At 37.4% G+C, this 72,089-nt stretch overlaps 5 protein-coding genes and 2 non-coding genes across 10 annotated transcripts; 2 read left to right on the forward strand and 5 right to left on the reverse strand.

The window, feature by feature from the left end:
* Positions 1–3,080: 3,080 nt before the first annotated feature.
* Positions 3,081–3,955, reverse strand: LOC5564491 (protein C10). The gene has a single exon (XM_001648786.2). It carries the CDS (start codon positions 3,829–3,831, stop codon positions 3,481–3,483), a length of 351 nt encoding a protein of 116 aa, XP_001648836.1. The 5' UTR covers positions 3,832–3,955; the 3' UTR covers positions 3,081–3,480.
* A 3,339-nt stretch (positions 3,956–7,294) lies between these two features.
* Positions 7,295–15,351, forward strand: LOC5564507 (hemK methyltransferase family member 1). The gene is given in 4 exon segments (XM_021845386.1): positions 7,295–7,313; positions 7,424–7,974; positions 14,824–15,087; positions 15,089–15,351. Coding segments are annotated over 3 exon segments (987 nt in total). The 5' UTR covers positions 7,295–7,313; positions 7,424–7,449; the 3' UTR covers positions 15,287–15,351.
* On the reverse strand, positions 15,325–27,528 carry LOC5564489 (histone-lysine N-methyltransferase eggless). The gene is made up of 5 exons (XM_021839591.1): positions 26,875–27,528; positions 21,162–21,935; positions 15,982–16,027; positions 15,760–15,920; positions 15,325–15,698 (listed from the first exon to the last, which is right to left on the reverse strand). The coding sequence occupies exons 1-5, from the start codon at positions 27,526–27,528 to the stop codon at positions 15,492–15,494; spliced, it is 1,842 nt and encodes a 613-aa protein (XP_021695283.1). The 3' UTR covers positions 15,325–15,491.
* Trnas-gga lies at positions 22,658–22,730 on the reverse strand. The gene has a single exon. It is a non-coding gene; the product is annotated as a tRNA-Ser (tRNA).
* On the reverse strand, positions 27,431–44,112 carry LOC5564490 (titin homolog). 3 transcript variants are annotated; one of them, XM_021845384.1, is made up of 8 exons: positions 43,918–44,112; positions 43,549–43,841; positions 34,589–36,403; positions 34,107–34,528; positions 33,915–34,041; positions 33,705–33,848; positions 30,182–30,588; positions 27,431–28,117 (listed from the first exon to the last, which is right to left on the reverse strand). In XM_021845384.1, exons 2-8 carry the CDS (start codon positions 43,826–43,828, stop codon positions 27,638–27,640), a joined length of 3,675 nt encoding a protein of 1,224 aa, XP_021701076.1. In that variant the 5' UTR covers positions 43,829–43,841; positions 43,918–44,112; the 3' UTR covers positions 27,431–27,637. The 3 variants fall into 3 exon arrangements, with proteins under 3 accessions (XP_021701076.1, XP_021701074.1, XP_021701075.1); XM_021845382.1 differs by having other exon boundaries at positions 34,107–36,403; XM_021845383.1 differs by having other exon boundaries at positions 34,107–36,403; positions 43,549–43,860.
* A 4,128-nt stretch (positions 44,113–48,240) lies between these two features.
* On the forward strand, positions 48,241–55,845 carry LOC5564502 (glucose-6-phosphatase 3). 2 transcript variants are annotated; one of them, XM_021845385.1, is made up of 4 exons: positions 48,241–48,617; positions 48,706–48,870; positions 54,756–55,352; positions 55,411–55,845. In XM_021845385.1, the coding sequence occupies exons 1-4, from the start codon at positions 48,610–48,612 to the stop codon at positions 55,640–55,642; spliced, it is 1,002 nt and encodes a 333-aa protein (XP_021701077.1). In that variant the 5' UTR covers positions 48,241–48,609; the 3' UTR covers positions 55,643–55,845. The 2 variants fall into 2 exon arrangements, with proteins under 2 accessions (XP_021701077.1, XP_001648840.1); XM_001648790.2 differs by having other exon boundaries at positions 48,241–48,613.
* Positions 55,846–71,586: 15,741 nt separating this feature from the next.
* Positions 71,587–71,658, reverse strand: Trnat-agu. Its single transcript has one exon. It is a non-coding gene; the product is annotated as a tRNA-Thr (tRNA).
* Positions 71,659–72,089: the final 431 nt, after the last annotated feature.

Consider the following 72,089-nt stretch of genomic DNA (forward strand, 5'->3'; position numbering starts at 1 on the left):
AAGTTCTAAATCCTTGTCTAAACATGTTTTATATTGATTAATTAAAAATCGTTAAAAGGACTGACATGTTTAGCGTTTTAATAGCGGCGCAGCCGATAAAATTTATGGTTGAGGAGATTTTTTGTCAGAAAAACCACATATTCTACCATCTATTACTGTTTCAAAATAATTTCCCTGAGTGTAGCCAAAATTCCCTGAGAATTCCAGGTTTTTTCAGGTTGAATAAAATTCCCTGAGAATTCCAGGTTTTCCAGGTTTTTCCAGGTAGTAGACACCCTGACGGGGTACACTTTGGAATTTTGTGTATTTTTTCGTAGCTCGGAAATCAAAACGATTTTATTTTTGGCTTAAACCTTGACTCATAACACGCATAAAAGAAAAGTTTTTTGTGACTTTTCATTCAAACCTGTTTTTCCGTTAATTACACGGAAAACAAAAATATTTCCAGAAAAATATTGAAAATTTAATATTTTTAAAAGTACCGTAAAAACTTGAATTTTTATTATTTCCAAAAATCAGTAACTAGAAGAGGCTTCAAGAAAAAATTTAAAAGAATAGGGATGTTCAAAAATAAAAATTATAAAAATCAAAAACCAAAATTCATAGATTTGCGAATAAAAATAAATCATTGTCCAAAACGTGTTTAGAACGATTTTAGATAACTAAAAATTATATTTAGATCGAAAATAAAAATTTGGGTATTAGAGGGTTAAGTTAATTTGTGTCGCAATGATAAAATGCGTGTTGCGAACATTACTTTAGACCTGGGAGGGAGGCACCGATATTACACACGAAATATGACACAAAGTTATTTCGAATTGCAAGAAAAGTCCAGCTTGCCAACGACAATCAAGGCAGACTTGATGAAAATCGCTAGTTTTCTTTTGTTGTGTTCCTTCGATCGTTCTGAACAAACATGGAAAAAGGGCCAAAGTTTTCTGTGCATTTAATTTTCGTTTTTATTGGCAAAAGTAAAATAATGCGTATTTGAATACTTTATATTCAATCAGGATAAATGGTGCTATTGTGACATTACTTTTGAATAAGTATGAATAGCTTTTAAATCGATTCTTTGTCACATTTGATAAAATGCAAAAATATGTTTTAAATAATTACGCGCTTTTATAATGTTTGTCCAGTGTTTTAGATCTGGGCTCACAGTGACAGTTCGTGACAGCAGAATCTCGGCTCACCTTGACGTACATAAATTTCGTATTGGTTTCTCCCTCCCAGCTTTAGACTATTGAAAACAAATCTCAAAGATAGGTCCAAAACTACAACGTACTCCAGTTATTTCGTCTTTTGATAAAGTTTTATCAATCCTACTGAGAAAATGCTTGATTACTATATCTTTTAAAAACCGAGTGTCAGTGCTATAAACATTTTTATTTGTAAATTATGTACCTTAATATAGAAAAGCCTTATAAATACGCTCTTATTTGAGCTTCATAGAAATAATGGTAAATATACAAATCATTACACTTTTTTATATTAAATTTAGGGAAGGGATTATTACAGTATGTTTAAAACTACAAATTGAACTTTGCAAAAAGTGAAGTGTTAAAGTTCAATTTGTAGTTTTATACAAAACATCGTAACTTTTGATTTTCTCGAAGAAATTATCTCAAATTTTCACAGAGGATGCTTAGATATCATATGTTTTGAATGCTTAATGCAAAGCTAATGGTTACTTGGCTAGTTTACAAATTAATAATGATGCACTGGTGGGGAAATTGTGAAGCATGTAAAAATCCTTTCCAAAACAGCTCAAAACCTTCAAATCACGATAGCTTTCGATTCCCTCGTTAATATATTTTCAAATACACGCGGGAGATAGGGAAAGTGTACCAGTTATGGCCATAGTGGTTCCCTATTTGGCCATATGCAAATTTTAGATAACTTTTACATTTTTAATCTTTTTGAATGAAAATTTTTCAAAATGTGAAGACATTCAAGATATCACGTATGGCGAAATAGGGAACCACTATGGCCATAACTGGTACACCTACCCTACTTGAATACTATATCTTTCGAATGGTAGGTGCCAAATTCTTGGATATTTTTTTGCGTTAATAACGGTTTCTGGCACACCGTGTGAGAAATATACACACAGAAATACGAGTAGTAATAGTTTTCGAATTGTTATGAGGAATTCCGAAAAAATCCTAAAAATATTCTTAAACAAATGTCTGTAAGGTATAGGGAAAGTGTACCAGTTATGGCCATAATGGTTCCCTGTTTGGCCATATGCAAAATATGGATAACTTTTACATTTTTAATCTTTCTGAATGTTTTAAAATCAAGATTTATCCTTTATCTTACTGCTAACACACAAAAGATTTTTCAAAATGTGAAGGCATTCAAGATATCACGTATGGCGAAATAGGGAACCACTATGGCCATAACTGGTACACCTACCCTATAAAAGTCTTAAGAGTGCCAATAGAGTATAATAAATAAGCGAGAAAAATGTGTTTTATCATATCTCTCTCTTTGGGGCTCTCCGTCGCTACTGTTGTTTATCAAGCTTGTTAAAACTTGCGAAACATTGCCGATCATGGACCGATAGAGAAACTATGTTTTTCTTCGCTTGCTTTGATCCTGATTCGAAACCAATTGGAAACGGATTCTGTGATGCCTGACTAGAATCATTGAAGTAATCATTGGAAAAATCATAGAGTGGTTAGGGATGGTACACAAATTATGTCACGCTTAATTTCAACTTTTCCGACCACCTCACTCCCTTTGTCACGTTGTTTGTAAGAGTCCTCCGAAAATTTTGTAATGCCTGTCACACTCTGCTTGAACTCACCCCCACCCCTTGGAGCGTGACATTATTTGTGCGTGAACCCTTACATAAAGAGCGGACTGGAGGAATTTTTGACAGAATTTTTAAAGAAATCACTTGGAAGGATTCGTGGAGTAGTTTTGCAGAAATACCAAGATATAAATTGAAAAACCAATTTAGGAATCATCGAAAAAATCTTACAGGAAATCATATAAAGCATTTCTCGAATCCCTAGAAAAATATCTTCAATAAAATCATACTCCAAATAAAAATAAATCAACACTACATTTTCTTTTATATATGTATAATTTATTGACTTAAATCTCGAGTCCACAATTTTATATACTAATACCCTTTACACAATTCATATCGTCTGAGGATTTCGTTGACACACATGTTTTTTTATAATCACTAATATGCATGCATGATTTTGCCTTTCTAAATGCACTCAAATAATACCGTTCTACAAATTGGCTATTGTGAACACTGGCAGCTTTATGTTAATACCTGTAACTTATTCTAGGATACAATACAATATATCCGGTTAATATCTGTTCAGTCTTGCTTAAACTTACTTGGCGTACGAAACTATTACTAGTCGAGTTTCAAGCATAAGTAATGTTTCCTGACCAGTTCTCATAATTGAAAATAAAAAATCTCTGCGAATAACGTTTGAATACCATTATAGTATTCTAAATCAGAACGTCGTTAGTGCTGTTAATGTTAATCGGCGGAAGGTAGATCGAACGGATCTGGGATCGAAGTCTGGCGATGTCCACATCTTCTCGCTCGAACTCTCGGATGATTTGCTCAAATTGCACCAGTCCTTCGCGGTTCGGTGGAAACCCGTAATCCTTGATGACGTTGATCTGCAGTTGCATCACCAGAGGGAACACATACTGCATCATTTTGATCATTTCCTTGCCGGAGTTGGCTTTTGCCTCCGACAGTTTCTTGGCATTGTCCGGCAGGTTGGCCGTCTTCAGTACGTCGATGAGGATGGTTTTTCCGGTGTCGGCGGTGAAATTGGATAGGTACGACATGGTGCACTTTTTACTGTGACGAGACTGTTTGATTAAGTTTTTGTTTTGTGTATATTAAAATGAAAACTATTTTATTTGCTGCAACTTTGTTACTGAAATGTTTATTTATTTCCTAAGTGTGACATTTCTGATGGTTGCGTAGACGTTTACCTTAAAAACTATTGTGGAATGTTGCATGCAAGTTTCTGAAATCCTGAATTAATCCACCGACGGTCAATAGCACCATTCTCATACCTTCCTTCAAATGAAAGCCGTTCATTTGGAATAATCAGAATTATGATTCTTCTTTCAAAATATGCTTGTTCTTGGTGAAAATTGTTTATGCTAAATGACCGTAATGCCAATTTCTCTATGCCAAATGTCTTTGTGCCAAATAGCTTTATATTGGATGACCCAGACCTCCTTCAAATTGTGACAGCGAGGTCATAGGGCAAGCGATGATAAGCAAAATGCCTGATATGTGCCGACAGAACAGATAACGGACACTGAATGGGTGGATGACCCGTAACGCGGGTAGATCACCTTTCCATGGTGCGTTACGAGGTAAGATCTACCAATCTGAACCCTAGTCTCATCTTGTTTTTCGAGCTAGGATTTTGGTAATTCAAGGATTCACGGTACAAAGTCCTTGTTACTAGAAACAGTTTCTAAAATTGAATTTATTTTACCAAGCAGATGGTATAGCTCTTTTCCATGGTAGGTAGTTCCAGAGCTCCAGTGGTTTTTGACGAACATGACACAAATCAAATTTTGTAATAGTTATTTATGCAACAAGTTGCAAAATGATGATTTTTTCAGCACGAGTTGTACATTTATCCAACGAGGCTCGCCGAGTTGCATACAACATTTTTTGTTATTTCGAAAAATGCCGTTTCAACTGGATGAACTCTAAAGGGCCCATTCACAAATTTCATAACGCTGAAGGGGGCGGGTGGGTGTCCTTGAAATGTTACAGCTCACACAAAATTTCAAAAATATTAATAGAAAATGTGTTACAAGGGGGTGGGTGGGTGTCTAAAATGAGCATTTTTGGCGTTATGTAATTTGTGAACAAACCCAAAAGCACAAACATTTCAAGATAACTCACATGAGCAGGGCATACAGCCATGCGTAGTTCCAATTCAGTATTTTTCAATCATGTAGGTTGTGATACAGTAGTACCCATGAATGTCACAAATTTTCTCGCTCCCATCGGTATCATGCAGCACAGACATAAGCTGACTACAAATGCTAGACGATCCGATTCCACATCAGAATCGCCAACCTGTGTTGGAACCAGATCGCACAACGGATGTAGACTCTAGTGAAGTGACTCACCGTGTGAACTAAATGGATAGTCACTTTACTCGAGTCGAGAATTGTCACCTCGCTAAACGACACCGACAATTCTCACTTCACGTCAGTCGTAGAATAAACCCAAGAATCAGATGCAATTGTGCTTATTCTGTGCGGCATGCAAGGCGAGATGAGTCGGTGAGGTGTCGACTCGCTACCATTCGAATAATCTTAGTCGCCTCACGTCAAACAGAGTCACAAGTCGAGCAGAATAAGTCTGGCGTGAAGAGACTGGGAAGTACTGAAAAGAGTACTGAAAAGTAGCACATTTCAGCACTGTTTCTTTCGGTAGGAAAAGCAGGCCGTTATGTTGATCAACTTCCCAATGAAAAGTTGATTGATTTGCAATGGAATTGCAAAATTGAATATTATGCAATACTCATCAGATTAATCCACTAGTTATCTATCTGTTTCAATAATAAAATTATTGCTAAACAATCAATTTACTATTAAAAAATAACTTAAAAATAAAGTGATTTCGTAAGAAATAGCCCATATGCAACATTGTTTGTCCAGGCACTTAAAAAAAAATCGTAACGAAATAGTGCAAATAGTTGATCAAAATAGTCGTGGGAAAGAAACGGCTAAAGACTCGTAGTTTGCCAGTCTCAAGCCTTGAAGTATCCACTTGAAGCCAGGAGTACTTACTTAACAAAGACTGCTAAATACTGGTGTTACTTACTACGAATTTTTCGTTCTGAAGTTTTCGGAGACGAAACCCTAAAAGCAAAACAAGGATGCGACTAGAGTTTCGTTGAATGGTCAGATATCAGAACCGTAATCCGTTACCCTTTGGAATTCGAATATAGGTAGTCAAATTAATTTCGACAAAATCAGTACCGTAAAACAGGGTAACTTTGATAGTTTTTTTGGAAGAAAATCTAAATATTTCTGCATCCTGTTTTGAAGATTTTTATTTTATATTTTTAAAACAAGTACTGACATATTAGTTATCAATTGCCGTTGAAAGGTTGCACAACAATTCATTTTGTATGGACTGATAATTTTTCACACAATCGAAAGTCTATTTTCGATTTTGGGGTAACTTTGATATTGTGTACGTAAATACACGAAAATCGATAACGAAACTGCTGTTTGGCATCATTGCAGTTGGAACTTGATTGAAGAATGTTAATAGAGAACGTGGATTAGATTTTGTTCATAAAAAATAATTCATAGAAAAAAATCACTTACAAAAGTGTTTTTAAATCAAACATGCATGACAAACACTATTATAAGGCTATATGAATTGGTTATTTCACACCATATTTCTGAACATATCAATTGATATTCACGTTTCGACATTGAATTCAACATAAATCAAACGTTTTAGGAATACCGTAATCCGGGTTAACATTGATCGGAATCACTGGAGCGTCCAAAATGTATATTTGGTGTCCGAATTGTATAAAAACGTTATTTTGGAAGCTAATGCTGCACTTCATAAGCTTTATCTCCCCAGAAACTCAAAGTACAGTAAGACATCGAGAATGCCACACTGAGGCAAAAAAAACTTAGGTTTTCCATAAATCAAGACTTATGAACCAGCCAAATTATGGTTTCATTGCACGCTTAAAAATTTCGAAAATGGGATCATAAGTTTCATAAGTGAGAGCTTTGAATTCTTTAACAACAATTACTTGAAATATTTATCTTAGCAATCGCTAGAAAAACTACTCCGCTTTCGATGTTGGCTACAAGTTAATCGAAAACAGATCACATGTTATCAAAACATGTCAATTTTAGTGCACGCCTGAAATAAAAGGCGAACAACATTATCGATTGATAGTTCGATTTGAGTTATTATCATTGCGTTTATTACCGAATTTCATTGATTGACTTATGAAATTCATTACTGAAATTCTTCACCAAAATCATAAGTAAAACTTACAAATTTCAACAATAATCGTTGTGGCGCCAAATCATAATTATCCCTTAAGAAACTATTAAGTTTTTTTGCCTCAGTGCACTGTAAGTAAAACTAACTTTAAATTGGTGATTTCGAACGAATTTCTTGAAAGCAATCGCTGTAATGTTGCATTCGACTTGATCCACATCTTGTGTAGAGAACCACGTTTTGGATAATTTTTTTTTTGTGAAATGTCATTCAATATTTACCAACAATAACTGTGAACAGTAAAAGTTGGGTAATACCGCAATGTTCAGCATAGCTCATCGAAAGTTAACTGTTGAAATAAATCCTACTAAATGTAATAATTAATAGTTAATCAGTAACTGTTCATTATTCTTAATGCAGCTGTGAATGGTATCTACAAAAACCGCATGAAGATGTTCATCACTCGTTCAATACCACGACTGCTGAAAAACAGTGCAAGTGTAAATGCTCTCTCCAGGCAAAACTTCTGTGCCGAAGCATTGAATACTGCGACAGTTCCCACTGTCCGAACCGTTAAGGACAAATGGATATCCCGTTTCCAGACGGAAAACATACCGGAAGCGGATGCGTCCATCACCAACATTCTGGCACACGTACTTAAGGTGCAATGTCTTAGCGATGTAAACGAACGGCACCAGGAAACGAAACTGAGCGAAGACCAGCTGGCCAAAATCGATGAGCTATGCGAGTGCCGGCTTGCCCGGATGCCGATTCAGTATATCATCCATGAGTGGGAATTTCGCGACCTCACGCTAAAAATGGTCCCGCCGGTGTTTATTCCCCGGCCGGAAACCGAGGAATTGATCGAGCTGATATTGCAGCAGATTGACGCCCAGAAGGAGATGAAATTCCTGGAGATTGGCTGCGGCACCGGAGCCATATCGTTGTCCATATTGAAGCATGCGCCGCAGGTGAGTCTATAGGAATATAATGCTTAGGTTGCATGTTGGGTAAACGTTCCTTTAGTGGAGGTAGGTAGCTCCAATAGTATAAGTAGTGGTTTTTGACGTGATTCGCACTAATCAATGACTAGGTATGTGATATACGATTCTAAAATGATTACAAGCAATCAAATAATATTTTTAAAATTTGATCGTAAAGCTGTTCAAACAATTATTTTTATTATTTGTACCTTTAGTGGTACATCAGATTTGTATGGACATCGCTATAAATAAAATATGCTAAAACATACCTCCACCGAAGGATTTTATCAGAAAAAATCAAAATTATTTGCTGTAGCAAAATCGCATAAATGATAAAAGGAGCTGAAATATTTTGACTGATGCGTTGAAATCACATATTGCTGATGTTATCAGCATATTTTATTTGTTTATCGGCATATCGGTCTATTTTGCTCGAAGTAAGAGGGAGCATGGAGAAGAAAGCGATGAATACTAAATGAATATGTACCATAAGGGAACGGCGAGAGAAATTGGATTAGATGTTGAAGAGAGTATACCATTACCATATGTGCATATTATACTTGTTTTTCCTTAGTTGCTCCGACGCTTAAGCTACTTTGAGAATGAAACATTACATGTACTATCGTTCATCGGTTTTCTCTTGTACTTAATACAAGAAATTCAGTTAATGTTCATAATATTCTACATGCTGGAGCACGATGAATACTTTCTACTGAGCCAGTAGAAAACAGAATCGCCTGGCCAAGTAAAAGGCTAAAGAGAAAATCGATCAATTATGTCCTTAGAAATACCTACAACAGTTTTCCCAGGCATTTTAAAGAAATTCCTTCAAAATTTGTTTCTGGAATTTTTCAATGAGTTTCTTCCAGAAAATTTTCCAGTGATACTGCCAAAAAATCCTCAAAAAAAAACTCATTCAGACATTTCTTTTCTAGTTCCTCCAGGGATTCATCCTGAATTGTCCTAGCCATTCCTACAGGAATTCCATGAACGATTCCTTCAGGAATACCTGCAGAGGTCCATTCAAGAATTGTAATGAAGATTATGTCAAGAATTATTCTAGGGATTTTATAGAATTCTATTAATGATTCCTCCAGAATTTTATACATAGATTTTACAGGTATTTCTCTTGAATTCTTCCGAAAATTCCCACTGGAATTATTCCGGCAATTCCATAAAAATACTTTAGTTCCTTCCAGATTTTCCTCCAGAATATTGTGTAGGGATTATTTTTCTTCTTTATGCGTTACATCTCAACCGGGACAAAGCATGCTTCTTCTTCGATGCTTAGTGTTTCTATGATCACATTCGCAGTTATTAACACTCTAGTAAGAGTGGAGCATTTGTCTACATTTTCAAAGCAGTTTTCTTCCGATAAATCAAGAAAACACGAAAAACAAGTCCATTTATGTTAACTGACAAAATAACTATTTTTCTATAATTGCTTTCCATTCAAAAGAAAACTGATTTTTTCGTTGTTTTCAAATGCACGATTAGGTATAAATAAAACCTTCACTGAGGACTTTCTTTGCCAATGGATCATTTTTGCATTTGTATATTGCGTGGCTTGTTTTGGGAAGTCGAGAAAAAAAAATCTTTACGAAAAGATTCTCGGTGCATCTGAATCCACCTTCAGCATGGTCTTGTTGAATAGCTACACGTTTACTGCTCTGGATACATTGGCCCCTAGGGATGCCTACAAGATTTCAAATAATAATGCTAGAATTCCTCCAAGGAAATTCCTTTAAGAATATGCCTCCTGGGATTTCATCTGAAGCTCCTTCTATGATTTCTTTCAGAAATTCCAGTTATTTCCAAATTCAAAACCTCGGTATTTTATCAGGAATACCTCCTGAGTTTCCTGCAGAGATTCCTCAATTTTAAAGGAATCTAAATGTCATTAATTCTCCTTCTTGGGATTTTTTCGGAATTCTATTATTTCTTCTCTCCAAGGATTCGTAAAATAATTCCTACAAGAATTTTTCGAGAGATTCCTTCAAAAAATCTTCCAAAGCTTCTCCTAAGAATTGATCTCTGATTCTTCTAAATCCCAACGGACAATCCAGGAATTTTTCAAGACAGCTGATAAGTGTTACTGGTAAAATACCTGGAGGTTTTCTAGTAGATTCTTAAGGAAGCTCATAGAAGAATGCGTTTAATTTTTTTGGGGATTTATGCATTAGCGTAACTTGAACTCAAATCTAGAGGGGGCTTGACTCTTCTGATCGAAAAAATCCCTTATGTAAGGTGTATACTTAGCATGAGAGTTAAAATTTTCTAGGGGGGGCTTCAAATTTTCTAGGGGGGTCTAAGCCCCCCCCTAGCCCCCCCGTATTTACGCCAATGGATTTATGAAAGTAATTTCAAATAAAATCCAAGGATAAATTTATGGAGGAATTTTTCATTGAATTCACTAAGGAACTAAAAAACTTTATGTAGGCATTGTTGGAGGAAATATTTGTCCACGAGGAATACCGCAAGGCTGGTAGCGAGTCACTTTTTAGTGACTTGGTCACTTTTTTGAAGCCAGTCACTTTAAAGTCTCTTTTTTGAAGCCGTTTCAACTAAAGTCACTTTTTTCATCGAAAAGTCACTTTTTTCAACTATTTTGAGCTAAATTTTCGGGAGAAAATTATGAATCGGTTATTTTTCAATTTAGTCTAAGTTTTAAGTTAGGTCAGCACCAGAACTACTTCATGTCAGTATCAAACTATTGATTCAGTTTTCTTGTGAAAAAAGCCTAGAGTTCCACGTAATTTGTAATAGTATCTAAGTTATTATAAGTATTATATTGTTATAAAACTTAGTGTTCTTTTTGAATATCTCGGGCATTCTCATTTAACCCCTCTACCGTCAGCTTCATTTTTCACCGCTAAAAAAAAATTCAAATCGCGATAACTTTTTTGTTTCTCGATATTTTTGCACCATTTTTTCGCAAGCCCTCAAAAAACTCTTCTAGTTTAAGAATATGTGTCGATATTGATAATTGATCATCTGGATCCGGAGATATTCCGAAATTCCCTGGGGCACCGACGCGTAGCCATAACCCACGTAAATATCTCAGGCTACAAAATTTTTATCGTATTCGGATATTCACTCCACGATATTATATATCAATGCGAGTATGTTGTGAAAAAAATGAAGCAATTTGGTGCAGCCGTCTTTGAGTAATGAGCATTTATGTTTCTGGTACCACGCTGGACAAATGAGGATCTTGTAAACTCTAAAAAACCTCATATCGTAATTTTTAGATTTCTCCAAGAATACTGAACCGATTTGTATGATTTTTTCAGAGAAGCTCTTTATTACCTGGCATTGTATAGTACACCACATTTTATTTTTTTGATAAATTGACCAAAAACAAAATGGCCGCCAAAGACATTTTGTATGGAGAATGTCGGTCCCCCAAGGAATATCGGAATATCTTCAAAACTAGATCACCAATGATTAATATCAACACGGATTTTTAAACAAGAAGAGTTTTTTGAGATGTTGTGAAAAAATGGTGCAAAAATATCGAGAAACAAAAAAGTTATCGCGATTTGAATATTTTTTTAGCGGTAAAAAATGAAGCTGTCGGTAGAGGGGTTAATATGAATTTTTATACCTTGTGGTGGATAATAAGATGTTAATCCTCTATTGTCGAAAACTACGTTTTCAAATATGTATCTCAATTATTCTCTTTATCTTCAAAATTCCCTGTAAAATTTTACAAACTTTATTATTTCATTTAAAGAGAAGTATGCACTTCAACAGAAAAGTAAACACATATCTCGATGTGTGGGAAATTTCTTGCATGAAAAGCTCAAGCCTTTTTTTATCGCAGTACGCAGATGAAAAGAAGTGTCAATACAATTGGAGCTCACTGTAGAAAATTGCTTGACCATTTCTGCCGCAGACATTTCTACTTTTCTTGAGCGAAACAGCATACATACCTTAAGAGTAAAAACTTATCATATTCATTTGGACAGACTTTATTTGCAAATCATACCCTTGAAAATGGTTGGATAGATCTTAGCTAGAGTATACACTATGGTTTTTTTCACGACGGTCTACGTCCCTCGTAAAAAAAACGCGTTATTTTAAACAACGACGTAACATAACGTAGAATCTAATAAAGTTAAATAGAAAGTATTCTTCTGTGAATATCACACTTGACGGAACTTCATCTATACGCTTATATTTTTTCTAGACTGAATCTTAAATTCTTATCGACTTGAAGTCATGGAAAAGTTTTGGGATCTACACAGTTACAATGAATTCAATTTTAGCAGTTTTTGAGATGTCATATTTTTTGGGAATTTGCATGAAAATGAGAAACGACAAAAATTTAGATTTCACAAATGTTCCAAATTGTTATTAAAAATTACAAAACTAAAATACTATGATGATATAAAAAAACACAACATTTTTAGTTTGAAACAATTTTAGGCAATATCTTGAAATTTAGGAAGTACAATAAAAATTTCCAAATATTATACTCAACTAGATCCACTACATGCAGTAGATAATATAGAATATTCCCTATCATATTGTATATTGATCGTAGAACAGTACAATAGAATTGAAATAAAACTGATTACGGTTTGATGTTCAAGTCACTTTTAGTCACTTTTTCGAGAATCGAAAGTCACTTTTTAGTCACTTATTTCTCAAATCTGGTCACTAAAATAACTTTTTTCGGAACCACTTTTTGCTACCAGCCCTGTCGGAATACCGGAAAGAATCTCCGATGAAATCCTTGTAATACATCTATCTGGAATTAGTGAAGGCATTTTTGAGCAATTTCTTCGAGTAATATTGTAAGAATTATTAGAGGAAATTGTGAAAAAATCTCTGGAATAATTTCTAGCGAAATATCTGTAGAAACTAAGGAAGGACACCATTAAGAGATGGATAACTTGGAATGATTTCTGGGGTAGTTTATAAAGGAATCTCTGGAGTTATTCATTGAGTAATCGCAGGGAACGTTCATTGAGAAATCTTTGTAAGTATGCAAGGAGAACTTTAGTAGTAGTTATCTCTGCAGTAATCACTGCAATAAATCCTGGATAAACTTTCGGATTAATCTGTGAAGGCTTCCTTGGAGTAATCCATACAAATACAGAACTGATCGAGGAATTGCTGGATAAATTACCGTGGGTGCTTCTAGGGGAAACCCTTGAACACATTCTAATAATTCAGCTATTCGCCCAGGGATTTTCCAAGAAGTTACCGAGTTTTTTCTAAAAATAATTCCGATTAGTCCACTATTCCTCCAGCAATAATTGGTCGGTTTTCAGACAGATCGGGCTTCAAGGACTCAATCAATTTTGATTTTTTTATGCTATAGATGTTTCATTAAATACCGTAAGGACGCCATTCACCGCTCATTTGACCAAGGTATCTGGAAGGGAGGTAGTTCAATGCGTCAGAATGATGAATTTGCCATTTTGAAAAACCAGGTGACAGCTGGCGAGTTTGTTTTGGTTTGAAGATGCTAGCTTAAGACGTACCTCTAGACATTTTTCACGGCCCCATCTCTTTTCGTCCGTCTTTTTAATTCAACTTGTCATGGAAGAAATTTAGCATCCTATAGTAGCTTCTCCTCACTTTAATGAATAAAACACATGCATTTTACATACTCTAAAATACACGAAGAAGGTATAGGCGTTACTCAGCAATGCGGGAGAAATTTTTCACATTACCGGTAGGATTTTTTTTCTGTGGCAAACAATTCCTAACAATCCCCTTAGAAACGATACATGCATACATACTCGCCAGCTAGCCAGCTTGCCAGCTGGTTCCAGCTCCCCTGTAACTAACCTCACCTCGCACCCACTGACTACTTAGATTGCTGAACCTCCCTTCAAGAAATCTTGCATTTAACAGGATTTCAACATATAAAATTCTGTCAAAAATCGGATGTTCGATATTTTCACAACTTTTTGCGCTAAGACGCAAGATAAAACATATGTCTTTGCAGGAAAAAGGTTCAAATGTAATCCGGGGACGGACCTGGTGTAGTGGTTAGAACACTCGCCTCTCACGCCGAGGACCTGGGATCGAATCCCATCCCCGACATAGTCACTTATGACGTAAAAAGTTATAGTGACGACTTCCTTCGGAAGGGAAGTAAAGCCGTTGGTCCCGAGATGAACTAGCCCAGGGCTAAAAATCTCGTTAATAAAGTCAAACCAACCAACCAGGTTCAAATGTATAACGGTACCAAATAACATGTATGTCAATGATACAGATTTAGGGCTCCATTCACCGCTCATCCTAAGTATGAGGCCAGCACTAGTTGAAATAAATTTACCTTCTTCAGCTGGTTGTTATCTTTGTCTACGACAACATGTTAAACCAAGGCAGCTAAGAAGCATTTTTCGATCTGCCATAATAAAATCATTGTTTAACTCACATTTACTGCCTTAAACAGTCTAAATTTTTTTTATAGATAGTATAAAATATGAAATCAGATGAATTTCATTCTTATACAATCCATTTTGATATACTAATACATGCTGATAACTTTTATTGCGAAAATTTAAGATTATTCAAAATTATTCAGTGAGTAATTAATACAAACATTTTCTTATTCCGAACGCCTAAAATACGTGCTTTTCAAATAATCAAACGCTTGGTCCAGTCTGTGTAAACCCTGATCTATTCAAGACAGGTTTTAATCCTTAAAGGATCCCTGGTGATAACCTTGGAGGATTCATGCTTGAAAAGCTTAAGGAAAAACCCCTGTAAGATTGTTGTTCTAAGATAGGATTTCTTTCGTTTCTACTAAAAGAACTTAAAACTTTCATCTAACTGCTCCTGATCCATTAATTATTTGTTCTACAATTTCAGGCATCGGCGGTCGCCTTGGACCAAAGCACATTGGCCTGCGAATTAACGATGGAAAATGCCAAAAACCATGGCTTGGTCGATAATCTGCGCATTTTCAGACACAAACTAGTCGACAAACTTCCTACCGAGCTGGAGAGCCACAAGTTCGACATGATTGTCAGCAATCCGCCGTACGTTCCCTCCAGGCAATTGCTCGCGTTGGAGCCAGAAATTAAAGTCTACGAAGATTTACGAGCGCTCGACGGCGGCCCGGACGGATTGACCGGTGGTGAAAGCAATACTAGACATAGCCGGAAAGCATTTAGAGCCATCAGGCGTACTCTGGCTGGAGGTGGACAGTTCACATCCTCCTCTCATCGAGAAGTACTTGGAAGAGGCTGTTCCTGAGTTAGGTTTGAAATTTATGTCGTCCTACAAGGACATGTTTCGCAAGGAGCGTTTCGTAGAAATAATGAAAGTTTAAAATGCTTAAACCCAATTGAAAAAATAAACGCTTCAATGTTGACGTTTCACAGTTAGCTCATTATAGAGTGATCTTCTTTATTTTATACAATCATATTGTTAGACGGTTCACGATCAAACGACTATCGGATTACACTATCGTAACATGAAAGAACACAGACACTACAAACTACTAGTACAACTACTGACCTTGATTGATTCCCTCGCTACAGCAAACGCTGGCGACAGTTCTCCGCTCCACACTGGCAGTAGAGAACTTTTCCAGGCACCGAACCCACGTCGTAGTTGTAGTTCCAAGTTAATTCCGACCCGGCTCGCACATTACACAGCGCGAAGAATGCTACCCAGGGGAAGCGGAGATCATGGGTGTCGACAAACACATTTTGTACGAAAAGGTTCGGATTACAGGAATGCTGGAAGGAAAAGTATACATTACTCGGAATGCTCATAGAAACAATGGGTTGAGATTTTTACGTTGAAGTATCGGCCAAGGTTTCCGGATTTCTTGGCATCCATGATGTAAATTTGTTCATGTTTCCCGAAATATTTTCTAACCGATCGGTACTTTATGGCAGGGCTAGGAGCATCCCCCTTAGTCATGTCCGAGTTCGGAATCAAGTTCACCATCTCTCGTTCTGAAAAACCGAAAATATAATTAAAGCTTGCTGCATTTACGCAAATTGTGGTGATGCTTACCATCATCTGATCCATTTTTATTATCCTCTTTTTTCTTTGACGATTTCTGTAATGATACCATATGTTAGCCTATTGTCTGTTCTAAAACAAGTTACGTTTTCTGTGGCTTGGGGTCTTCAAATTCAAATCGGTATAACTTCGCAATATTCAAAAGGATTTTCTATTTCTTTGCTGTTTTGGAAATAAATTTTAATTTTTTTTTTTGCAATTTGATGCGTAATTTTGCCGCAAGGTGATTGATCATGTTTGTAAGGCCTGTACTCGAAAAAAAGCACCAGACAAAAGTGTTTGCCAAAAATTTATTTTAGGTCGGATTTTCTAGAAGCTTTCAGGGAATAAACTAATGCATATACCGTGAAGGCCCCATACTCTGCGCACTTAAGGCTTTTCAAATTTCAAACAGCTATAATTAATTGAGAACAGAACACAATACTCTGAAATTTTAGGAGAAAATACTTATTGATCTAATGTATAAGGGAAAAATATAAAAGCATCACTTAGTAATGATTTTTATCGCAAATTTATAATTTTTTTTTTCTCTTGGATGTCCGAGTTTCTAACTCTGCGCACTCATTTTTGCAATTCTCCTTATTCTGCGCATTTAGGTTCCTAACTCTGCACACTCGATAAATTCTTTATAACATTTGATGTATTTTACTAAAAGCATTACTAGCATTTAAACTCTGAATTAATCTTCATTTTCTTGCTTTATACGGCTTTACGTCCCCAGTAGAGCGTGGAATGTCTCTAACATAGAAATTTACTAGGTGAAGTGAATTTTATCTATAATTCAATCCAACTCTCAAAATAATCGAAATCATCATATGATTTCCAAAACATGTAATAAACTTAGTTTTCTAAAATCTAAACCAACATACAAAAAGGGTACAAACTACGTCTTTTTTGCGTTCACCCTTGGCGTGTAAAGGAAAATTAGCTTTGACTGCTTATGTATTTTCACTAGAAAATATGAAAACCAAATTTACTTTGGTTCAATTCGGGTCCGGGTTTGGTATTAAATAACTTTCCCAGATTCGGGTCGGATCCGGGTTTGAAGAAAATAAATAAGAACCTGGTTCTGGTTTGTTATACGTGAAACTCGAACATTTCTACTTAACATGAAGAGTAGTTTAAGCGAAAGGGTATATTCATTCTTAATGTATTGTTCATCACTCAATCGAGAAGTATCGCCGCCCTGTATGCGTGACGTAATTAATGAACGATTCCTATTGCAGATCAATAACAGTATGTACTTTATTGGCGTTTCAATAAAGCAAAGGCGTTTAAAATCTCAATGTTCCATTACTCGATATTGATTCATGAAACTATACAAAAAATCAAAATTATTTTATTGCATGGTTAGGGAGCATTCAAAAGCTACGTCCATCGATGAGGGGATGAGGAGGATAGAAAAAATGTGATAATGCATGCATTAGGTACTGTAAAAATCGCGACAGGGGATTGAGGGGACGGAGTGTAGGAATCCTTAAAATATGATGGACGTCATTTTTTAATCTTCCTTTACTATGATGGTCCCCTCAAACAATTTCCCAAAGCATTTCTATTCCATATCTCGATGGTGTCGACAAGTCGATGGGTCCCTTCAATATCGACCTCTGGAGGGTTGATTGTATGTTGAAAATAACGTTTTATAACTGCTGCGCATAGTAAGGAACATAGTTGAAAAATGGTTCCTTACTATGCGCACTTAAGAAGAATAAGGAATTGAAGAGAAAATAAGTTGCATTTTACCAGTGATGATTGCTCGATAAATAAACTAGTGCCTACGTACTAAAAATCTGAATTATATTCTTTTTAATTTGCTTCAAATGACTTAAGTAATGAGGTACTCTCTTAGCATTTTTGCTAACGGGCAGTCAATTTGGACGTTTGTCAATATTTTTAAAGCTATTTTATTTTTTATTAAAGTAATAAACGTGAATTTGCCAAGAAAATTCTTCGCGTGCTTTTTTATTACTATTGTAGCAATATATCAAAAAACAAATTTTAAACAAAAATTAAGTATTTTACCAGATTTTGGTGTATTTTGGTAAAAGTGCGCAGAGTTAGGGGCCCTCACGGTAGATTATGTTTCGGCATAATTACTTTATTCAATGTCCTTTCCTTCGCTGAAAACCCGCACCTTTCCCATAAGACCCATTACGTTTTGTGCAATGGTGGAGCCAACTTTTTGGTCACTTTCATCCATGCTTCCTTCAATTCTAGCTCGTTTTTAAACACCTTGGACGATTTTCGAACTTTGGCCTCCATTATAGCCCAAAATCTTTCCACAGGACGAATTTCTGGTGAATTCGGGGGGTTGGCGGTTTTTGGTACAAAAACAACGTTATTGTCTCTGTACCAATCCAACGTCGATCGCGCGTAATGGCATGGCCAAAATAATGTCTCGCCTCCGTGAGACCGCAGGAAGAGCAACAGACACTTCTGGAGGCACTCGGTGCGGTAAATTTCGCTGTTGATGGTACCCGTTGTAATGTACGGTTTACTCAGTTTACCGCATTGGCATAAGCAAGTATTTTTTTTGGCGAATGTGTCCTTATGTTTTCCTTATGTCTCCCGGAACATCAAACCGTGATTTGGCAACGTAGAACTCCAGCCCCGGTATTTGCGTTGCGTTTGCCTTAATGTAGGTTCCTTGCGCGGGATTTGGCCGCCGTGTTTTGTTGATCACGCCGGTTCAGTGCCTTCCGGACCTTGAATACACGAAGCCCAGCTTGTTTCATGATTTGCTGAACGAACCAGGCGGAACACTTGGCCTTCAGAGCCGCGTCGCGAAACGAAAGTTTCGGATTACGCTTGAAATAATCCAACACCTTCCGGGCCTTCACAGCGTCAGCTGTCTTCGATTTTCTTCCACTTCCAGCCCACCATCGCTTGCATCAAAATCTCAAGCGTGAGATTTGCGAAGCATATCTCTAATGAGATTGCTCTCATGGGAGAGCGTATTGATTGAGATTTTGAGTGTGAGTCTATCAACACTGATTCCCAGTTGTCTTCCGATCCATCTTATGCTCGCAGTCGGATTTTCCAATGAAGGCGCGTCAAATTCTCTTCTAGTTTTGATGCCATTTCAACCGATTGTTATCTGTATCCTGTTTCCTTTCATGTTAAATCATTTTAGGATTGATTCACTTCATTTTTTTTCTAGTGATAAATGTCCGATTCACTTTTTATTGAAGTTTCAGGATTTCGTGGTGATTCAGTTCTGATTGACTTTATATTCGAGGAATTCGGGACTGATTCACTTCATCTTTAAATGATGCATGTTTGATTCACTCAATTTCAAGTAATTCATATCTGATTTATTCCATATTCAAGTGTTTCAAGTTTGATTCCATTCAGTTTCTAGTGATCTGTCCCGAATTCCTTGAATAAGAAGCAAATTATTCTTATTTCAGGAATTCACGACAGATTTTCTTAATTTTGAATTGATTTACGTTTTATTTACATAATTCTCATGTAGGTCATATGTTCAAGTGACTCAGATCTGATGCTGTTGGTTTTAAAATGTTTCATGTTTTATTTTCTTCAAAATTCGCTTTATATTCATGTGTTTCAGGCCTGTTATACTTCATATTCAAGTGATTAAGATCAGATTCACATTGTATTTTAGTGATTTATGTCTAATTTACTCTATATTCAAGTGATTAAGGTCTGATTCCCTTTATACAGGCCTGAATTACTTCATAGTCAAGTTATTCAGGTCTAAAGAACAACATATTCAAGTAGTTTAGGTCTGATTAAACTCGAATTGAAGTCATTCAGTTCTGTTTAATTGCTTTTTTCAGCAATTCATGTCTAATTCACTCCATGCCCAAGCCGTTCAGAAATGATTCACTAAACTAGTGATTAGTGGATGATTCTCTTTACATTCAGGTGCATTCACTGCATTTTCAAATGATTCATGTCTGATTCACATCTTATATGGATCAGAAGATAGAAAAGCTTGAAATGATCGTTGTTATATGCTCACTAGCGCCAGCTAGCGGCAAAATTTGGAAACAATTTGTTTAGCTTCAGGATGCCTTGACCTCCTGAAAAACTTAAAACTTTAAGACTTTCTTATGTAGATCACAAGATAGAAGTAGTTTAGAATGCTCAAAATTTCATGCTTAAAAGCGCCACCTACGACCAAATTTAGAACCAAACTGTTTGCCTTTCGAATGTCCTTAATTTTTGTGAACAACTTTGCCGAAGACTCGAATTTTCTATCTCATGTGGATCACAAGACAGAGCTTGCTTCAAATGCTTAATTTTAACGTGCTCACTAGCGCCGTCTAGCGGTAATTCGACCCTTTGCTTCTGGTTGCCCTTGACCTTCTGAACAAGCTTGCTGAAGACCCGAGCAAAGCCCCACATCTAAAATAAAGCAAATCGAAAACACATCCCGTTTTTAGCATTAAGTTGATATGATAACTTGATATCTATTTATTATGATTATGTTCGATATCATACTTTGTTTTCCTTTTGCTATCATTTTTTTTGAATGTTGATGTTGATTTTAAACAGTCATTAAGGCCATTGTATAAAGTTTGGTACTGTAATATGAGCAGCGCTCTGCCTGTTGCAAATGTTTACTGAAGAATGTATGATTCTAGGGAGCCGAATCTTATTTTTGACACTTTTGTTCACTTCGGCAATGGGGTTTTTTTAAAAGCTACAGAGCTCATATTTAGCCACGATATGCGTCGTATTAAATCGCTTCTTACTGCAATGTTTCAGAAAATTCGGCCCAGAAAAACTTTCTACGCCAAAGTAAATCATGGAAGTGCCCAAGTGATAAGGTAATTTTGCTGAGACATCAACGTCCAGAATTTCATCAACCCTTCTTTGAATTTTGTTATAATTTATTTGAAAAAAATAAACTAACTTTTTTCAAAAATGGCTGAAAAATCAAAAATACGTTCAACTTTTCGCGAGCTTATCGCGATTATTTGAATATGACCTTAAGGCACAGACAACGTACTATTACTCTAGAAAATTGTTTTTCATGATGTTTGAAATAAAATACACATGCAAAACAAACAATCAAAAACTAGCGGAAACAAAAAACTACAAATCGTTCCATAAAGTTTGTGCTTTCCAAAGTGCTCTGGGGTCGAACACAAACAAAGGGTTAATAGGGTTAATACTTAAATGGTCAACAAATGCTACTATACCTTCTCAGATTTCGATTCCGATTTCTGCGCGGACGACCTGCTGTCTCTCCTGACCTGTGACCTTGTTTTGACAGCCGCATCCGTCGGGTTGGTGCTAGCTGTAAAATCATCGTCCGACGCGCCACTGTCCTGCTTGGCATCGTAATCCGGCTCGTCGCTGTCCGCTTCACTATCCGACTCGACTACATCCGTTTCGTATCCCTCCTTCAGCTGTTCCACCGTTTCGATATAATCCAGATCAGCGAAGTACTCATCGCCGGCCTTATTTTCGTTCATCTCGCAAATCGTGTTACCCGCTTCCTCTGTGAGCAGATGCCCCGAGTAGATACAGATGAAACTACCCTTAGCAACGTCGTTCAGACAGCGAATACCCCAACCACGATTGCTAGTTTTGAACACCTGAAGCTTCGTCATCAACGGATGCTGCACAACCCGGTTCAAGCAGTTCATCTTGCACTTACACCGGGAATTACATTCGTAGATGCCGGTCACCACGGGTTCCTGCAGTCGCTTGTAAACGTATCCGATGTTGTCGATCGATGTGTTGGGATTGCCGAACTTGGCTCCAGCAATCGTCAACTGCCAGCACTGGCATCGACTCTTATCCATGCAATCGTCCTCGCAGTCACATCCACACAGGAAATCGGAATCCAAGTTCAAGTTAACACCCTCCGTGGGGATACGCTCGGTTGAATAGATGCACGGCGGTGGTTTTGTGTCGTCGAAGTAGTTAACGCAAGGGACAGCCATGAACTCCTTTCCATCCGAAAGATCCTGAAAAAATGATACATTGAAGATTAGTACAACATCAACCTTCCTACACTGTTAAGGTCAATGTGTTTCAAAACGCCATAGCTTTTGATTGTTACTGAAATTTGATGATTCGAAATCATTTGTGAAAATTGGAATTCTACGTTTAAGAAATCTAGGACAATTCTGAAGGGGTGAAAAGTGTCCCACGAAACATACCGCATTTCACTCAAACCGTAACATGTCTCGCATTTCTTCTTCTTCTCTTTGGCATTATGTCCCCACTGGGACAAAACCTGCTTCTCAGCCGAGTGTTCTTATGAGCACTTTCACAATTATTAACTGAGAGCTTTCTTTGCATATTGATCATTTTTGCATGTGTAAATCATGTGGCAGAAATTAAGATTCCATAAGAATTAGATAAAATGTCTAGCCCGAAAAGATCTTCCATCTGGGATTCAAACACGGCTATCTGGGCCCCGAAAAAAAAGGATTTTATTATTTTTAATAAACAATGTAGATTCAACAATTATTTCCTTTAACGTTGCTTACAGCAGATTTTGTAAAACAACAACAATATTTTATGTAAAAACAACTAATATTTACTTGTTTTTAATTATGAATCGTGGTTTACGGCTAACCAGCCGAGTGGAAGTTTAACAACTACTGAAAGCTAAACATTACATATATTTTGCAATTGGATTAAATGGACAAATTGATGTGAAGTTTTGCGAAAAAGTTACACGTCTTCTCAGTGAGAATCGAACTCACGACTCCCTGATCTCCAGTTAGGGCGCGTTACCACTACGCCATGAGAGGACCCATGAACGCAGAAGTTAACCTGACTTCGATTTCAGCTCAATAATCACGTGGTCCTCTTTCGCAAAGTGCACCTCTTTCGGAAGAATTAGATACCCATCCAAACACAACGCTTTCTCATTTTTCATTTTCATTTTGCAGCGTTTGGTGGGGCAATGAGAGCGCAAGTCAGTCCAAAGCCGGGGTAAGGGATAGGTAATGGCCGTAATAGTCTATGCGGACCACTTGAACACCATCGGAAAGGATAAGAAGGGTTGGGGTAGGGTATAGGGAATGGAGAAGACTTGACACAGTAATGCGATTAATGCTGCAAAATGTAAATGTGCTGAAAGCAATTTAATCCTAGTAGTTTTAAGTATACCATCATTGGGGCTCGCTATTGCCTGTTGATGGATTCAAGTAAATAAATAAATAAAATAAATAAATAAATTTGAGTTTTGAAGTTTGATTTGACTTATTAAAATTCCAAATAGATCGGCCATTGTACAAGTAAGAAAGAATATGCTGATCGCTTTCTAGAAATTTTATAAACAACAAAATAACAACAATATGAGAGTGATGCTAAGGGCTGCTGATGGCACAATGCGACGCTTTAGGAGATTTTGATACTGAATGAACATTACTATACAGAGCGCAATTTAATCGATGGTGATAACTTTACAAACTTTATCTGTTTTTACACTGATTGACGATGCTGATTTACATAAAAATATTTTAAAAATAATTGATATTATTAGTTCATTTGTTTGTGTGATCTAAGTGTTAATAATGGAAAAATTTTACATACCCTTGATAATAATACTTCCCTGATCAGAAATATTATATTTTGAGCGCCCTTTTCGAAGCTATTCTATCCAGGTATCCATGTACTGCTTTCAATCCTGAAATTATTCTTATTGTGCATGCTCATGCATTATATTAGTGATGATCATAATCATGCAACAGATAAGAAGGAGAGAAAAGAGAATATAGGAACAGTGATTAGTAATGAGTTAATTATGTAGTTTTGTTAGAATTATAAACAATTAAACAGCAGTAATGAATAACTTATAAAATTACTTTGCAGCATAGCTGAGCCTTTCGGAACGTAAGACCGATGTATAAAAATAATTTGTTTCGAAATTGTCCGCGTGGTCTTCTAGTGCCCCTATTAGATCAGAATCAGTCATAGACATACATATCGAATGCTCGCCATGACCCTATGACCAACATTTGTATATGTATAGACTTAGCTGATGTGGCTTTTCTAATAGGTAGTTCTTTCACTCATTGATTGTCTTCAAAACCTTGTCAAGTATAGAAAATTGATTTTATTTCATTTATTACTACATTAAAGCTACATTGTACTTATTAAGTATTAGGTATTATTTTATGTTTTTATCACTATTGATATTATCAAGGCCAGAATTCCCAGTGAGTGAAGAATTTTATAGTACTAGAACACCATAGAAGATCGCTTAACATTACCTAATCATGGAACGGCTTTTTGCTCTATTATTTTAGGTAGATGCTATTGATCTCCCTTTGCTCCTATCCGCAACCCGGTGCACGCGCCCTGTTGGTTTTCGAAAACCTCGTAGAAGATTACAAACCGTCAATGGCATTCCCAATTACTACCCCACATTGCACATTCAAGGGTCTGATTGTGCTCCTAACCCACCCTCAGTCTGTAATCTTCTCGCCAGTTTGAAATTATATTTTCCCGAAGTGAAAGTAATTTTGATGAGTGATAGCGTAGTGCAGCCCAACTGCATAGTACAGTAGTTTAACCAGAATCTTTAGGTCAGAAGATAAAATCTAAATTTTGTAATAAAAAGGTTGCCATTGCTTTGAAATTTACCCAACATCTAATCAAAACTACTAACAACAGCGATCAATTATCAAAATTCATCGCTCCCTGGAAAATATAATCCCAAGCCCAGGGAGATACCCATCCAAACACAACGCTTTCTATATATATATCCAATGCCTAGCCCGAGAGCGCATTGTTTTCTGTTGTGTGGGCTTCCAATGGGTCGCGACGTTTTCAAACGACCGGTTACGGAACATGAGTCCGTTGCTCGATAAATACTTGTTTTTAATTATGAATCGTGGTTTACGGCTAACCAGCCGAGTGGAAGTTTAACAACTACCGACTCATGTTCCGCCTATGTTCAAGCCTATTAGAGATAAGGTTGGTCCACAGACAAACAGACGTAACACTTAGAACAAATCCCGATCAAAATCATAGCCACGATGACATGTACGCCCAATGCTAAAATCGGTGTGTTTGGCCGATGGACCAACAGATGGCGGTAGTGTGTAAACGTCAAACGCGAACAAAAACGATGCGAGCGCTGCGGGTGGTGGATTGGCCACCTACCATATATTTGAATCGGCCGTTAAAAAGGTGGTCGATGGACATCGGTGAGAGTGTGACGTCTGTTTGTCTGTGGTTGGTCTTTATTCCAGCCAAATTTAATGCAAAACCATCTAGGTCCTATTGAAACGCTTCGTAAAGGCTACCGAAAAATCCACGTAGCTCTTACGTATAGCGCTGGTGGAATGGACGAAGTTCGAAAGTTCATGCATTCATTCTGGGCTACCTATGATTAACGTAAGAGCTACGTGAAAAGTGCGATGGAAAAAAACCAGGTGATCAATCCGCCACCCGTAGCGCTGGCATTTTTTTTTGTTCGTGTTCGGCACACTATCGCCATCTGATGGGCCATTGGTCAAACACAGTGATTTTAGCATTGGGCGTTAAAAAATATGAACTTCTAAGGGATTATTCAAATATTACATGAGACAAAATTTGCCAATTTTAGACCCCCTCCCTCCCCCACGTAACAGCTTTTGTATGAGAAATTTAAAATTTTTGTGTGGACCGTAACACTACGGAAGGCCTCCTCCCTCCCCCTGTTGCGTTACGTAATATTTGAACTATCCCTAATATTTTGAACAATATTTATAATTCGTCTCTCTTATGTTCTCACTTCACTGTTATACCATTCACTGAAAATTCTGCTCAGGATTGCTAGAATCCCTTCCAGGAATTACATTAGACTTTTCTTGCGTTTTCAATTCATAGTTGCTATTCCTTGATTGACCGGATTAATCAAAATTTCACTGGAAACAGAGGTAGCTTGGATAGGGTAGGTAGCATATTATCTTCAATGTACTATTTCGAGGACTCCAAACTTTGTAATGTCAATAACGGCACCAGCCACATCCTAAGGTGAATGGGGAAGGGAAGGAATGTTAGTGTGACGTCTATTGCTACTAGAGACCGAGATCATCTCTGCATCTCCATGGTTTTCACAGGGAGGAGTTTTATTTGTGAGAAGGTTCAAGAGCTGCATGATCAGGATCCACCTTGGTAAGTGATACGATTCATGTTGTCACAATTTAAAAAAATATCTATCAGTGCGTTATTACATTTTTCAACAACTGCGACAAAATAAAACGTGCATCCCATTTTTTTATAAAACAGGAATAAGGTCATATGCCGACACTTATGGTGACGAACCATCCATAGTTTGGTTAACGATTTAATAAATGTAACTTTGCTCCAATACAAATTTGTGTTATCACAAACATAACAATAACCAACTATGCCACAGAACGAATAAAGATTCTGCAGCGCCGTCGGCCAACCTGAAACCAAAGTTCGTCACGACCCTAGTTCTCTTTCAGAACTCTGTATCTGCTTCGGTCCTCTGCGATGTCCGATTCAATTCTCCTAAGCGTGCCTACAAACAACAGTGAGAGATTTTATTTTTAGCGTCGCACTGTTGCGCTGTATCCACCAGGAGAGTTGAATTGGGCATCTCAGAGAGCTAAAGGAGATTTGGCAAAGTAGTCTTTATAAAACGAGTTGAGCCTAATTGAGATAGAGTGCTACATCAACCAATGTCTATTACAGTACCAGATAAAACATGGGACATACTACAATACTCCTAAATAAATGAAAAAAATGTGGAGGATTCGAGTTACAGAACACAAAATCAGTACAAATGCGATTCAAGTGACCATCGAGGTAGCCACCAATTTTTACTATGGTTCTCTAAATCGAAATCGAGATATGGGATATCGAGTAAGGGAGAGTTGACTGCATAACTTTTTTAAATATCTTAGATATGGTAACATTTTTCAAAACACTTACCGGATTATGATAGATGTGGTTCTCGATCACATACTCCGCCAAGCAGTGAATCATCGGATCGAAGTCAAAGTTCTCCACGTTCAGGGTAGCTTTCGTCATCCGAAGGTACATGTGCAGCTCGTACATGTTCCTTACTCTGCGTCCACAAGGAGCCCGATACACGACAAAGACCTTCTTGTACCGCATCTTACACAGTTGCCTTTCCCAACCGGAGAGCAACGGTTTCGCCATCGGGCTGTACGATTTGAGATTGTGCGTGATTTTGAACAAACAGTTCGGATTACAATCGTGGGGTTTGTATTTCAGCGGCGGCAAATGCTTCTTGGCAGTGTAGTAAACGATCTTGCCCTTTGGACGATCATCTTCGCAGTAGATGGTGGAGCTGTTCATGAACACGGCGGACGGTTGCGAAGCCGGAGTCGCACGATGGAAGGTGCTCTTCTTTGCCACCGAACGATTAGCTGCTGAATCAGCTTGACTCATTTGGAGATTCTTCAGAGCTTGCAGAGCCTGTTCTTGAGGAGTGCTGGCCTTCTTGGGCTCTAGTTGTTTAGCCTGTTCTGATTCATCATCGTCATCATCCAGTGTGATGTATTCGATTGAAGGCTCGTTTCTCTTCTGGAACTTGGAGAATTTGTTGCTTGCCTTGCTCATGCTAAGAGCCTTCTCCTGGTAGAGGGGGCCCAGACGAGTTGAACCACGGTAGATCCACTCGTATCGATTGTCATCCGGGAAGTGAAGCTGCACCAGACTGGCATCAATGTCAATTACCTTGGCGTAGATCCATTTGCCCTTCCATTCGGTGATTATACGTTGACCGACCTTCACCTGCACCATGGGTCTCTGCGAGCGGTAGTTCATCAGATAGTTTCTTGATGAACTCCTGCGAATGCGGGTGGATGTCCAACCAGACTTCTTTCGATTCCTCGCACACCACGCGCACATCTCCGTGGGTAACATACTGGGCATAGCCGTCATCGAAGAAGATCAGATACCGATTGCGATTGTATTTGCCGAACGATTCCGCAATAATTCCCGGGTAAAACGAGTTGCTCTTGGCTTGTTGAGATTTGTTCAAAGTCGGTTGTGTGGTCCCTGCGTCAAACCGGGCGATGACACGGGTGCCCAGAGGAAGTTTCACGTTGAACGAATGTCGATAGGCAAGGTACTTGGCGGGAACCACTTTGATCGGGGCGTTGCCAACCCCTTGATTGTAGAGGAAGTTGACTTTGTAGAGCGATTTCTGCAATATATGTTATGTTAAGACATCGAATACTGCGGATAGTATAGAATTATCGCTGAAAACCAGGTTGCCATCGGCAAATACCGTTAGAATTCCCTTTTTTTTTGGTCGCTGTTCGGTAGAATATGCTAAAACTAGAGATGTTAGCGGGACCCTATCCACGAAGCTGTGACAACAACGGCGAAGTGATTGGCTTTGGTCAATGACGAACACGAAACGACTGGTTCGATGAAGAGTGCCAGAGAGTGTCAGGAGATGTGAAGAATGCCGCCAGAAGCCGTATGCTTGTGGCCGGTACCCTACAGAACAGAGAGCGCTACAGAGTAGCGAGAGCCGAAGAAAACGAATCCACCGCAGAAAGAAAATGTAACACGAAAAATTGTGGTAGCTGAAGCTTAAGTATGAACAAGAACTATATGCGAAGATTTTATGCAACGGTGCATGGCGCGCGGCACAATCCGTACCAGTGCTAAGTGATCGAGAAGGGAAATTTGCTGACCGATAAAATGGCGGTGGGAGGAGTATTTTGAGCAGTTGTTGAACGGTGAAAATTGAAATGTTGCGAGAAAAAGGATGAACATTGATAATGACGATTAAGCTGTGGACCCACCGACCATAGAAGATGTTAAAAAGGCTAACAACGAGCTGAAGAACTGTAAGGCTGCTGCTAAGGATGAGCACGGAAGTGAGTAGTTTTATCAATCGATCCACTGAGTACTTCTGAAGGTATGGGAAATGCCCATCGGCTGGTTGAATGGCCTTCCTATCAACAAAAAAAGGCACATGCTGGTGTGTCAATTACCGAGGAATTACCCTGCTAAATTTGGCGTATAAAATACTGTCGCGCATCCCGTTTAACAGACTGAGATCGCGCGAGAAGTCCTTCGTCAGCGAATACCAAGCAGGTGTTACCTTAGATAAATTCCGGGAGTACAACTTGCAGACTCACAGACAGCCTATTTATTGATTTAAAGATGGACGTACGATTCATTGAAAAGAAATGAGCTGTGGCAGATGATGTCTGAACACGGTTTCCGGCGAAACTAATTAGGCTGATACGTGCTAAGATGAATGGTATGAAATCAAATGTTCGGTTTTCAGACGTAGTGTCAACCTCGTTTGTGACGTTTGATGGATTGGAGCAGGAAATATCACTTTCGAGTTTACTGTTCATCATTGCACTCGAGGGTGCTATTAGGAGATCTGCCGTGCAGAGAAACGGCACTATCATCACACGGTCACATATGCTCCTTGGCTTTGCGGACGATATCGATTATTGGAATCGATCGCAGGTCAGTGGAGGAGACCTTCGTGCCTCTGAAGAGGGAGACAGCGGGGATACGCCTGATCATTAACTTCACCAAAACGAAGTGCATGGGTGCAGGTAGATATAGAGGTAGGCGCTGAGGTAGCGTTTGATGTGGATGTTTTTAAAGTTGTTGGAGAATTTATTTACCTTGAAACTTTTGTGACATGTAACAACGACGTTTCCCGCAGCGAAAAGATGTGTTGTGATTCTTCAACTAACAAACGGAAACATAATTCGCCCTGTATAAACCAGAAGAGGTGGCTCTCTACAGGCACCGGAAAGCCTTCGGTGTTTTCGAGCGTAAAATGCTGCGGACAATACTCGGTGGGAAACTAGAAATTGGTATGTGCCTCAGACGCATGAATCATGAGTTATATCAAGTGTATAAAGATGCGAATATTATTAGGCGTGTAAAATACGGCAAACTTCAGTGGGCTGGTCACTTAGTGTGAATATCGGTAGAAAGGATTGCGAAAAAAATATTCAGCAGGGAGGTAGAGGTATACGAATCCGTGAAAGGCCACGAATAAGGTGGCTGTACGCAGTGGTACAGGACCTGGCGACCCTAAACGTTCGGGACAACTGAAGAAGTATTAGGTATGGAAAATAGGCTACGATGAGACAGGTAGGTGTCGAAAATTGACCAAAAAATGCTACGTCATTTATGGACGCTGCCCAACATAAAATTGGAATTCTAACGATATGTGCCGATGGCGGCCTGGTTCTAACGCAAATTACGCAGATAATAAACCTACATCAGCGACTGTAACTGCTTCCACGACCTGACATTCGGCCCAATTGCTGAGGAGCTTGTGTTTGACGGCAAAATAGAACTGGCCCACGCTGACCGCAGGACGCGTGAACTCTTCCTTCGGTGGGGAAACGGCCGAAGCTTGAGTTCCCAGCGTAACCTGCGAGGCCTGTTTCTGCTGAATTTGTTGCTGCTGCTGAACTGTTTGGACAAATGGTCTTTGGGGCGAATACTGACGATTGGCCTGAATCGGTTGCTGAATAATTGATTGACGGTTGGCATCCACTTCGAAGATATTGATCGGTGGTAGGTCCTGATATCTGGGCCGTGATTTGCTGTACAGTTTCAGATGAATTCGATCCACCTTACGTTGCAGTTCGTTTAGCTCGTTGTTGATTTCGTCGGAGAGTTCTGAAAGAAGGAACAGATTATATTGTCATAAATAACATCCAAGAAAATTAACTTAACCTGATCAAAGGATTTTTTTAGAATAATTATTTATTTATTTGGTTTTACATCAATTAACTTAATAAAATCTCGCCAATTTCCATCACTCGATTCATGGCCGACTTTCGTCCCAAGCTCTCCAGGTCCTGGTCAATCTACCTAGCTCGCTGCGCCCCTACGCCTTCTCGTTCCGGACACCATCGTTTACAGGGCTGTTGTTGCAACATGCCCTGCACAGCATATCCCCTTCTAGCTCTAGTCACCTTCGGGATACTGGGTTCGCCGTAGAGTTGGGCGAGCTCGTGGTTCATTTTACTCCGCCACACGCCGTTCTCCTACACGCCACCGAAGATCGTTCTTAGCACTCGGCGTTCGAAAATCCTAAGAGCTTGCAAGTCCTCCTCGAGCATAGTCCACGTCTCATGCCCGTAGAGGACTACCTGTCTTATGAGCGTACATCGTACATTTGGTGCGGGAGTGAATCTTTCTTGACCGCAGTTTCTTCTATAGCCCCCCTTATCCCGGCACATTTCAGCTCGCGACACGAAGCCTTTGCGGGATGTGTTGAGCTTCTGATAGAACTTCCGCGTTTCTTGAGAACGGTACAGCAACTCCATCTCTTGGTATTCCATCTATTCCAGGCGGCGCTTTTGTCCCGGGTTTGCTGTTTCCGTTTCTTGATCTCCGTTCCACATTTCCGACAATGCTTTTGGCAGCGGCGTTAATGGCTGCTTTGACTGTCCTCCAGCAGTCTTCAAGAGCGACCCTTCCGAGCTCGCCCTCATCCGGCAACGCTGCCTCAAGATGCTGTACCTAGATTGTACCGAGGCGGGCGTCGGTACCGTACATCGTTGATGACGGATAGTTTTGGGCGCAGTTTCACCATCACTAGGTAGTGGTCGGAGCCAATGTTAGCGCCACGATAGGTTCTGACGTCGGTTATATCGGAAAAGTGCCATCCATCGAACAAAACGTGGTCGATTTGTGATTCTGTCGGCTGAGGTGATTTCCAGGAGTACCGATACGGGAGGCTGTGCTGGAAATAGGTGCTACGAATGGCCATATGCTTGGAACTTTCATTCCTTCAGGTACGCGAGGAACCAATGGTACGCCATGCCCAGCATTTAACAATTACGTTTCAAATATCTTTTTTCCTAAAATATTGTCATTAAGAATTTATTCACAAATTCATCCAGAAATTGATTTTTCCAGGCAAATACCAAAGATTTTTTTTTAAATTATTGGATAAATTTATCGAAAAATCCAGGTGATTTTTATGAAGGAAATATTAATTTGAACTCTGAAGCTTGTGTTACTTTTAGTGTAACCCTCGATGATCTCCTACGAGAATCTTTGAAAGACCTGCACTCTTGAGGAAGTTCTTAGAGAGTTTACTAGATAAACTGCTAAGATAATTGCAGAAAACAAGCAGTTGAATCTTTGGATAATATCCTGCAGGATTTAAACTGAATTCCTTGAAAAACATAGGAAAAATCCATTACAAATTGATTGGAGGAATTACTGGAATTATTTGCTGTAGTACAAAGTGGTGTGAAACCTTCAATAAAGAAGCCATAGAGATTTTGCTTGAGGAATTTCTTGAGACATGTTTGGAAAATGAGTCAAATGAGTCAAATTTATTGAAGAATCCCTGGATTAGTTCTAAACAAATTTCCTCGTGTATTCTCTAGAAGAAGTTTTCGGAGCCATTCCTGGGAATAACAGTGGTAAATTCGTGAAAAAATCAAATGGAAATTTCTTGCAGAACGGCGTAGGGCGAGTCTGGAGCGAGTCCATCTAAATGCCCGTCCACGCTCCCTCCGGAACAGCGTCATGCTGAGATTGCCTCTAACTCGAACCAACTACGGACTTCACGGAGCACTTAGTGGGTTGCAGCGAGTGTTCAATAAAGTCGCATCATTGTTCGACTTCAATACCACCCGAGAGATGCTTCGCCGAAGGTTTTTAGCATTTTTTGACGAACGAAGAGTTTAATTTAAGTTTTATCTCTTGACTGTTTAGTGCTTTTGTTAAATTTTTGTCCTCTGATTGTTTTATATATATTTTAGACATCATTGGGGCTACAATTTGCCTGTTGATGTGTTTCGAATAAATAAATAAACTAAATAAATTATATTTTGATTAAATAAAGGAACTATTTTTTTTTTTTTTTAGGGATTGTTGTTGGGGTTCTTGAAAAATCGATCGACGACTTTTTCCAAAAACTCTCAGGAATCTTTGGAAGAGTTCCTAGTGGACTGGTGAAACCAGTAGAAGAATTAATAAAAAATAATGGGAGGAAATACTGGTACATATTCTGGAATAACTTCCAGAGTAATATCTATGGAAATTACAGAAGGTAGAAGCGCTGGAGTGCTCAAGGATTTGCTCAAGCAAATTTTGCAGACATTACTGTAAGCAATCCTTGAAAAATTGCTGGCAGAATTTATAGGTGAATCGGAGGTAGCGTTAGAAGAATTTCTGGAGTGGTCCTGGAGAAGTCCCTGAATATAGGGTGCAAAGCTACTTGGGCATTTCCATGATTCATTTTGGCATGGGGAGTTTTTCTTGACCGAATTGTTTAAAACTTTGCAACAACAAGCACTTCAATACAACGCATGTTGTGGCCAAATAAGAGCTCAGAAGCTTTCAAAAAACCCCACTGCCGAAGTGAATCAAAAGTGCTAAGAATAGGATCCGGCTCCCTACTCTAGAAGAAATATCTGGAGAAATCATCGAAAGCGTTCCTGAAGCTTTTCCTCGAGAAACCTCAGAAAAGTTTCCTGAAGAACCTGTGGAATAGACGCATAATAGTTTCTGAAGGTTTCTTTGGATCCCTTGGAATTTTGCAACAGGGTTCACTGCAAGCAGAATGACGAACAAAGTGATTTAAGATACGAATTTGATTGAAACATACATTTGAGACCTTGTATTTAATAAAAATGCTACCAGCCCTGAATGGCCTGCGATCAAAGGAGTGCAACCCCATTTAATAGCCGTGTTTTAGACGTTCTAGTTTTTGTAATTATGATTCTAATAGTAATGACAATGCAATGCAGAATGTTTAAATAGGGACTTACTTGTATTATATGCAATCTTCTGCTTCATGATCTGCTCCGTCCAGTCGATCTGCTGACTAATGTTGATTTTCTCGAAAGTGCTACTGACAATGTCATTCAGCTCAGACTCCACCAGCGCAATAATATCGGCCGGCAGTGGTTTCTCTGTAATAAAAAAACGTTGAAAATTAAAAGGCTAGTATTAGAACGTTCTATGAAAGTCATAGGTACCTGCTTCCAGTTTAACATCTGCATCTTCCTCCTCTTCGCTGCTGTCGGAGATTTCCACGAGTTCGTTTTTACGAGGCATCTCACAGAACAGCAACGGCTGTTGATCCAAGACCGCTCCGCCCAATACCTGCAAAGTTGGGAACATATTCATTGATGCAGGATTTGCTGAAACCATTATAAAGACTAACTAACCGAATATTTTTGCACCACTTCATCGTAACAGCTCAGACAAATGCGTTGTTTCTTGGTCTTCTTGGGGATTCCGAAGAAGTTCAGCACGAAAGCCGGCGCCGGAGCTGTTTCCCTTGTGTCCTTTTTGCACTCGGCATTGATACACTCGACGGACACCGTTGACGATTTGGGTTTGGATAGTTCCTTGGCCGCAGGTTCGGATTTCTCTGGCGGTGCTGTTTTTTGTTCTGTGGAAGGAGTGGCCGAATTGGCCGTTGTCGTAACCGGTGGTGGCGTTTTCGACGGTGGTTTGGATGCCGATTTGCGGTCAGTGGTCACGTAGTTGTCTACCATAACAACGTCCTCGTCGGAATCGCCGAATACCTGTGGCACGGTTTCTTCCGGTGCAGTTTCCTTCTCTTCGAACATCCCCGTATTTTCATCTAGAACAAAACGCTTCGTTGGTGTACCCTTTTCTGTTTCACCCTGATCTTTTGTCTTACTTTCTGCTGCAGCCTTGTCTTTCGAATCATCGACTTTGGCGGTTTCTGATTTACCTTCAATCTTCTCATCTTCCTTTTGAGGTTTATCCGTTTTGTCGCCACTTGTTCCGATGGTCTCTTTTTCATCAGGTTTGGGATCGTTTGGAGATTTTTTGGAGTCTGATTTTTCTGATTCTACTACCATTACCTCGTCGGAATCATCTTTCTTTACTTCACTCTTGTCCTCTTTTTCCAAAACGCTAGGGGTTTCATCGTCTTTTTCCACCAGTTTATCTTTTTCAACCCCTGTTTTCTCATCACCCTTTTCTTCATCCTTCCCTGATGGTTTGGGATCATTTTCAATCAACACAACATCTTCGTCTTCCGAAACGACTTTGTCCGATTGAGGTTTATCTTCGTCATTCTTTGAAACGTCTTCAGACTTCTCTGTTGCTTTGTTCAGATCCGCTGCTGTCGAGTCTTGATCATCAGCCGTATCCATCTTCGATTCTTCCTTTTCTTCAGTACTCAACCGCAGTTTCTTAGCTGCTGGTTCACTTTTCTCTTGGTCAGATAATTTTTCGGCTTTGGATTCTGACTCTTCTGCAGTAGTGTTTTCGTCATCTATTAAAATTATGTCATCTTCCTCATCTTTTTGTTCATCGTCGGTTTTCTTTTCAGGCATGCAATTTGATTCTTCAGTCGGATCTTTCTTCTCTTCTACTAGTTTTTCTTGCGGTTCTTGTGGGGATTCACTAGGTTCGCTTGCAGTAGACTTTTCTTGTGCTTCTGGAGTGACAATTACGTCATCTCTCTTGACATCTTTTGCGTCTACGATTGCGTCAGCGCTTTTCAATTCCTCATCTTCGACAATTAGGGTGCTCTGATTCATTGCTTCATCTTTCTTAGTGGGTTTAGTTACTTCCGATGTTTCTTTTTCTTTACTAGTTGAACGACTCTTTCCTTCTTCAGTATCAACATTAGTTTCTTCAACTTCCATTAGACTGTCTGTCTCTTGAATTGTTGCTACTATTTCATCAGCTTCTTCCATTCCAGCACATTCGTCAATTTTTTTCTCTTTACATTCTACGATTTTTGTTGAATCTTCTGGTGTTTCAAGCAGATTATCACGGTTTTCAGCCTCAGTTTTCTCTTCAATTTCGTTGATTGACACAGAAGGTTTTTCATCACCTTTATCAACTGAAACGACTTTGGGTGATTTGACTTCCTTATCTTTCGTATCATCGTCTTCTTCCGTTTTTAACTCTTCTAATTCTTGGTCTTGGTCGCTTGAAATAACTTTATGTGACTTGAGTTCCTTATCTTCCTTCGTTTTTAATACTTCTGATTCTAGTTCTTGGTCGCTTGAAATAACTTTATGTGACTTGGCTTCGTTATCTTCCCTCTCATCTCCTTCCACCGTTTTCAGTACTTCTGATTCTTCGTCTACATCCATCTCCAGCGATTCACAAGTTGTGAGCTCAGAGACAACCATTGATTCCAACATGTTATCATTTGAACTGTTCGCTTGATCCTTATCTTCTTCCCTTACTTCCGAATGGCCAGTATTTCCTTCAGAAACATCAGTGGTTGGTGTCTGCATTTCAGTTTCTAGTTTGTCGTTCGAATTACTTGCACAGTCGGCTATTATATCAGCGCTTTCGTTTTCCTTATCACTCTGAGGAGCCTTGTTGTCTACTTCCATTCCTAGCATTGGTTCTGAATCTGGAACTTTAGGCGATTTGACAGCTTCAACATCTCCCTTGAGATCCTTGACTTCTTCTGTAGCGGAATCGTTACTTGCTTTGCTGCCTTCGCCGTCTTGTTGGCAAGGGCCTGGTATAAAAATAATTGTGACTTTAATAAGTAACACGATCAAAATAGTGACTTCAAAATGTAATGTTTGTATACGTTAAAACCGGATATTAAAAAACGTTTATCATACTAATGGATGATAAATTATATATATTAAATGTTAAATGTACAGGCGTCGTTGAAAAAAAGTGCCCCCCCAGGATTGGAGTTTGTTTAGTTGATGTCAAGCACTGCTTTACCCCCGATAAAATAAGAACTGTAGCAGAAGATGATAAATAGACTCTCATGACGTGTTGCGGATCATGATTGTTACAGAGAGCGATAGAGATATGTATTCTCAATTTTATCAGAATTCAACCCCTGAAAATGTAGTAAAGTGTAGTAATTTGAAGTATTTTCTTACGGTCACTCTAAATTTATTCTGGAACTAAATTTATTTGCTTGCCATTCGCGACTACGGAGGTACAGCGCGTATTCACTGGTTGGAACACGACTGCCTTCCATCTAGCGAATCCGATCCGTTAGTTGGAACGACTGACAGCTGGTGAAAATGCTCCACACTAACGCATCTGGAGAGAAAATCGTCACGAAACGCACATATGCATACGCATTTGTTCTATATATGGAGACTGCAATGCGACGGTACTCAGACGTCAAAGTCAGTTTTGACATTTTCTGTTGACATTTGAGTGCTTTTTAGTTGGAATATTTTCCAACCAGCGAACATCCAACCATCGAGTAATTCCATGTAGCGGACCCCCAACGAGCGAATCCCCACTGTAGTTGACCGTAGGTATGTGTGATGCTCCGATTTTTTTTTGCATGAAAAGGAAAAGGAGTCAATTTTAAATGCTTATAAAATATCAAAACACAATGATCTTCTGTTAAGTGTACGGGGTTAGACTTCTGATAATCTATAGAATCAGAAGATCATTGAGAAAAATATAAAAAGTAGAATAAGGTATTTTGCTTTTTATATTTTGTAGCCCAGCAAAAGTCTATCAATATATACTGAACAAATTTGAATAACTATTGTAATTAATGTTTATATAAGCATTTTAAATTTTACTTCCTATATCTTGCCGGGTAAAATTTTCGATGCTTCACACATCAAGCAAACTTTTTCCAGGTGGCAGCACCATACCTTCGTAGAATCGAATGGCGCATCATGAAGCAGGATCAATGAAAAGAGTATGACTAAATGATAGTAGCTACCTACATTGGAGGTATTATTTTTCCTCGTTTTCCTACATGTGTCGATGGAGTCTACTACTTGAATTTCCAAATCTATGAATTCAGAAGAAACAAACTTGAAGAATGAACTTCCGGTATGTTTCTGGTAAATTTTTATCCCGCGCATTTTTTTTTTAATTTACCTCGTAAATAGGGACAATGGAAAAAAAAAATCCTAAAATCCGTAAAATTAGACATTTGTCGCGAAGTTTAAACCAAACAACAGCAGCCCGAAAAAAAGAGCGACAAAATTTCATAGAATCGAGTCAAAATTTCTACACAACATCAACTCATTAAAACAAATGTTTTCTTTTTTGGTTCTTCTTTGCTAAGATTATCGAAGGATTCCTACAGGACTCATCTCACGTGATTTTCAAGAATTCAAGTAAAAATTTATCTAAGAACTTCTTTCAGGATTCGTCCAAGGATGCTTACGAAATAATTTAAGAGATTTTTTCACGTCATTCATTATCCAAAATTACCGATCGAAGGGACCGCAACGAATCGAATCTTCAGATTTTTTCCAACATGTAATTATCTAAGCCGCTAAATCAGGGCTGGTAGAGACTGAGACCTTTCTTCTTCTTCTTTCTTCTGTGCGAGCTATCACTTGACTTGCCAGCCTAGTTGACTATATGCTGTCGAGTCCGTATAAATGACATAATGATGCAGTAGTCTTTCTTCAACAGACTGCATGGCCACAGTCAACGCGTTCAATTCTGCCGCTAGCAGCGCTGATTGCTTAATTTTTATCGTTGGTATGTCATACCATTCCTTCTAGTGTCGAGTTTATTTCCACTGTGTTCGATACTTGGTTCTCCGTAGTTAACCTTCTGAAATATATCGTCTCCATGTAGAAGCACTTATCTTTATTTCGCGTCCTCGATTGCTTGCACGTTCCTTACATGTTCAGCAATAACATTCTTTCTCTCGAAACATCCTGCAATGTTCTTGACAGTGACGTAGTTGAATTGTTCCTCTAATGGTTCTTGTCCTGCTAATGCCGTTAATGCGTTCAGCGAAGTGCTTCACATGTACACGGTGATTTCCCGTATACATTGTTTTTTTTTTACTACGCTCAACAATCGTTTGTTCGTCTTTTTGGTGTTAAATATTATCGTACACCCATACCCCAATGTTTTCGGAATCCAAAGAAGGTTCGAGGTAATATACTGTGTATTTAAACGATTTCTTGACTACAGAGTTGACTATCTTCGTTGCTGTAGGTACCAATAAGATCGGCCGCTTCCCTGCAGCAGTATTCTGATCCTCGCCTGGCTTCGGTATTGTCACTACCTTTAACATCTTCAGCGAGTCGTCCGGGCTTCCGTTCTTCCACATCCGACCCAGGTTACAATACTCCGAAAAAATTTGTTAGATCAACTTCAACTACTTTGGCAGTTGGACCAACATAGATAAGACGCTAGTATCACCTTCAAATAACTCCCTTTCGAAGCAGTATCTTGAGTGAAATCTTGTACACCTTCTTCAATAACTTGTACATTTTCTGGCATATCTTGAACAATACACAATGAATTAAATTTCATTACCTTTTCTTGGAAACCTCGGTTGGCGGTCTCCATTGTACTACGATCTGCTTTGCTAATCATCTTCTCAAGTTGTTCCTTTTTGAAGACTCGGTGTGGGTTGTTGAGCCCTATCCTATCTTTTCGTTCACTTCTGCATGATTGCTGTTCGCAATGCAGAGAAATTCGATTCCTCATCGGTGTGTCGTCTTCGTATTCTTCTGTTCATCCTTTTCTTTTACGTCCGGCTTGTACTGCCGGCTGCACTGGTTGTCGTTCGCCGTTATTGCTTCTTCAGTGACTTCCGGTTCTCCGTAGCCACTTCCGCGAAGGTCTCCGGTAAGGCTGGATAATCTTCGTAATTGTTAAGCAGTTCAAACTGATTCTGACTGAACATTGAACTCACTCTAGCTTCTGCGTAAGTGAAATTTTGCTTGGCACTGATTGCGTTTATGTTCGCTTGCTTTTTCTTCTCAGGGCATGTTGTGTCCATTGTTTTGTGGTTCATTTAGCAACTAGCACATTTCACCGGGTTTTCACAAGCATCGTAGTGGTTTGTTTCTTCATATCGGTCACCGCAATTCTTGCAGCGTTCGACTCCTTTGCAATTGAGTATTCTGTGGTCATATCTTAGGCACTTTTCACACAACTCCACCTTTCTGATGAACGGAATGTTACGCTCATCTGGTTCAGCGGTATTTGAGCGTTGTTTCCCCTCCAGTGCAGACGGCGTACCCGAACGAGACTCTTGCTGTCCAAACCTTGTTGTACCTCTTCCACAGTGATTTTTGTGATTTATATGCTATCATTTTGCAACAAAGATATCTATTGACACCAAACCAAAATGTATTCCTCAAGAATCTTCTTAAGAACAATACTCGACAGTTTTTATTTACAGTATGACCCTTCATAATACGGTAAAATCAATAAATGTACATGGAAGTCGCATAATAATGAACGCACTATGTACGGTTCGATGAAACCACAGTTTGAAATCGTCATATCTCGAAATCCAGATAATATAGAAACTTGGGGTCTTCAGTAAAGTTGTTCTGGAGGTGAAGCGCTATCTGATGGCACCTCATTTAATTCGGAATTTGACCGCTAGGTGGCACTAGTGGGCATGGAAGTTTTACTTTTATTTTGCAGATTTTTCAGGATTCTGACCATTTAGAAGGATGTCGTCTTCGGCAAAGTTGTGTAGTAAGTTAAGAACTATCATTTTTCGTGCTAGTTGATTTAAAATTTTGCCACTAGGCGGCGCTAGTGAGCATGAAACTTTTGTTTGCAGATATCTCAGGAGCCTGACCACTTAGAAAGATGGTGTCTTCGGCAAAGTAGTTTGGTAGCTCATGGGCCATCATTATTTGAGCCAGGAAATACGATATTTTGCCATCAGGCAGCGCTAGTGAGCATGAAATGTTTGTTTTGTGGATACTGCAGGATCTTGACTTTTTAGACAGGCACCTCTGGCAAAGTTGTTCAGAAGCTCAGGGACTATCATTATTTTAATAAATCTCTAACTTTAAGGATTAAACAAAGAAAGAATTTGAGCTACTGAACAACTCTGTCGAAGACACCATCTTTCTAAGTGATCAAGCTCCTGAGATATTTGCGAAACAAATGTTTTATGCTCACTTGCGCCGCCTTGTGGCAACATTTTAAATCAAACAAATCAAACAATGATAGTCCTTGAGTTACCGAACAACTTTGCCGAAGACGCCATCTTTCTAAGTGGTCAGGATCATGAGATCTGGGAAACAAAAGCTTAATGCTCACTAGCGCCGCCTAGTGGCAAAATCCCGAATTTCTTGGCTATGATAATGATAGCCCATAAGCTACTGATCAATTTTGCCGAAGACGCCATCTATCTAAGTGGTCAGACTCCTGAGATATTCGCAAAACCAAGGGCGTTGTACAAAGTACAACGCGCGACTACTCGCGTTACAAAAATTCGCGCGACGACCGAAAGGTTAACCAGGATTATTTAAAGGATAACTCAAAAAATACTTCAGAGATTCCACCATGAATTTCTTCAGAAATTTCTCCAAAGATTCTCCAAGAATTTTTCAAGGATTCTTGTTTATCCAGTGATTCTTATATCGATTTCGGTAGGATTGCTTCCAAGATTTACGTTCAGGGCAACTCAAGGAATAATTCCTACAAACCCTAATCCGATTTCTTAGGATTTCCTCCAGAATAGTCGTTTAGTTTTACCAAGATTTCAACCAAGAATTTCTCTAAGAAATTACTCTAGATTCCCATTGATTGAAAGTTCAGCAGACATTCTTTAAAAGTTTCTAGAGCGATTTCCCAATAAATTTCCTAAAGTAATATCGATAGGGAATCGCCAAGAGCTTTTTCTTAAGAAATTATAAGTGAATCCCTGGAAAAATCCGAAAAGTATTGTTTGAACATGTGCTTCTACAACTTTTGCAAGGATCTCTGAAAACTCCCTAACTTCCGAGTCTTGGAAATGTTTCAAAATGAATAAATTAGGCTGATACAAATATTAATTTTCTTTTATGTCAACCCCCCCCCCTCAGAAAAATTCAAAAATTTTGAAGGGGAGAAAAAAGAGATTCATTTTTTTTTTACCTCAGTCAGGTTTTTTTTAATTTTTAAAGTGGAAAACAGGTAAAATAAAGATCCAGAGGACGATTGAAAAAAGTTTAACAACTATCGTTAAAAATAAAAATTCGAAAAAAATAACTATTTTTCATATTTTTTTTTGTTCCTTATTTATTTTTATAGCACCCCCCCCCCTCCCCCTCGTACCTTCCAAGTGGTCTCCGACATAAAAGAAAATTAATATTTGTATCAGCCTTATTAAAAAAAAAAAAAACAAAAAATTAAATAAATAAATAAATAAACATAAAAGAAATCAATAGAATCCTTGGGTAAAAATCAGTAGGTTTTCTGGTGGCATACCTTGAATCTCTGAAGAAACTTAATGTAGAAATGGTCGGAATAATTGCTGTAGTATTTGCTAGGGTGAAACCTCAAATGGAATTTTGAGGAATCCATGGAGATTTTACTTTAAAAATTACTCGAGGATTATTTGTAAGAATTGCAGGAATAATGCGTGGATAAAATGTTGCATAGGGTAGGTCTACCAGTTATGGACATAATGGTTCCCTATTTCGCCATACGTGATAATTCGATTACTTTCAAATTTTTAATCATTCTTTGTGTTTTTGTAGTTTGATCTATCTATCTATCTATATAAATAAAAATGGAATGGTGTTTGTATGTCACGAAATGGCTTACGAACGGGTCAACGGATTTGAAAGATTCTTTCTCAGTTTTGTTCGTCAGGGGTTCCGACATGTTCGTGTGTATAAAAATCCCGGATATTCACCGGGAAAGTTGAAAAAACGAGCGCGAACGAAACTGTCATTTTATATGGGACGATCAAAAGCGTTTTTCAATAGCCTACTTGATGGCAAGACGAAGTTTGCCGGGACCACTAGTATATAAATAAAAATGGACTGGTATTTGTATGTCACGAAATAACTTCAGAACGGGACACCCGATTTGCACAATTCTTTCACTGTTGTCTTCTTGAAGGGTTCCGACGTGTTCGTGTGACGGAAAAGTTTAGGGCAGTTGTCGAAAAATTTTGTAAAATGGGGGTGTACTAATATGTCATTATGTGTGAGAGATTCCGTGGCATTTTTCAACAGCCTACTTGATGGCAAGACAAAGTTTGTCGGGACCGCTAGTATCAAATAAATCTTGATGTTGAAACATTAAAAAATATTCAAAATGTGAGTTTTTGAGAAAGCACATATGACCAAATAGGCAACTACTGTAGCCATAACTGGTACACTTTCTCTATATATATTTGTGGAGGAACTTAATGATGAATGCTTGGCCAAATGTATTGAGGAATTCCTGGAAGAATTTTCAGTAATAATCCTTGGAAGAACGTTGGAGGTATTTATTGAAGGCCATTAACGAATTTCTTCTAAGACTTCGAAATAAATCTTTGGGGATTTTCTTGGAAGAACTCCTGTAGGAATCTTTGGAAGATTTGCTAAAGCAACCACTGGATAATCAGCGGAAAACTAGAATTGGTGAAAAAAAGGAAATCCTGGAATAGCATTTTAATTTTTTTTAGAGTATGAAAATTGCTAATTAGCTAATTTAAACCAGAATACACCGCAAGGAGAAGGAAAATAGTGACTTTAGAGACCATTTTGGCTAAAACATAATTTTTTGAGCTCTTAAATTGTAAATAGAGACTTGCACTGAGACTAAATCTCTAAAAAGATACCTGCTACTAGCCTTTATAAACAAGACGCGTTTAGTATCACTGTGGGCTGACAAAAACGGGTCCCACTGTAGTGACCATTCTACTGAGAAAGTGGCTTTAGTGACCAAGTCATTAAAAAGATAACATACCTTGCTGCACCTTATCCTCCGGAGCCTTCTCTTCGACAGGTTCAGGATCACCAGTATTGATCGGTTCTACTGTTTCGACTGTTTTATCATCTTCATCTTCAGCAACGGTTTCACTTTTTCCCTCAGCTTCCAAAGGGACATTCTCCACAGACGTCTCGACCGAAGATGGAGGCACTTCAGCTTCTGCCTTATCATTCCCGCAAGGAACCTGTCCGGCATCATCCGTAACTGCCGATTCGCTCTCCATTTTTGTTTCTTCTATAACTGGCACCGGTTCCATCGACTCCCGAACACTGCAAAATGGACAACAAACTTTTCTAACCTCAATCTTTTCCATCAATATACATATCCACTTTTCTCCTCACTTACCGCTGCTATCCGGAAACCAATAGTTTTAAAACGAACTGGAACAATTACGCGACATTTGGAACTAGAAATTAGACATTTTCCGCAAACGAATGCAGCTGGAAAAACACTTTTTCTACGAGTTAATTTTCTTCTCAGCTTTTCGTTTGACGCTACCCACTTTTTGTTTGATTTTGATTGTTTTTCTTTTACCGACGCTTCGTCGTCCTGCAGGCGTCGTGGGCCCACTGAAAATAATGTGACGGATGAGTTGAGGGGCTCGTCAATGTGGAAGTGGAAGGCTCTGTTTCAGATCCTCGCTGAAGGTGATTATGAATTCTCAAAACAGACTGTTGTGTTAAATAACATGTAAATCCATTTACAATGTGACATTATAACTGATAAGTGAGGATTACAATCTGCCAACGGCAGAATTTTATTTGATGAGTGCTTCTCAGGATATTTCTCAATAGTGTCCTAAAATGTTTAATGAAATCTTGTTTTTATTGAATAACACGAAAGAGCATGTTACTGTAACGACTTTAGCAATTTATTTAAACTTTAATTTATATATTTCGTCCATAAATGAACCTTGACACTTTTGATCATGTTTGACGTTCACTTAGTCGGCAAAAACACCACAGGGGTTTCAGTTTTAACACTGGGGTTGTTCTTATCTGACATTTCGGAAGGGACACAGAAAACAAATTTTGAGTTTAAGCCAAGGGGTGTGACAAATTCTTGAATAAATATAAAAAAAAGTTTTTTGAACTTAAACACACGAAAAACATCAAAAAATTGAGTAAACATGTATTTTTGGCCTAAACTTGAGCGTTTGGCACTAAACTTGTGACAGACCTTTAGGACCCTATTATCAAAAAAATTGAAAATACCTTAGATGCCAATTCCGGTCTTGAAAAAGGAAAACAAATTATTACTAACTAATTGCGAAAAAGCTCAAATACTTGCTATGCAGTTTGAAAGCACGTATAATTTTAATTGAGGACTCAAAATTCCAATTTAAAATCAAGTTACTCAAGACTTCGAAAACATTCTCAATCAAGAGAACATTTTCGTAAATTCCTGGGAGACTAATTTGGAAATAATAAGAACTATTCAAAAAATTCAAATATAAAAGTTGCTGGCGATGATGAAATTTACTACATCCTCATCAAGAAACTTCCAGAGAGTAGCTTATCATTTTTGGTTGATATACTTAATAAATGTTTTCAGTTGAGATATTTTCCTGATAAATGGAAAAATGCCAAGGTAGTACCGTGATGCATCAATATCCGGACACTTAAGGCAATACAAAACTTCACACTCTGGTTTGAATATGTTTTATCCACATTAATTCAAAGTTCTGTCACGAAACACGTCGTTTTATACAATAGCTTCATTGTAATGTTAAACATTTCTGAAAAAGTTACGTTTTAACTCGAAATTCGTTAAATTAACGTAGCATATCTTGTCTTTAAATCCGGACACTTTGAGCAGATGTTGTCTTCAAATCCGGACACTCTTGATTCAAAATCCGGTCAACTGTATGTCATAGTCAAATATATGTTAAAAAAGTATACGCATTGCAGTAAAACTTAATTGTATATCACATTTAAATCAATTTGACGCATGTTTGTTCCATACAGTTTTCTCAACAGTTGCGCGTACGTAATAATTGTCATTTATTAACCAGAACTGAAGCGCCTTTTGCTCGAACAGCATATTTGACAGTTTTCCGGCATTGAGGAATATTCTGATCACTTATAATGTTCTTAGTAGCAATGCTTGGAGTTTTTTGTATACACATTTACACAACTTGTAGGTTTAACTTTCCAAACATTAACACAAACACGTAAAACATAAGGTTTTTCTACTATGTCCGGATTTGAAATCACTTGTCTGTAAATCCGGACAGTCACTTGAAATACAATTAAATATATACTTTCTGCATATTCCATGACAATAGTATTGTCAAAGTGATTAATCATCATGCAGTTCACAATTTTGTGCCAAACACATCATGAAATATATATTTCCAGCACATTATCCGAAATCAAAATTTGTTCGTATGTGCGTCGGCTTTTTGACTGAAAGCACTTGTACAACGAAGACCTGACATCTAACTGAAACAACGTACTTGTTCCTATTTTTAATATTTTTTCGGCAATGGTAACTAGATTATAAAATATTCTTAAATGATCAGCAATGTTAAAGTTAAACTTAAAGAATAAAAATCAGAGTTATAAGCTTTTGTTATAACCTTTAAATAATGGATTTCATTGGAGTGCCCGGATATTGGTACTGTCCGGATTTTGATTCACCACGGTACCAATTTTGAAACTGGACAAAAATCCTGTCGAAGGTTCGAGCTATCGTCCAATCAGCTTGCCTATCTCTATCAGTTAATTTTTTGAAAAGGTCACTTTAAACAGAATGAAGGTCCACATCGACGAAAATTCATTTCTTGCCAATGAACATTTCAGATTCCGAAATTTGACATTTGACCATTCATCTATTTTTACGTGTAACAAACTTGATTTAAAATAAAAAAAATAACTTTCAAAAATCACATTGAGGGCATTCAAGCTAAATGTAACAAATACGTAAAACGTCTTTATCCACTTATTAATAGAAAATCAAAACTTTGTCTAAAGAGCAAGCATTTTCAGGCCAGCCATGTTGTATGCTGTACCAATATGGACTAGCTGTTGTAATACCAGGAAGAAAGCTCTGTAGAGGATTCGAAATAATATTTTGAAAATGATCCTGAGGCTCCCTCCCTGGTATAGCACTAATGACCCAAGTAACCACGAAGCTATATATGAATACTTTATGTTTGCTCTATAGTATGCTATCAGATTTTGTTTTAAAGTGACATAACCTTTAAGAGCTTTATAAAGCATAATTAAAGTGGGAAAGGGCCCCACAACAACCAAATTAATGCAATACTTGGTAAAGCAGTTTTAATGCACTAAAGCATTTAAGTTTGTATATTCAGGGTTCATGATGTATATTAGCTTAAAATAATGTATGTTTAGGCCTGCGTTAAAAATAAACAAAACAATGAATCCATTGACTACCTTTCAATGATTTTCTTTACCAGCTTAATGATTTTATTTGTTGGAATCAGGATTCGAACCCACAACTAGGATGATGGTGTGCTGGATGCCTGGCGCATTGGTGTTCTGTGCTAAAGCTGCTGATGTAATAAGGTAGGATAAAAGTTCCTCATAAACGAAGCCACTGTGTGTGTTAACATTACTATTCGCCCAGTTATTACGAATAGAAAGAATTCTCTTCGGCGATTAATTTCCTTTCCTCACCAAATGAAACATCAATAGAAATAATTTGATCACCATTCTTTCTCGTAGAGGAAATAACAGAACTTAACCCACAAAACAAAGCCCTAGCGCATTAAACAGATTTCGGGGGAGAGAAATTGATCGACATTTCCACTAGCTCTTTATGAATAAAAGAGTCTCATAGATAAAATACAACAATTTTGAATGAATACATATATCCTTAGATCATGAAATGGGGGTTCGAGATGAAAGAAAGCCATTTCATTATTCTTCCATATCCCACAAAACGAAATGAGCGAGTGCGAACGTGCTCGATCGTCCTACTTATTTATTACAGATTCGAGTGCGTTTAATGAGGTTATGTAATCTTGTATGACAGCATAACTGTATATTCACTCTAAACGCTTAGCATAATGCTATATTAAAATAATACTACAGAGCATTTACAACGTTAATCAAATGCATCATTGCTTGACAGTTATTGAATAAATGAATAATAACATTATTAATGCAAAAAATGTTGACTTTCGACCAAATTAATGCAATGGTATAATGCTTGTGATTACTTGGGATATTTATTTATTTTGTCACACCTTACTCTAAGGCTACAGACGTGCACAGAAACTCTATTCCCAAGTATCTACTAGACCGATAATACACCTTTTTGGGTTTATAGGGCTATTATACCAAAGACATAAGCTGTATAATAGCGGAATAATAGCACGCAGGGCGAATTAAAATGTTATTTGGTTACTTGGGGTATTGCAATTTTATGATACGCATTTGCTTAACGTGTCCATTAGATTTTGTATATGTATTATGACTCAATACTCAATACTCGACGGTCCCTTCAATATCGAGTTATATATAGAGATTTGATAATGGATTGGAAGTCCTAAATCTAGTAACCATAGTTAAACATAGGTTCTCCAAAAAGTCATCAGTCAATTTCGCGCCAAAACATATTAAAAGGCAATTCCCAATTCAAAAGCACGTGCTACGTCCGGCGCATGCGTTTCGCTTTGGCATCAAACCCGTATCAGGTATTGATTTTCTGTCAATTTAATAACATACACACCAGTTTTAAGTCCTTCTACTTTCCTGATCCTTAATCAGCTGATGCTGACACATCCTAAATTATTTGCACTTTATTCCAATCCCTCTCCCTTCCCATTACCCCCCAGAAAAAAATCTGCTCTAGGTTTACGTATAGCGAAAGGATTCACGCCCAGTCTGCAGCGTCGAAAAGGCATTGAGGGCAAAAATAGAAACTGGTGATGAGCCTTCACACTAAATAATCGGCGAAACAGTTTTCCGATACATTTCGATCGTTGGTTAACCATTTGCGGCCTGGTTATGAAATTGTACAGTTATCTTTTGAAGCGTGAAATATATCAGATTTTGTACGTGCAGGATGTGTAAGTAAGGAGACGCTTGCCAATCAATCACACATTTGAGCTATACCGTAGCACTGATTTTGGCGTTCGATTCGCTCTCAATTGCTTTCCAGTTTTTCACGATATGAAGACTTCCTGGCCCTCATCACCAAGGCCTTCGATCCGAAGATTTTGTTCCTTACGGTTATTCCACTGGTGGCGGGGCTCAGCACTCGCTTGTATTCCAGACTACTGTTGAGTGTACTGCTGACTGAGTACGCCAATACATTGATAAAATGGTGAGTTAAATTTTGATTATTGAAACATAATTCGTTTCCCAATTCATTATAATTTCTTTTTCTCTTTTTTTAAATTCTTCAGTTTATTTTCAAACATTACTTTCATTTAATAAGCACTTTGTTCAATTCAAAAAATGGTACCGTGAAACGGAATAACTTTGAAAGTTTTTTGGGCGAAAATCTGAATATTTCTGCATTTAATTTGAAAGATTTATATTTAATATATTTAAAACAAGTGGTATCTCAGTGATCGATTGCAGTTGAAAGTTTGCATAACGATTTATTTTGTAAGGACCGATAATTCTTCATGTAATTAAAAGACTTTTCGATATTGGGTGACTTTTATAATGGGTATGTTAACACATGAAAATTGACAACCATGATTGATTTTGATTTTGATTTTTATATTATTTTTTTTTTTTTCATAAAATCACAGAATTTATAAAATTACCTACCAAAATGTTTTAAGTTCAAACATACATGATAAACACCATTATAAGTCTGTATAAATCAATACAAAATAATATTCCTGAAAAGATATCGATTGATATTCACGTTTCCACATTGAATTCAACAAAAATTAATTGTTTTTAGAATATGTAAAAAGTTCATTTTGAACAAAACCAAATGAGTAACTTAGACCAACGCCTCTAGGCGTTTAATACTGCAGTCAACTCTCCCTTACTCGATATTTTGTATCTAGATATCCAGTTAGAAAACCATAGTAAAAGTTGGTTTACAATCAGTGGCGCGGGAAGTGGGTAGGACAGGTAGAACATGTACTACGTACAAAAACACCTGGGTAGGACAGTTCAAGGGTTGTCCTATTCACGATTCAACAGAAAAGCTTAAACTATTTATCATCTGTTCAACATCCATACAATGTTGTGCATGACCCCCAAACATTATGACTCATGTGAAGAACAATAGAAAGTATCAATAGAAAATCCTGGGAAATAAACTGTAAGTTTTATTACAAGAAATTTCTTTAACCGTTAGAAAATCAAGTGGAGCAGTTTTCTATGGTATTCCTGATAAATGAAACGAATAGATGGTTTCTTAAAAATATCTACGGCCACGGCTGTTATGGGGCAAATTGCCATGAGTAATTCTTGAGAAGTTTCTTGAACATTCATAGTGTTTTATCAGAAGATTATTGAAGAATCTTTAGATGAAGTAATGGATTAATCTAAGCCCAGTCGCATCGTATTATACACAGCACGAGTGTGATAGTGCATGCAATTTATGAACGTGAGATCACTCTTGATATAAATTATAATTTCCTATAGAACTCCCACAGCAAACCCTCTAGAAGTTCTTGGCCAATTTAGAATTGTTTTTTGGTTTTGACTTTATTAACGAGATTTTTAGCCCTGGGCTAGTTCATCTCGGGACCAACGGCTTTACTTCCCTTCCGAAGGAAGTCGTCACTATAACTTTTTACGTCATTAGTGACTATGTCGGGGATGGGATTCGATCCCAGGTCCTCGGCGTGAGAGGCGAGTGTTCTAACCCTTACACCAGGTCCGTCCCCTTAGAATTGTCGTGGAAAGTTCTAAAAGTAGTTTTTAGTTAGTTCCTGAAAAATGATTTGATCAAGTTTCCAGTAATATGGTGTGACATCATTCATAAACATATTTAAACCAGATTATGACGGTTTTTTATTTTTTTTTGCAGAATTGTTGAAAAAATTTTAGTGATATATTTGATAAAGTTTTTGCACAAAACATTTGTTAAGAATCGTCAGTTTCTTCTGAAAATTTTTCTATTAGTCGGGTCACCTCGGTGCAAAGAGAGAAAAATTACGCAAATTACACAATTTTTGTGATTCAACTTCGTAATGTTGTCTTATGTGGAGAAAAAATACGAGATTTTTCGAATTTTACCATTTTTTCAAGTGTTTTTTTACAAAGCCAAATAAAATTTCAAACAAAAATGTATGTAAAACACCTTTAATACAATGTACTTGAACTCACGACGGTGAAAGATTTTGATAAAAACATATTATACTAGTTATTTTTCAACAAAAACAAAATTTAGGGTCTGTGCTGACCAGATAAAAAATGATTTTCTAAAATCAAAATTTTCAATGTAAACGATTATTACATCAAACAAATTTATCATAGATGGTTGTTGAAATAGCCAATAAAAAAATACAAAAATATAAAAATATTTAATTATTTGCAAAAGTATAATGATTTCCATTATCAAAGTCGCGCCCATACTTTCTGGGACACCCTATAAGAGAACTGCCTAGTTGAAATCTTATATAAATTCTGAAAGATAATTGTATAGAAAATCTCAACAAATTCTTGGAGGAAGAAGTTATTGATTGAATTCTAACTGTTTTGACCGGGAATCTTGGAAGATGTCCCAAGAAAATCAATGGATGAATCATTGGAGAAAGTCACAAAAAAATTTGGAGGAATTCTGATGATTTTTGAAATAATCTTTGGAGAAATTCAGTTTCTGTGGCTCTCCTTGGGTAAATTCAGGTTGAATTCTTGTGGAATCCTTAACAAAAATCTTTGGGAAATTCCCTAGGAAATCTCCTTCAGAAATTTCCGGAGCAATATATCTGAGAAATTTATCTGAATACATATCTGATGAAATTCCTTAATTGAAAAAGACGAAAAACTTCTTGTGGTAACGACTGACATGAAAATGATGGGTTTAGAAACGAAGGGATGTCAGTGAAAAATAAAATAGTTTTGTGAAAATCTACATTGAAGTTTTTTCAACAATTTTCCATTCTATATGTACAAATTGTATGGGAATCAAACAAAAAAGTTCTTGGAATGTGTTTTTTTCTGTTGAGCGGAAAAATAAGATAATTTCCTCAACTCAAAACCGTCCAAATGTTGTCACTTTCAATTTCCAGTGATTCCATAGGGTTAAGATTTTTCTTAGCTTTACTGTGCACACAATATTTGCCAACGTTTGCCCTACCCATGGTTTAGAACGTGGACGCGCCTCTGAGAACATCGAAATGTGGAGAGTCGACTGTATTCGATAATAACATGGTTTTAGGCGTTTTTTGAACTGTTTTACTTATCTTCATCAATATTTTATCGTTATTTAACGCTGATTTATTGTAATATTATACAGATCCGCCGTAATAAAAGGGTAATTCATATATCGTATTAAATGAAGACAAAAATAACCATTTTAGTTATTCGAATTAACTAGTAAAGAGCCATTTAGCTGCACAGACTGTAACTTAACACTAGAGACAACGGACTAACACAGACGAGAAACATCCCTGATTAGTATCAACGGCTGAAGCGGGAATCGAACCCACACTCCATGACACGATGCGTTCACAGCCTGACGATGCTAACCGCTCGGCTACGAAGCCCATGAAAGATTCTATGGTGAAAATTTAAAAAACAATATAAATGGGGTTGAATTTTTTATGATAAAAGAAATAAAATATTTTTAGGTGTATATTTTTTCCTTGTGGCCCTAGTGGTTCACTACAACTTCTGTGCAGAACATTTTTCTCTAAAATCAACAGTTTTGGAACTTGAATTTTCAAATGAATTGTATGCAAAAACTCATAGGCCATTTTCAAAAAATATTCTTGAATTGAAATGATTAATTTGTCATGATCGTGTGTATTCAAATCATAATCATTTGGAAAACACTGGTGGTTGAAATTTACGGTTATGTCGATGCTCCAAATGTGTACATAAAAATAAACTCACAATTATTATTTTTTAGTTTTTACTTCAACTGATATTTGAACCACTTCGGCACTTTGAATATTTGAAAAGGTTTTGAGACAAAAGGTCGAAAGACAAAAAGTCTTAAGGGAAATGGGCGAAAAACGTACCCGTTCGGACTAGGGGAGGTGTACCAGTTTTGGCCACCCTAAGGAAAAATATTGTTTATTCGTAAATCAAAAGGCCTTTGATTACTGTCAATACGTTAAACGAAAGCTTTCAATCCATGCTCACCATGAAAAATATAAAAACTAATCAGAAACTTTGTTTTTATATTAAAAATTGAGGTGGCGAATACTGGACCACTTGCACCAGTATTCGCCACGTTTTTAATTTCGGTTTCTGAATTCGCCACCTACGTTGATTTAGTATGGAGGGTGGCGAATCAGGAATACCATGGCGAAACAAGGTGGAAAGGAGCAAAATTTTCAAGGAAGGATTTTAAGGATTTTTTTCTTTTATTTTCTGAGCAAATTCTGAGGTTTCTATAAATGTTTCCGTATGATCTTAAAGTAATTTAGCAAACATTAATTAATTGGCAACCATATATGTCGTAAAACGGTATATAATCCGCGGTAACAAATAACTGGTACATGGCGAATACCGGTACACCTTCCCTACTGTGAATACATTTGACAAATTGTTGGCGGAAGTTTTGGTGGATTTTGGCGAAATCATTATATAGAAGCTCCTTATCGGACTCTTGGAAAGGTGTTTGGTAGACTCCTGACAATATTGTGTATTTCTTTCACCACTGGGCTTCCGAGGTGCGGTCTCATAAGTGCGAAAGTGTGAATAAAAGCTCAGGATTGATCGAATTGTGTTGGTGTCTTCAGAGCACATACTCTTTGATTAGCGAAGAATAAGTCCCCCGAAGACACCTTCCCGATTTTATTGAATTGCGCACTTTTATTAGCGTTTCAACACTTGTAAGTATAAACTTCTGCGATTGTCCAGTGGTGAAAGAAATGCACATTATACTTAGTGAACTTGTTGTTATTTATAGATAATCTGGGTAAAATTCTTGCATTTTATTCTATTCTATTGTAGTAATTGTTCAATTGAAGAGATTTTTATTATCATTAGCTGTATTATGAAGATTTCCAGCCCTTGGTTGTTTCATTTCCAAGGAAGTGATTGTGCATTACTACATCGCTTTCAACCAAATAAGCTCTAATTTTGGGACAGCTGTTAGAATTTCACGAAGAATCGAATAAGCATTATGCATTTGAAATTACTTTTTTGCAATTTCTCATCGTAATAGGCTGTTTTTCATCACGCCAATCTGTCATGAAACGGCCTACTTTCCTGCACTGAAGTATGTAGTGCAGAAATAGTAATTTACGGAACAAGTTGCCTAATGATGATTTTTACAGCTCGAGTTGTAAGTTTATCCTACGAGGCTTTCCGAGTAGGATAATTAGGACGAGTGCTGTAAAAATCGAGTTCTCTAACGAGTTACGTACAACAGTTTTTGCAATTTCGTAGAAGACCACTTGAGGGTATCAAAAATAATATCGGAATTCATTCATTATCATTTCGAAATTTCTGAAAAATTGATGTGTAATGATTCATTGCGCAACTCAAAACAGTTGCGTAATGAGAAAGCGTTGCGTAATGAATCATTACAGCACTGGTTTTAAATACGTAATGACTTTTCCCGCACTGCATACAGATTGGCGTGATGAAAATCGCACAGCATGACAGTTTGTCGTGATGAAAATCAGCCTATTACGATGAGAAATTGCAAAATAGTTATTACGCAACTGAAACCAGTGCTGTAACGATTCATTACGCAACGCTTTCTCATTACGTAACTGTTTTGAGCTGCGTAATGAATCATTACAAAACCATTTTTCAGAAATTGTAAAATAATGGTGAAAAAATTCCGATATAATTTCTTATACCCTTAAGTGGTCTTCTACGAAATTGCAAACAATGTTGTACGTAACTCGTTGCAGAACTCCATTTTTACAGCAAGCCTCGTTGGATAAATTTACGACACATGCTGTAAAAATCATCATTCTGCAACTTGTTCCGTAAACTACTATAGTTTCATTATGTTTATTTTCGAATGCATGTATCATTAAATCTATATTCCCACAAAGCATTACATTAATTTCTTGGCTTCAATGACAAATTTTCTTCCATATGTTTCAGGATCCTCGCGGAAGACCGCCCGTTCTGGTGGGTTCGGGAAACCAAAGAGTTCACCACGCTCAACCGTCCAAAGTTGTACCAGAACGAGTTGACCTGCGAGCCGAGTCCGGGAAATCCGTCCGGTCACTTGATGACTTCCACAACCTACTTGTATGTGATATTTTCCGTGCTCGAAGAAGCCGGAATGCAATATGGGAAAATGGTCGTTGTCGCACTTCGCGCCTGTTACTATCTGTCGCTGCTCTTGATTGCCGTTTCGAGGATGTATTTTGGGTGCCATTTTCTACATCAGTGCATTATAGGAATCCTGCTGGGAGTAGCGATGACCAAACTGACCATGTCGCTAAGTTTTGAGAAATATCTGACAAAACTGACACGTAAGCGAAGACTGGGATATTGCAGCCTTATTTGCCTGATACTATTTGTGGTCTATTGGGGTCAGAAGCTGTTCGGAGTGGATCCGCAATGGTCGGTGAAGATGGCGTTCAAATGGTGCGATGATCCTTTTTATTTGGATCCGAGCACTACTCTAGTATTCAGTATTATACGTCTCACCGGATCGTTGGTTTCCTTTGCCGTTGTTGGACCTGTTCTGAAGTAAGTTGGTTTAAGCAAGCCGCATGAACACCGTCTAATCTTGTTCTACGCCTTACAGATCGGCGCCGCTTGACTGGAAACGGAGTGTCCCGCTGACGCTGATAATGATGACTATCAAATGGATAGCTATTAACTTCACGCCACGTTACTACGGGGTTATAATTTACTATCTCTACACGTTTTTAGTGCATCTGATTTTCACCTACGGCTATATGCGCCTTGTGCCGGCCTTAACCAGCATCCTAGTTGACTCCAGAGTACAACGCAACAGCAGGCCTAAAATTAATTAAATTGCTACTCGCTGGCTGCAGTAGGCAGTTACTTAAACATAGTTTATTGTTACAAAAACATCTTCGATCAGGCTTATTTGAGGCACATATCAAGCGCATTCTTTCGCATCGCTTACACTGTTACTGAAACATAAGTAAATTTCCTACAATGATTCTAAATAAAACTAAATAAATATTCTTTCTTATGAATGCTTTATAAATTACTCCTAACTTTGGTTCAATTATTTTTCCCGATCAGATCTCCGAATTCCACACTTTAAGAAGTATTCTCACATAAATCAATTTTTAAGGGCAATTAGATGGGGTCAGATGGTTTTTCAGATCATTTCCCCTCGCATTTTTTTCCTACGTAGAAACACGGGAAAAAATTCTGTGGTTGAAATTACTATTTTAGCTGACTACGCCCATTCTTGAAACTACCATGGAATTTCAGACCAATTTACTATGTTTACGATACATCCCACCTCAATAGTACTGTTAAGGCTTTCCGAGTAGATTAAGAAGTGGTTTACGGGCATGTTGGAGATCATCCCTAAAGCGAAGTTGATTGCTGTCAGCTCAGCAATACAAACCATGCATGCTTTTCTATTGAAGACACCGAAGCCAACGGATCCATTGATGGGGATACTGTTTGTTTTGAAAACAGCTTTTTCTTATTCTTTTTGGCATTACGTCCTAACTGGGACAGTGCCTACTTCTCAGCTTAGTGTTCTTATGCGCACTTCCAGTTATTAACTAAGAGCTTTGTTTGCCAAAGTTGCCACTTTCGTATTCGAATATCGTGTGGCAGGTACGATGATACTCTATGCTCAGGGAAGTCAAGGAAATTTCCATTGCGAAAAGATCCTGGATAGACCGGGAATTGAACCCAGACAGCTTCAGCATGGCTTTGCTTTGTAGCTGCGGACTCAAACCACTCGGCCCTTAAGTATATCTGATACCAACCGTAAACATAGGTTTGCACCAGAATAAACACTAAATTTTCACATAAATATTATCCAAAACAGGATTAATTGTAATTAGAGTGTCCATTTCCCGGCCATTTTGCTCGTCCCGGGATTCGGGATAAAAATCTAAGCTTGTCCCGGGATCCCGGCATTTTTCAATTTTTTAATAAAACTAGTAATTTGGTTGAAATGGAAGTACAAATTCAAAAATACAATGTTTTCTCAATGAAATAAAAAAATAATGTAGCTTTTTTATATTGAAAAGTTACATTATCTTTTTATTTCATTGAAAAAACATTGTATTGTTGAATTGATTATAACAAATCACGTATCATATGTGCCTTCCTTTTTCTGATGAAATAACTTGACAAAAATCAAAACCTAGCTTGACTAATTACGGGTGTGCTAGGGATTTTATTATTCAAATTCTCTATAACACTTATGGAATTATGGCTAAAAATTAGGTCATTATATTGAAGCAATTTGAAAAGTCATCAAAAGTTTAGCACAAAATAACGATGATAGATCATCGAAGGTATTGTAGAATATCATGCCGAAAGTTAATTACCGTAATCCGGGGGCAAATTGATCACTGGGGTGAATTTGATCAGGTCGGTACCAAATAGCATTTCCGTTCAAGGATGCTTAATACTTCGTTGGCATCACAGACATTCCATGTTTTCTAGTTTATGGATGTCTGATGATGATTTTAAAATATTTCATTTTTATTAAGGTCAGTTTTGCATAAAAATATTCACAGTTTTTGAAGGTGTTAGCAATACTGTTGGAAATGTCGGTACTAAACAATCCGCTGGTGCTAAGCCTGCATGCAAACTTTGAGTGTTAAAAATGTTGTGTGAGCTTCAGTGTGAATTGCTAAACTCATTTTTGAAATCGGACTGCATTACAAGAATAGTTTTTTGCTCATAAAACCGTTTATTGTTGATGATGTTGGCGTATTATGCAGATTTACTAAGTTTAATTTTGCAATAAAATGGTTACCTACACGAGTTGTAAGAATTTTGACAACATTTTTAGATTCAGGAGACCCAAATTTAGTAGATAGGGAAATTTTACAATCTAAAATATGCTTTATTATATAGTGATCAGTTTCGCCCCAATGTGTCATTTTCAATTTACGATATTGAAACTAATTTTATGAAATGTTAAATTTTATTTCATAAAAAATCGATTACATAAACAGATAGAGATCAATGAAGTACTGATTTTACCGAAATAAATTTGACAATATTTGAATTTCAAAGGATAATATAACAAAAAGTTGTGAAATAGTGATCAATTTGCCCCCGGTTTACGGTACTTAAAATTATTGACTATTATTGACTGAAGTTTGGTGTTCAACTGTACTTTCAAATTGTCTTTCTCATCCTAGGCTTATACAAACGGATAATGTTGAAAAGCATAAACTTTGCAATTAGACAATAAAAATACGTGTTTCTTACTTGGTAAATTGGTTGGTGTTCATACAGACTGGACCAAGTGTTTTTTTAAGTTTTCAGGAAAACGTACCTGAGCATTCCAAATGATAAAATATTTGCATTTTATGCTGTAATGATGGAACTTAACTATATTAAGATACATCTGTATCGAAACGGCATTGGAAAAATCAGAACTAATGGAGTTCTTTAGAACGCCAACATATCATCTAGTCCGGTCTGTCTGAACACCGATCAATTGGTATTTTATGGAAATAATTACTCGTTTATTCTCTTTTTCATGGTGCTTTTCTATTTTATCAATTAGGCTTGATAGTGAGAAAAATGGCATTCTTTTTCATTGAAATTTAGTGGTTTTTATCAAATTCTACGTACATTTCGGGAATCCCGGGATTCCCGGGATGTAAGAACTAATATCCCGGGAAACGGGAAATCCCGAAATTTGTCAAATCCTGGGATTTTTTGGCCCGGGATGTCCTGGGATGGACACTCTAATTGTAATATACCCAAAAATATCAGTGAAAATATAAAATTTTTATGACTTTTTTTCGTACGATCAGGCATATTTTGCTATAATTAAAGGTAATATGTGAATTTCAAGCAATTTGCAGGGGATAGGCAAAATAATTGAGATAGGCAAAATTTTGCCCAAATTCAAATAGTTATAACTTTTTAAAAAAGGGATGAAATCTAATGCATCTGGAAACATTTCGATTTGGTCTAGTTTTAGGAATTCACTTGGCCATGCATATTGGCCACCGGGTACCAGAGATGGTCCGGATGTTTCGAGATCATGTCCAAATAACATTTTTTCTATCGCTTGTAATTTTGTGCGGTGGGACGTTCTATAGATGTTAACATTTTTCCAAGAAATTAAATACAATTGAAGATTGAATGCAGGTGGACGCAAAAAAAAATCTTTGGAAATCTTCCGAGGTATGACCATTTCCGTATAACTTGTTCCAAAAAATATGATTAGTCACGTTTGTATTTCAAATCATGTATAAATCAACCGGAACTGTATCCATGTGAGCATCAAATTTTAAGATAATGCTTCCAGGAAAATTTTTAGAACCATTAGATGCTCTGCTCAGTCTATAGTAGATTCCAGGTGCCCTGGGGGAAGTGGCCAAATAGGAACGTGTGCGGTACCATATCAATATGAATATCATTTTTTTTTATTTTTGAAGGTGATGCTTTCGAATGCACCTTAAGAACCAGTTGGCTGTCATAACCACTCTATAGTAGGTCCGAGGTTCCCCCGGTGGATGTAGTCAATTTCAAACATGTCCGTAGTAATATCAATGTAGAATATGCCCAAATGGATATAGTTCCGGTTGATATTGGACATTGTTGACATGATTGGATACACAAACATGACTGATCATATTTACCGGCACAAGTTTTGCGGAAATGGTCATATCTCGGAAGATTTCCAACAAATCTTATTGCGTCCACCTGCATTCAATCTTTAATTTGATCTAGTTTCTTGGAAAAATGTTAACATCTATAGAACGTCACACCGCACAAAATTACAAGCGACAGAAAAAATGTGATTTGGACATGGTCAAGCGAATTCCTAAAACTAGACCAAGTTTTTCATCGAATGCTTCCTGATGCATTCGATTTGACCCCTTTTCCAAAAAGTTATAAGCATTTAAATTTGGGCAAAATTTTGCCTATCCCCTGTAATATAGGGTGTCCCAGAAAGTATGGGCACGGCTTTGATAACGAATATCACAATAGTTTTCCAAACAATTTTTTTTTTATATTTTTGTATTTTTCCTTGGGGTATTCCAAATGATGTTTGTGAAAATTTTGTTTGATAAAATAACCTTTTAGATTAAAATGTTTGACATTAGAAAATCTATGCTTATCTAGCCAGCACAGATTCTACTTTTGAGTTTTATTGGAACTTAACTAATAATAAATGTTTTTATCGAAATCCTTCGATGTGGTGAGTTCAAGTACATTGTATCAAAGATGTTCCACAAGAATTTTTAAGAATGATTAATTTCTAAAAAATGACTAATTTTTCTCTCCACATAAGACAAATTCACAAAATCATATATTTTCAGGTATTTTCAATGTACATGTTTCAAAAATTCATTTCGTATTTACTTATGCTAAATATCTATATTTTTGGATAGGCAACACAAATGTTTGAATGGATACACTTGGTTTGACCCTTTTAAAAATCGACCACAGCTGAAATCGGATTGTTAGTTTCTATTCAAATTTCTTATACTTAAGTTTATGATTTACAATAAAATAGGCTATAGTCTGATCATTTATCGTATCAGCAATGATGAATATATTTTTCAGATTTTTATTGTTCGTACTTTATGGCCAAGCACCATTTTTTTTTACAGCAAAGTCGCTCAGATATAACGCGATTTGTGCAGACCTGATAAGAGGAGCTTCCAGAAATATTACACCATATACAAACAGGTAGCGGAAAAATTACTCAAAATTCAAAATCTGCTTTTAATAGATGCGAGAATAATATGTGTGGAAATCAGATTTTTATCTGCACTAGTTTCAAAATGGCAGTATGATAAAGTCGTGCCCTGCTTATTCGAACTTTTGTCCAACTATGGGCTAAAAATGGTTTCTCAGCTAGTTTCCAAATATTCATGCAAAGAGCATCCTTATGTTAGTGCTAGAAACGCCCATACATAATAATATCAAATTAGGTTTTATTTTTATTTCGTTCCATGCAATGAAAGTACAACCGAAAATTACATTTTTTCACGTCTATCATCAAATAGCCATAACTTTTCAAAATTTCAATCGATTTTTACGATATTTGGAGTGAATACTTTAATAGCATTTGAACCACCATGAAATTAATAAAATTTGTTTTAAATTGAACTGAAAATCAAAGAAAGAAACTCTTGCCCCACTCGAACTTTTGCCCTAATTTACTCTACGCAATGTAACCACCGTTCTAGTTGACCATTTAGGCAATCGCTTTGTCAACCGTGAAAAGAAATTTCTATCTATCTTCTATATAAATAAAAATGGAATTATGTTTGTATGTCACGAAATGGCTCACGAACGGGGCAACGAACGGAATTTGGATGATTCTTTCTCCAGATTGTTCGTCAAGGGTTCCGACGTGTTTGTGTGTATAAAAGTTCCAGGATGTTCACCGGGAAAGTAGGAAAAACGGAACTGAACGGAACTGTCATTTTGTATGGGATGATTCATAGTGGTTTTCAACCGCCTACTTGATGGCAAGACGAAGTTTGTCGGGACCACTAGTATATAAATAAAAATGGAATAAGGTTTGTAAGTCACGAATGGCTTGAGAACGGGTTATCAGATTTTGTAAACTCTTTCAGGGTTATGTTTCTGAAGTGTTTGTGTACATAAACAAGCTCAAGTTATTGAACGAGAAAAACAAAAAGCGGTTATGAGCGGGACCGTCATTTTGTATGGGGCATTTCATGACGTTCTTCAACAGCCTACTTGATAGCAAGACAAAGTTTGCCGGGACCACTAGTACTAAATAAAAAAAGTATAATTCTTCCATTATAAATCTCACCTTCCGCAGCGCCCACCTTTGCGAGAGAGTTCATCTTCTCATTGCCATAAATTAAGCAATTTAAGGGAACCCGTACAGTGTAAACGTCAGCTCTCTTTTTACACCGAAGTTAACTGAAAACACCAAAGCCAGTGGATCCATTGATAGGGTACTGTTTGTTTTGAAAACAGTATTTCACACTTCTTATTTGCTTCTTGATTCTTAACATGCTTGCTAAATTCTTGACAATTCAATATTTATGGTAATATAGAATGAATAAATTTAAAAAATACCACATTAAACGTTTTTCCAAAGAAATTTCCTAATATTTGAAAGAAATTCGATCATTTCTTACGAAATGAATAGATTGCAATAATGAAATAAGTTTAGGGTATACAGTTAACTCTTCCTAACTGAGAAGGTAGGCTTACTCGATATTCCGTATCTCGATATCCAGTTAGAGAACCATAGTAAAAGTTGGTTTTCATGGCTAACTCAAAATCCCTTGGAACGCAGTTGCACTGCTTTTGTGTTCTGTAACTCGATACCTCCCTAACTCGATGGTACCTTCAATATCGAGTAAGGGAGAGATGACTGTATATTTTTAGCATTCTCACAAACTTCAAGGTTATTTTGAGGTATTTGATATGCTCCAGAAGTAATACTTTAAGAATTTCTTTTATTCTTTTTAAAAGATGAGCCAGCCTCGAGCTGCAAGGGATTCATTCAGGGATTGCAAAATATTCATAAAGAGATGTCTACACAAATCTTCCAAAGATTTTCTCGACACTTTTTCGGGAGTTTCTTACAAAATTTCTTTCAGAGTAGTGTTTGATCTTTCGACCTTGACGCTTGCTCCTGCGGGGGCGGGCGATGAGGGCAAGATCTCGGGTCGCGCGCCTATTTTCTCTGAGTGCTTTTATATTGCCGAGCAAACGAGTAGAGCTGACAGTGGATTGTTGCTGCTCAGTCAAGGATGACGGATCAATTGGTGAGCTCTTTTCATGCTACCACAGATAACAGATGTTTATGCTAGAACAAAAATTTCCTGAAACCCTGTGTAAATATTCAAATTGAAACTCCTTGCAATCACTAGCGCCGCCACACAACAAATTGCGTGAATCAGTGGTGAATATCAGTATCTTGAAATATTTCATATTCACCACTGACATCGTCATAGAAACTTAGCGATGACAGCTCCACCACGATGTTGCTACTTGTGTTACCATTCAAACTGACCGTTAATTGTCTTACACAATTTTACAATCGGACATCAACGTCTGTTATCTGTGATGCTACTATTTCTAATCTATAAAATTTGTATGACTGTACATTTATCGTAAATATGATTTATCAACAAACTATGAAAGGTTCGTTACCGTTAGTTTCGACATAAACTCTGATTCATGAATTATTATTAAAAAATTTACCTGAAATTTGACCTTTTTTTTGTAATTAAAAAAAAACTCTGAATGGTTCGACACTACAAGTGTAGACTTGCGAAAGGTTCACTCTATTCAACAAACTTTGGATAGTTCGTCACTGTAAGTGTCGGCATAGTTTTCCTCTACATAGAAATTGTTCATATCAAACGAAAATATTATATTTACATACAAGCATGTTTATATCTCACAAATAATTATTTATTTATGGTCAAATCGCTTATCAAAGTGAATCTTGTGACCCAACGATCCTCCCCATTAACAAACATTCCTCCCAGTAATCTTTGTGGAGATGCACGGTCTCCATATAGCAACGGTTACACACTAACATTCCTTCCCCCAATCCCACCTGACTGCAAGGACGTAGCCGGCGCCGTTATTGACCCTGTATAAATAGAGGCGCTGAATTATGCACACTGAAGAAGATTATGGCCAATCCCAGCCAAACTTCTACTTGATTCTTTGTGCATTTTCACTGACTTCGGTTAATCACGGAATAGCAACCATTGATATGTGTAGTCAGTCTAAGCAAAGCTAAGCTAAGCTAAGTTTCTTACAAAATTTCTATCAAAATAACTACAAATTGTGAAGATTTGTTTAAAAATATCCCTTCCTATAATGTGCGGAAACAAAGAAAAAAATATTTTGAACAATTTCCTAAGGATTCCTTAGATAAATTGTTAACTAAATCACTTTAAAAAAACCTGAATGAAGCACTGAATGAGTTTTCTACAAAATTGTCTGAAGAATAATATCATTCAAGGAATTTATGGTTGAAATATGACGAATTCCTTAGGATTAGTAATAGAGGAATTCCTAAGGAAATTGCTGAACGATTCCTGAAAAAAGAACCGCATTACAGACAATTTTCCCCATTTAACGCTTAGTTGAAAACTCTATAAGGAACTTAAATCTGGATTTCTTTATTGCCTCAAATTTCTGTATAATTTTTCTTGAAAAACTTTTAATAATGTCCTTAAGTAAATTGCAGGGGAAATTCTTTCAATAAATTTCTGGACAAACCTGTTGAAAAATTGAAGTGATCAAACATGTTCAATACGGGAGACAAATGTAAATTTTTGAAAATTATTATGAAAAGATTCATTCCTTTTTTATTTTTAAAATGAATAAAAGAAATAATTTTCAAGGAAAAGGATTTTATTATTATGGTATTTGTTTGTATGTAGTTTTAAACTTATCTCAATGACTGTTTTTCACATTTGCTCAAATATTCATATTTTTAGTGAGATTTCCATAATCTGTAGTGAAAGAGTTAATATTGCACAGAAAAAATATTAAAATTAGTTTAATATTTAGATTTGAATCATGTGACCATTTCGAACCAGAATTTTCATGGACTTCAAATCAGAAGTTTGTAAGCTTTTCAAATCAATTTTAGAGAACATTCATTGTATTTCAAACTGGATGCTTATAAGATTCTGTACTGAATATAATAAAAAAAAGATAATAAATCTAGAAGGGTTCTGAGCTGTATCCGGTGAGTTAGATTGCTTAAACAATCCAATTTGTTTGTGGGCAAAATCTTTGCAGGAATTGAAAAAATACTTTGAGAACAGAATCATGAGAAGTTTACTTAAAATGCGATGAGAACATCCTAAACCATTAAATGAGCTTAAAATATTATAAATGCAGTTCCGTATCTTGTAAGAATTTTGACAAGACTCCGGCTGGAATATATTGTGAAATTCTACCCGTGAATACTGTGAAAATTCTGATTTTTACCAAAATAATGTTAGAATTCCGACTATAGGTAAATTTGAACAACTTTGTCGAAAAAGCCATCTTTCTAAGTGGTCAGGATCCTGAGACATCCGCAAAACAAAAGATTCATGCTCATTAGTACCGCCTGGTGGCAAAATCTTGAAACTCTTGGCTAGAATAATGATGGTTTTTGAGCTACTAAACAACATTGCCCAAGACGCCATTTTTCTTAGTGGTCAGGATCCTGAGATATTCGCAAAACAAGAGTTCCATGATCACTAGCGCCGCCTAGTGGTAGAATTCCATATCTGCTCAGGAAGTCCTGAAAGAATTCAATCAAGTTTTCAATTCTGGAAGATTTCTAGAAGAACAATTTGTAGCATGGTCACTTTTTTGTAAATATTATTTAAAGATTTATTCAATATAAATATAGATGTACATAAATTGTTATATAATTATATTGTTTTTTCATGTTCTTCAATGTTAATTTATTATTCGTGTTAATTTATTTTTCATTTAATCATATATTATTTCAATGTCAAAATTAACAAATTCAATAGTTCACTTAAATATATGCGATATTCAATATCACAGTTCAAAATGAAATGCACTTTTCCAAAACCGCATACAAAACTTGCATACAAGTCGCCTTCTACCAATACTATATCAAATAAAAGTCCCGGTCGCCTTACACACTACACCACGAAACACGAATAAGCCTAAGGTTCAAACGCAGACAGACGTTCAAGTTAGACTCAGCCACTTGTGTAAAAACATGGCCGCCACAAATCGCCGCCACAAGTGGCGATAAGCTAACAGATGGCGTTAGTGGCGTATGCGTCCCGCCACCATCCTGATCACATTTCGTTGACAGCATGACACACAACCGCTCCCACAGTCCACGTGCTCAACGCTAAAAACTATGCACCTTTTTTTCGCGCTGGGTGGGTGATGTTCCCTTTTGGTTCTAATTTCTCATGTAAAAGTTAATTAAATTCATTGTAATTTTTACCACAAGTTGGCATTTAATTTACTCACAGATTCATGCTAGTATAACACCCTTGAATGATCGTAACTCATGTAAAATAAATTGGCGTGAAAATATCACAATTGTGTGAATCATTTTTAAAGTGATTGTTTTGATATTTTTGTTCAGTGGGTGGTGGGCTGGGTGGTAAGCGAGAAGATGAATCCACGTGCTTTTACGAACTGTCACTGTACTGCAGCAATTTGCTCCCTAGGTGACACCACGGTAGAATTTACACAGGAATTTTGAATACATTTTTTCCTGCTTAAACGTCTGTCTGCGGTTCAAAGTTCAAGCCCGATCGTTAACGATCGTTATAAATAGATCGGAGTCCAAAAATAGACGGAACGATACAGATCATTCAGATGGAATGGTAGCGAAAGAGATAGCGCTTCAATCGGTTCTCATTCGTAGTTGATGAGGATCGTCGTTTGAAAAGGTCGTGAAATTACTTGCGTGATTTTACGTACTTCCGTCCACGAAGATGTAAAATCACACCTTATCTGAGGACTTTCAGAATCTCTACTCGTCCATTTTGACCTGGACCGTGGAAGAGGCGAGAGTGCGTGAATAATCGTTAAGTGTCGCGGTGTGTTTAATTGGGTAATAGTTTAAAAAATGTGAGAAGTCTTTTAGATTAAAATTAATGTTACTTTTGTTCCTTTCGTTAGAGTAGAAAAGTCAATAACCTAAATCAGGAGGTTAAGTGCGGTCATTTAGTTTCGTGTGTGCGTTTGTGAATAAAAAAGGTAATTGTGTTTTTTTGTTGTGTGGAGAAATCTTTGCTAAATGCGTCGAACAGCCGTTCGACGGCGTTTTATCCAGAATTTAAATCTAGCGATCAACGGCCCAAGCTCGGCACACCGCATCTACTCGCTAAACGCTGCTCTCGACCCCACGCTTCAGCGTTCAAAAGTCCCGGTTTGAGGGGAAAGCCGGAAGGGAACAAACCGTTCCGACAGAGCGGCCATCACCAATTTCTATTAGCGTGGACAGGCCACGTGTGAAGCCCGGCGATCCCCACCGTCGTAAACTGCGTCATCCGTCACCGACGCATGTGATTTCCGGCGTGCGACACTTCATCATTTGGAAATCCAAAAAGTCGCAGTTCGTTGCTGTATTTGGGGTGGTAGTCGCAATACCACCATCATCGATATGCTAAATCTGGACTTCTACTTTGCCGTCGCATTCTTCGTCCGGCACTTCTGCTTTGCCAGCCCATTGAACGACCGTCGCTTCTGCTTTGCCGTCGGCATTCATCACAGCAAAAAGGGTCCGTGAGTATAAGCCAAACCAAACTAACCATGCGCATGCGTTAAACCTCCACACAACTAACCGAGCTCGGAAAGAAGAAGATGATCGATAAACATCTATAGAAGTAGATTAGAAAATCCGCACACACATTAGGGAAAGTAGGAAGAAGAAGTAGAAGAGGAAAGGAACACACGAATATGAATAAAACCTAGGTTATCAAATTTGAATAAAGTGCTAAATGTTTTTGCTTGTTAGAGATTCTTTAGGTTGGGAACCTCTATTGTCCCCAACCGGGCTTTGTCCTGGGCCTCAGGGTCGTTTCAAATTCGCTCCAAGAGGAAATTGGGGATCTGGGCGGAATAACTTCCCTTAAAAAGCTCCAACGTAGTCCTACGTCAAAATTTAATATTCTAAGGGTACAAAATGGGAGGAAATTCAGGGGCTAGCTATCAATATTCAAATATCCAATTAGATTATATAATTCATTTTAATTAGCGTGCATTTTGTATTACAAAAATAAAGGTAAATTGGAATGGAAAAAGGAATGTCTTGTTACATTACCACATCTTCTGGAAGGGGGGGGGGCGTCTATTGTCGCGTTCGGATCTCAGCACCATCCCCCGCAGTGTTGTCTTCGTTCCATCGTGTACCGGGATCTTCAGTTGGTAGGTCGTATTAACCTCGGCCGGGTCAATCTTATTCACGCGGTCGCGTACTCGCAGGGCAACCGGACTAGATAGCGCTCCGGACCAACCACCGGGGAATCGCCTTTGGTTCCATGGCACAGGGGTTCCACAATGGTTCACTCGAACTAACACAACCCCGTCGGAAGAACTTGATCCTGTTGAGTGGCGCACGGATTTTTCCACAGAAAGCTTTCGAGTTTCCACTTTAACACTAGCCGACCGGGCCAAGAATAGTCAAAATGGCACACCGGGGCTTTATCTTTCACTGTGGGAGGAAAAACAGAAGCGGGAATAAAACGCGCACTACTTGACGAGATGAAATTTGTTCACCTATTAGAGACCGTTTGTCTGTTGACAAACGGTTTTATTTGATCGCTGCTGTCGAATCGCTACCAACGTCATGACAGTTGTCGCTGGTAGCGGTGGTGTGTAGTAGTAGACGAATGGGAATAGGGATGGTAGTAGAATGGGAATTAGCCATTTTATGAGACGTTTCGAATCATATGGTTTCCGTTTGTTTACCAGCTTTGAAAGTTTCTGGCGGGCCGATGTATTTACGTTTCTTCTAGCGTTACATTTGGAAGGAGCTTATTCAACAATGGCGCTGGTGGCAATGAAACAAAGTTTTTAATTTTCGCATGTAAAATTGAAATCAGCAAGCAGGGAAGGTATTTTTCATTTACAGGTAACATAATACATGTAAGCCAGGTAGAAACATGCGCTGAAAGAGACGGGGACGTCATCGCCAACAAAAATGTGACCAGCGCCATTCAGATATCATGCTAGTTTTTTGAACAACAACAATGAGCGGCCCGCCGGAAAACGTCAATCGAACGTCTCGTAAAATGGCTTATAGGGATGGGGATGTTCATGTTGGGATTATTTCGATGTTTTTTTTTTGTATAATTTTTTTTTTTAATTTCATTTTATTTCAGGTATAAGTATTTCAATTTCAAATATTTCAAATGTTAATTCATATTATTTGTAAGCAGCCGTAATTTAAAAAATAATAATAATAGTAATAAGGGTAGTAATAAGAAAAATAATAATGATAATAGGGGTAATAATTAGAATAATAAGAATAATAATAATAATGTACAAAAAAAACTATTTACAGGGAATATTTACAAAAAGACAAATGTAACCATTTTGAGAGGTTACATGCTGTTCTCAACTAAATTATGTATTTTTGTAATATGTTAAAGCTTTCCCTGTAACAGTTTTTGGTCTTCGAGATTTCTCACGTTTAGCGTCGTTCTTCCTGTTTCTTTTTCTGTTTTTTTGTACGCCAGGGTAGACTGCCTGGGAAATCAGTCTCTCCACTCACGTGTCTGAAGCGGACAGGGAAATTTGAATTAGTGAGTTCTTCCAGTGATGATACGCGTGAGTGGTGTCTTTTTGTGTTGGTAGAACGACGGTCAGCATCAACTATTTTTTCAGAATCACTTAAGGCGACCTCTACAACTGAGAAATCTCGATCCACTATACCTTTTGAGTTTTCTGTATCGTTTCCTAAATTGCTATTTGGACTCTTATAAAACAAACCCACCCTGAGGTTGGGTTTCTTGCCGGGCAAACATAACTCGACAGACGGTTCTCTTCGGAGGTGGCGCTAAAGCCGTCTGTTTTTTGAGCCAGGGAACGAAACAGGAGACGGAAAACCTTTAGCCGTATTTTACGTGCTACAAATTAAAAGAATATTTAGAGGAGTCTCTAGACATTCTGGAAACAATTCTCAGAGGTATTCCTAGGCATTTTTTTCATGAATCCTAGCTTGCATTTAACTAAAAATTTGAATGATATATAATATAATCATCAAAAGAGATATTTTTGAAAGTATTCTTTATGAAGCTCATGGACTTATTCTTGGTAAAATCCTAAATTAATTATCAGGATTGGATTGGAAATAAATTTCTTGATTTCTTTTTTTTTTGGCTGAAAATTTCTTCATGATTTCCAACAGTAATTTTTGGAGGAGTCGATGGAGAAATTTCTCGTGAATTGTTTGGACAAATTAGTTAAAAATTTTCAGAGCAATTGTGAGCTTCGAAAAAAAAATGTTGCATGTTTTATATTTTTAAAACAAGTACTGGCACCCGCCGCTCGAGACTATATACTGTATTTTGGTTTTCCAAAGATTTGAGTATGTTTAAATAAATGTTTAAAGTGATTTGTTGATTTTGCTGATATGGGTTAATATTGATCACCCATGTAAACATCGTTCGGTAATATTGAAAATGTCGTTACTTACTTAAATCATGGCTTCTGATGCCGAATATGAAGACCTCTTACAAGTCATTTACTTTTTGAGTTATTTCAAAAACAAAAACACTTTGAATTGCGGGATACGCCTAAAGGTAGGCAATTTCCTAAGGAAATTCTGCATTCTTAATAGTAGTTCGCTAATGTTGATTAATTGAATGAACTTATAAAAGATTTGACAACGGAATCGATTTCGGAGATGTCAATTTTAGTAAGAATCGCATTTTCCTTGTTCATACCATATGCAAAACTCATGTGAGACATGAATCTTTGGTAGTGTCACCAATAATGTTAAAAATCATTGATTCAAAAAGTTGACAATTTTACGCATGAACTAAACGCAAAAAACTTTATATTTATTAGCTCATGAATGTAAGAAAAGGAGGCACTATTCATGCTTTCCAATTGTTCCATCAATAAATTATGATTCGGACTTTTTACGAAAAGGATTATACCGATCAATGTTACCCCGCTGATCAAAGTTACCCCGGATTACGGTACTTGTTTCTACAAACAAAAAACAATCGTGATCGTAATAAGGAAGTGTGTCTACTTCGTTTTGACATTTTTTTGTCAGGCTAAAGCCAAGCTTGGGCGATGCAAAAAAAATCATTTGATGATTTCATTGAAGCATTAAAATTTGAAGGAATGTGTCAGGTATCAAGATTAACAATTCCTCTATAGAATTCTCATACCAATCAATCCGATTCACTTTTCATTTATGCATCCAGTTAATCCAGTTCGATGGGGTCTGGGTCAGGTCTTCCATCTGGTGGCACGAGAAGGTGCACCAGCCAATATGTCCAGTAGGTATGCCTTTCCAGTTTTTGCCGCGGTAACCATAAATAAGATCAATGCCAATGTTACTTCACATGGCATCATACTTCCCCGTTCAACAACTACATCTGATTGGCTTCGCCCATTTTTATTCACTGCTTGTTATAATGGAAGGCTCCCACTTTGCGCACTTGGTCGAGTGCTTGTAGAGCAACTTTTCTTAACATTCAAAGGCGTTTTAGAACCATCAACGCTCGGCTGGTATAAACCGGCCAAAGACGGGTTACTCTGCCTCAATGTTGCCAGGAAACAGTAAACTCGGTAGAAGCCTATCTACGGAGACTGGTCTATCAGTTCTGGTTGCATATCGGTTTCGCTACCGCATTTATTGCTTACGGTGCTCCATTATATTAACCCCTTTACCGTCAGCATCATATTATTTTACCACAATAATATTTAAACGATTTTTTTTTTGTTTTTAAGTATTCTTGTTTAATTTTTTAAAACATTTTTTTTTCAAATCTCTTCTATTTTTAGAATATGTTGTTCCATGGAAGATCGACGCGTAACCATAGCCAAGTGAATATATCTGGCTACAATATTTTTCTCATATTCGAGAATCTGTCATTAAAAAATGAAACAAATTGGTGCATTCGTTTAATTATTTGGTATCACTCTGGCCGTATAAAGATCTTGAAATTTTCAAAAAACATTATCTTGTAAATTGACACTTATATTGAGCTGTTCGGTAATCCAATCCGCATGGTTATTAAATTAATTAACTCATTACGCGTGGTAAAGATGGACAAATTATGGGTGAAATTATGAAAAAAAAATCCACGTGCTCGGCTGGGATTTGAACCCAGGACTCTTGTATACTAGACGAGCGCTTTACCAACTAAGCTACCGAGCCACTTGGTACCCCTTTCCGGGGTCCGCGTGGTCTGTAGGGATTTGAATTCTAAACTTGTAACCAACTCAGTTATTGGGTCACCAAGTGGTTCGGTAGCTTAGTTGGTAAAGCGCTCGTCTAGCATACAAGAGTCCTGGGTTCAAATCCCAGCCGAGCACGTGGATTTTTTTCATAATTTCACCCATAATTTGTCCATCTTTACCACGCGTAATGAGTTGATTAATTTCATTATTTTGTGTTTTTCAGTTTTATTGGAGACAACTCAACAGATATTTGTGACATTTTGAGATGAGCTTCTCAATGCCAGACATTACATTATAGGTGAAATTATGAAAAAAATCCACGTGCTCGGCTGGGATTTGAACCCAGGACTCTTGTATGCTAGACGAGCGCTTTACCAACTAAGCTACCGAGCCACTTGGTACCCCTTT

Source organism: Aedes aegypti, chromosome 2 (assembly GCF_002204515.2).
Source record: "Aedes aegypti strain LVP_AGWG chromosome 2, AaegL5.0 Primary Assembly, whole genome shotgun sequence".
In the NCBI taxonomy this organism is placed as follows: Eukaryota; Metazoa; Arthropoda; class Insecta; order Diptera; family Culicidae; genus Aedes; species Aedes aegypti.

Excerpts from the sequence above, each read along its gene's own strand:
- LOC5564490 (XM_021845382.1), bottom strand. The coding sequence starts at position 43,828 with ATGGAACCGGTGCCAGTTATAGAAGAAACAAAAATGGAGAGCGAATCG. Across the intron at positions 36,404-43,548 it reads GGAGGATAAGGTGCAGCAAG|GCCCTTGCCAACAAGACGGC; the intron begins GTATGTTATCTT and ends TTTTTATACCAG. Across the intron at positions 30,589-33,704 it reads GAAGATTGCATATAATACAA|AACTCTCCGACGAAATCAAC; the intron begins GTAAGTCCCTAT and ends TCCTTCTTTCAG.
- LOC5564502 (XM_001648790.2), top strand. The coding sequence starts at position 48,552 with ATGAAATTGTACAGTTATCTTTTGAAGCGTGAAATATATCAGATTTTG. Across the intron at positions 48,614-48,705 it reads ATTTTGTACGTGCAGGATGT|TTTTTCACGATATGAAGACT; the intron begins GTAAGTAAGGAG and ends ATTGCTTTCCAG. Across the intron at positions 55,353-55,410 it reads GTTGTTGGACCTGTTCTGAA|ATCGGCGCCGCTTGACTGGA; the intron begins GTAAGTTGGTTT and ends TACGCCTTACAG.
- LOC5564491 (XM_001648786.2), bottom strand. The coding sequence starts at position 3,831 with ATGTCGTACCTATCCAATTTCACCGCCGACACCGGAAAAACCATCCTC.
- LOC5564489 (XM_021839591.1), bottom strand. The coding sequence starts at position 27,528 with ATGAGCAAGGCAAGCAACAAATTCTCCAAGTTCCAGAAGAGAAACGAG. Across the intron at positions 16,028-21,161 it reads CGGAATCGAAATCTGAGAAG|AAATCGTCAAAGAAAAAAGA; the intron begins GTATAGTAGCAT and ends GTATCATTACAG. Across the intron at positions 15,921-15,981 it reads TAAAAATGGATCAGATGATG|AACGAGAGATGGTGAACTTG; the intron begins GTAAGCATCACC and ends TCGGTTTTTCAG.